The sequence below is a fragment of the Bubalus kerabau genome, chromosome 19 (genome assembly GCF_029407905.1).
Source record: "Bubalus kerabau isolate K-KA32 ecotype Philippines breed swamp buffalo chromosome 19, PCC_UOA_SB_1v2, whole genome shotgun sequence".
Taxonomy (NCBI): domain Eukaryota; kingdom Metazoa; phylum Chordata; class Mammalia; order Artiodactyla; family Bovidae; genus Bubalus; species Bubalus kerabau.
The window spans coordinates 24,381,921-24,454,009 of NC_073642.1; the positions used below are offsets into that span (position 1 = coordinate 24,381,921).

Here is a 72,089-nt window from a genome sequence, read left to right on the forward strand (position 1 = left end):
TTCCATCCACAGAGGACAGTGGAGTACAGTACATGGGGTCGCAAAGAGTTAGACACAACTGAGTAACTAACACACACTACCGGCGTATTCCAGCACATTCTACAGTTTGTGACTGAAGTGGAGAACACCATGGAGCATGAAGAGAACCCTGCAGCAAATCAACCAGACAGAAGGAAGGGCCTGGCATAGGCCCAGACACAACTACTGAAGGGTTGGATCAGGACCTCATCATAATTTTTCTCCCAGATGCTTAAGGGCCCTGGAGGAGGAATGGACACCCTCTCCCAGGCATGTCTACCCTAATGAAAAGATAAAAGCAGAAGAGTGGGTAATTGTCATGCCATGCAAATTGCCTTCTATGGCAGGCTTTTAAAAATTAGGTGTGTTATGTCTTACAAATTCATTTTCAATTATTTTGAAATGAGCTTGATCCAGCCATTGCCATAAGCAGAATGTTAAATGCAGCAGATGCGGATGCTCTGATGCAACTGCAGTTAGGGGACCCTGTGTTCTGTGCTATGAACCACGCCAGCAGATCATCAGCTAATTGCTAAAGACTGAGACAAGGAGAAAATACAGTGGACACATCACTAAATCGTGAAAACTGTTTATACCAAGTGAGAAACCTGGTCAATACTAAGTCTCTGAAATGGTCTTTAATGCTGCCAAAAAAGAATAGGCATGGCTAACTGGATTTCCAGTTCAGGCAATTGTTATAATTTGCCAGTTATAAATCACCATTCTATAGCATAAAAATAGTCATTAAAAAGCTTCCAGGTTTTACAAAAAATCAGCTGATGGAATGACTTATAAAAGCCAACTTAAACGTGAAACGAGATTCCATTAGCATGGAAGAAACAAAGAAAGGCAGTCTGAACTTGTACTTGCTGTGGATAATGAAGCGCTGTGGTCACTCTTGGTGGTATGATTCTTTTCTGCTCCTAGAATTGTACTTTGGAATGAATTGGAACTGGGTGAAGCAATTTTTCTAAAAAGCTTTGATGAAGCCTCTACCGTTCTAATGGGGTAGAGCTGTTATGAAATTCTACTTGTTGATTATTTCACAGAAAGGTAATTATTTAGTCTTTTCAGACAAAGAGAGTATGGGAAGGGAAGGTGGTTGAATGTGAAATTAGAGAACCTCAGTGCTTAAAGTGGCCTCATTTCTCTTAGCTCAGCTTTTTATAAATGGAGTGACTGACCCTCAGGAAGGTGTAGTGGCTCACCCACACCACCTTCTAAAACAGAGAATATTGAATACAGTTCAGAATACTGCCCCCACAAAGAAGTCTATGTCCTAAGGTTAACGTTGCCTTTACATGACGAAAACGTTTGCAGATGGGACCAAGTGAAGGATTTTGAGATGGGAGATTATTCTGCATTACCTGGGTGGGCCCTAAATGTAATCACAGGGTGCGTATAAGAGGGAGACAGGAGTGTCAAAGTAAGGAGACGACTTGACAAGGAGATGACAGGACAATGGGAGCAGAGCTTGGTGTGATATAGGGAAGAATAGCTCTAGAGCACAGGGGTCCCCAACCTCCAGGTCACAGGCCAATACCTCCTGTCAGATCAGCAGTGGCATTAGATTAGAAATAAAGTGCACAATAAATGTAATACCCTTGAATCATCCCGAAACCATGCCCACCCCACCCCCAATCTGTGGAAAAAATTGTCTTCCATGAAACCAGACCCTGGTATCTAAAAAGGTTGGAGACCATCACGCTAGAGGAAATTCTGTTTAAACTGAGACTTAAAAGATAAAGAGAAATATACTAGGCAAAGAGGAAAGCTGCACAGAAAATCATTAAAGACAGACGAGACAGCATGTGGAAAGGCCCAGTTTTTGAAAAGTGTGGGCAAATTCGAGGAACTAAAAGCTGACAGTCAGTATGGCTGGACTGAAAAGAACAAGGTGTCCACCGAAACAGTGGGGGCCGGCTTATGCATAGCTTTCTAGATCAAATTAATCATGATGAGAATTTATTCTAAGGGCAGTGGAAAATCAGTGGAGGGTTTTAAACAAGAGAGTATTATTAACAGATCTGCATTCTGAAGTGGTCAGTTTGACACCGTGGTTAAGGATAAATTGAAAAGGGTGGGAGAGGAAGCAGGTAAGCCATCCAGAGTGTGACAACCCAGGCTTACTTAAGTAATAGCGATGGCAGTGGGGAGGGAGACAGGCAGACACATCTGAGTGATCTTGAAATGACATAACCAACAGACCTGTGTGACATTTACATGGAAATCTGGGGGGAAAGTGGGATAAGGATACCTTTAAGGCTCCTGGTTGAAACAACCAGAGAGTAATGCCACTTCCAAACGGGAACGCTTGAAGAAAAGTAAGTTTGGTCCTTTAAAAGAAGAGGACAGGAAGGACAGCTTTGGACTCATTGCATTAAAAACCTCAGTGCCCATCAAGATGGTAATGGATTAATATATTCTGACACATTTTACAATGGAATACTCTGCAGCATGTACAAAGGAGGAGCTATAAGAAAAGATAAGAAATGGTCTCCAGTTAAAAGAAAAAAATGGCAAAGTACAGAACACAAGTAGAGTGTGGTACCATTTTTTAAAAATTATTAATGTGTGTATGTATTTGTTCACTTATTTAAGCATAAAAACAGAAGACTATAAAAGAAATTACTAGTACTATCACTAGGGGATGTACTGGAGACACCAGGTGGGAGAAAGACTTACTTTTCATTGTACAGTGTTGTGCTACTTGAATGTTTTAATATGTGTACCAATTGCCTATTTATTGAGATTGAATTTCAAGTAAATATATAACTAGATGTGAAGTGCACATCTTCCTGAAAGAATGGAGGCTATCATGCCAAGAAAGTAAACAAAAGACAAAGAGACAATATCAAACAAATTAGAATTCCTGCCAAAAACTTTTAACAGGATAAAATAGGTTATTTTGTGCTGAAGAAAGATACCATGCAGAGTTAATATATAATTATCTTGAAAGTTTACCAAACATCATAGTCTAAACACATGAAATTTTAAATCTTGAAAATATGAAGATAAATTGAAAAAACTAAAATCACAAGGGGAGTTATAAATTACCTCCTTTGAACAGATACAGAATAAAACCACATAAATTAAATTGAGTAATAAAATTTAAAGTATAATTTACAGAAAATAATGAACTTTATAATCTACAGTCTATCCATCCCTTTCAAATAAACAAGGAACTTTCACCAAAGTAAAAATTATATAGGATCCATTCCCTTCCCATAATGCAGAAAAATCATCAATTAATATTTGGAAAGCAATCACTAGGAAATTAAAAATCCATCTCTGAGAGAACATTTAAATTGCAATTACATGTTGTTTAGAAAAATAACAGCAGTGACATAGTGAAAACATTACATAAAAAAACCCAGTGGGATATGACTAAAATTGTTTTCAGAATATCAATAGCCTTAAATGCTTTCATTATTTTAAAGGAAGAAATAATAACAAAAATGAATAAATTTAGATCAAACTCAATAAGTTAAATGAAAGCAAGAAAAGAAAATCTAAGGCAACATTTATCAAGTTGTTTGTTATTAAATATGAGTGAATCCCCTAGGTTCAGATGTAACACACCACACACACACTCACACATTAAAAAGGAATGAGAACGTTCCATCCTTACTTAGTTTGTGAAACTTTTACTAGTATACCCTCTCAGTTAAACACCAATATAGGGCCGTCCTGGTGGTCCAGTGGTAAAGAATCCACCTGCCAAGGCAGGGGACACTGGTTTGACCCCTCATCCAGGAAGATTCTACACATCTCGGAGTAATTAAGCCCATATACCACAACTACTGAGCCCAGGCACCCTGGAGCCTGTGCTCTGCAACGGAAGAAGCCGCTGCAGTGAGAAGTCTGCACACCATAACTAAAGAGTAGCCCCCACTCACCGCAGCTAGAGGAAAGCCCATACAGCAACAAAGACCCAGCACAGCCAAACATAAAATAAATAAATAAAATTATTTTAAAAATCACCAATGTACATTAGCATGTTGAAGTTGTGTACATGTTGACCTTTAAACAAGAGACTGTTTAATTTTGTATAACTTTAATAGCACAATACTGAGATCATCTTATGGTAAGGTAAAGTATAAATTGGATAATTTTATAAAGATAAATTTGTCAATATGTATCTAAAGACAAAGAATTTAATTGAAAATTTGACTTCTGGGTAAATATTCTAAAGGAACAATCTTCAGTTCAGTTCAGTCGCTCAGTCGTGTCCCAATCTTTGCGACCCCATGAATCGCAGCATACCAGGCCTCCCTGTCCATCACCATCTCCTGGAGTTCACTCAAACTCACGTCCATCGAGTCAGTGATGCCATCCAACCATCTCATTCTTTGTCGTCCCCTTCTCCTGCCCTCAATCCCTCCCAGCATCAGAGTCTTTTCCAATGAGTCAACTCTTCGCATGAGGTGGCCAAAGTACTGGAGTTTCAGCATTAGCATCATTCCTTCCAAAGAACACCCCTTTCTTATAGATGTACAAATACCTACCTAAAAGGATTTTCAAAAGAATTATTTTGATGGTGAACATTAGAAAATATAGCTTGGTGATTCTTAAGTCATTAGCTAGTATACTCAGTGATGCAGTTACTAATGTGTCCAGCCAGAAATAATAGAACGTGGAAGTTTATATGAATCACCAAAAAGAAGTCAGGAGACACAGAGTCCAGCAGTTATATTGTGAAGCTCACTGGTACAAGTGGGACCCACAATATTTTCATTTTTTCAATGGTGTGCAAACTTCTATTCCTATGTTTAATGTGTAATGGTCTCCAGATAGCTATTGCTGTTCTAAATCCTACATTGAAGATGCAGGTAGAAAAAAAATGATAAAAGAGGGCAAATAAGTATTGAACCCAGATTGGGGGAAAAAACTTGCTAGAAATCCTCAGATTACATTACATTGGCCAGAAGTGTGTCATATTGGTCCCCTAGCTAAATAACCATGAAAAAGATAGCACTTGGGCTCAGAATATTCTTTTTTTTTTTTTTTTTATTTTTACTTTACAATATTGTATTGGTTTTGCCATACACTGACATGAATCCACCATGGGTGTACAGAATATTCTTGCACTATGCAAATCTGAGGTTCTGTTACTGAGGAAGAGTGAGAAATTGACATTGGATGACCATCCCAATATTATAAAATAAAATAAATATCTTCTCTGGGTCACAATAAATTTGAATTGCAAAATAAAAAAAAAAAGAAAAGAAAACTTTGAATGTGCAACATTGGAAGAGCAATGACTAATTTCTGGATCAGTCATTTAGTAACATCCTCAGCAGCATTTATTATAAATTCATGCTGAGGATTTAATTACTGGCAAGTGGGAAAGCAGCTTATAAACACAGTGTATAGAGTCCCAATTTTGTAAAATGCCTTGGCTACTTTCAAAAACAAAACCACCATGAATAAAATTCAGAGATTTCCAAATATAGTTATCTTTGATACTAGGAGAATGAGCTCCTGGTTCTAACTCTGTTTAGCTACATGACTTGGAAAAATTTATCTTCCCCTCTGGATCTGTCTGTTTATCGGAGGGGGATAACTTAAAGTAGTCCTTCCAGGTCTTAAATACCATGATTCTTTTATTCTATGCCTTCAAAATGATAAAGTCATTTTAGGTACCTACTGTAAATTCAGATATAAGTATTTATATTTTGTGAATGCCTATTTCATGCAAATCACTACTATAAAGATAACTCAAAGGCTCTGACATGATTATCCTAAAGCTAAGATATATTAATAATCAATATACACAAATCAATTTTCATCTTATGGCAAAGGCAGAAAGCAAAGAATGTAAATCCATAAAACCACCTACTGTTTCAGAAATTTTACTTTGCAGATAAAGCCAAGACCAAACATGAGTTCTGTTTATTTCACATCATAGTTTTAATCATATTTGCTTCATCCTTCAACTTTGAGGTTATCTTAATTTGTGCATGTGTGCTACGTCACTTCAGTCATGTCTGACTCTTTGCAACCCTATGAACTGTAGCCTGCCAGGCTCCTCTGTCCGTGGGATTCTCCAGGCAAGAATACTGGAGTGGGTTGCCATTTCCTCCTCTAGGGGATCTTCCCGGCCCAGGGATCTAAACTGCATGTCTTATGTCTCCTGCATTGGCAGGCTAGTTCCTTACTACTGGTGCCACCTGGGAAGCCCTATCTTAATTCAGCCAACATCTAATTGTTATAACTTTCCTATGCACTGCTGCTGCTGCTAAGTCGCTTCAGTCATGTTCGACTCTGTGCGACCCCAGAGACGGCAGCCCACCAGGCTTCCCGGTCCCTGGGATTCTCTAGGCAAGAGCACTAGAGTGGGTTGCCATTTCCTTCTCCAATGCATAAAAGTGAAAATGAAGTCGCTCAGTCGCGTCTGACTCCTAGCGACCCCATGGACTGCAGCCTACCAGGCTCCTCCATCCAGGCAAGAGTACTGGAGTGGGGTGCCATTGACTTCTCCGTTCCTATGCACATGGTATGTTACTTTAGGAAACCATGCAGCCATCTTTTCCCTTCAAAATGTTTTTTTTCATTTTCTAAGAACAAGCATTTCTAGGCTTTTAATTCAGTTCAGTTCAGTCACTCAGTCGTGTCCGACTTTTTGCAACCCCATGAATCCCAGCATGCCAGGCCTCCCTGTCCATCACCATCTCCTGGAGTTCACTCAAACTCATGTCCATTGAGTCGGTGATGCCATCCAGCCATCTCATCCTCTGTCGTCCCCTTCTCCTCCTGCCCCCAATCCCTCCCAGCATCAGGGTCTTTTCCAATGAGTCAACTCTTCACATGAGGTGGCCAAAGTACTGGAGTTTCAGCTTTAGCATCATTCCTTCCACAGAACACCCAGGGCTGATCTCCTTTAGGATGGACTGGTTGGATCTCCTTGCAGTCCAAGGGACTCTCAAGAGTCTTTTCCAACACTACAGTTCAAAAGCATCAATTCTTTAGAGCTCAGCTTTCTTCACAGTCCAACTCTCACATCCATACATGACCACTCCACTGGAAAAACCATAGCCTTGACCAGATGGACCTTGTAGGCAATGTAATGTCTCTGCTTTTCAATATGCTATCTAGGTTGGTCATAACTTTTCTTCCAAGGAGTAAGTGTCTTTTAATTTCATGGCTGCAGTCACCATCTGCAGTGATTTTGGAGCCCCCCAAAATAAAGTCTGACACTGTTTCCACTGTTTCCCCATCTATTTCCCATGAAGTGATGGGACCAGATGCCGTGATCTTCGTTTTCTGAATGTTGAGCTTTAAGCCAACTTTTTCACCCTCCTCTTTTACTTTCATCAAGAGGCTTTTTAGTTCCTCTTCACTTTCTGCCATAAGGGTGGTGTCATCTGCATATCTGAGGTTATTGATATTTCTCCCGGCAATCTTGATTCCAGCTTGTGCTTCTTCCAGCCCAGCATTTCTCATGATGTACTCTGCATATAAGTTAAATAAGCAGGGTGACAGTATACAGCCTTGACATGCAAAACATACTTTGATTCTTTCTCTTTTATCCTTTTCCTTTCTTTCCCCTTCATGTCCTTACTTCTTAGCTCAAGTTTCAATTTTCAGTTTCTAGGATCTCAACACTCTACAATGAATAGATCATTTTCCTTTGAATTTGTAAATGCAAGGTAAATGGCACTGCATTTCAGGCCATGGAGATGTAGTTTTCTCCAGGGTGGCTAACTAGGTATGGGGAACTGGGAGTCAGGAGACCTGGCTCCAGTCCCTGCCCTGCAGTATGTGACTGTGTGCAAGTCACTTCCCACACCAGATCTCAATGTTCTCAACTGTTACATAACACAAAAAGGAAATGGAGGGGGAGAAAACTTGTTCCAGGAATTGCAAGCTGGGGATGCTTTTAAGAAACAAGCAGGGAATTCCCTGGTGGCCCAGAGGTTAAGAATTCATTTCCAGTGGAGGGGGTGTGGGTTCAATCCTTGATCGGGGAATTACATGCCATGGAGTGTGGCCAAAAATTAAATAAATAAATAAAATTAATGGCTATGGGAAAAAAAAAAAGCCAAGCAGGTAACACAGTGAATGAACTGGCCAGGTGGGTACTGGGACAAAATGGAAGGGTTCATGCCTCATCTTCACGAGCAGCTGTGACTCAGCTTCAGCCCCTAAATCCAGTGCTGTGTCTCATTTTTCTCTCCAGGGATGCTAGAAATGTGGGGTTTCATATGAAATCTCCCAATTATTAAATGTTAACTATTAATTCCATATTTTAACGTGGTACCTCTATCCATGGGGTTTTCCAGGCAAGGATACTGGAGTGGGTTGCCATTTCCTTCTCCAGGGGATCTTCCCGACTCAGGGATTGAACCCAGGTCTCCCGCACTGCATGCAGACTCTTTACCGTCTGAGCCACCAGGGAAGCCCCTTAACATGATACAGACAGATACAAATGTCGACAGCGTGAGTTCTTTCTGTAGGACAACAGTTGGCCACTTCTAATTCAGAAGACTATCAAGTCCATGCTAGTGAGAAGATGCCACCTTCACAGACTTGTTTACAGTTCATTTCGTCATGCACAGCTCTTGTCACCATCAGTAACAAATCTGCACGAAGCAACTCCTGTCAACAGGGCATGTGCTTGTCACTGGCCAAGCAACACAAGCATAGACCTCCACCCAAGCTCTAATGGACACAAATACCACAGAAATTTCCTTCTTTAATATAACTTGCCTGTCTCCTCCTTTTCAAAAACTTCCCTGTCTCCTGCCCCCATCATGTCCCAACCCAAGCAGAAGAAATCCCTCTCTCTTTTACCTACTTATAGAATGTTGCACAAAACCTATTCAGACCTTATTACACCTTATTATAATTCTTTCTTTCAGTGTCTACTGTTCTCAATAGGCTGTGAGCTCACCAAAGGCAAGAAAGTACCATTTTCCTTTTGTATCCACAGTGCTTCATTTAGGACCGGTCACACTCTTTGCAAACAGATATATTGTCAGGGTAGGACTGCAGAACACACATGGTCTGGGCTGGGTGCCCAGCATCCTTGAGAAATGCAGAGTTCAGAGGAAGCTCCATTCCTAGAGCTGAAAGAAGAAAGAGTGGTTTTGTGGAAGAGATGCAGGTAAGCAGAGCACACACCCAGAGTCTACAGGAGGCAATCTGAGAACAGAAGCGGGGCTCTCCTCTCCTCTCTTTGACATGACCAATGTCATGGGGTAAGTTTAACCAGATGCATCCAGGGTCTCCTTTTTCTCCAAAATGCAGGAAAATTGTTATGGAACCTCCAATTCTATAGCTTATGGAAACTATGAAGCATTCTTACAACAGCTCAGGAGGTTTTGACCCTCAGGACTACCTCCTTCTTGGGGTTTCAGCTTCACGTGCACTTTGAATGTTAAGCACCACGAGGACCCAGACACGAGGCCAGATCCTTCTCTATTATCTACAAACACATCCCTCCTCCATCCACGTGACCACAGATGCCTCATGCAAGGGTCAAGTCAACATGACCAAACTTGCTCAGGATCCAGGAGGGAGACAGATGAACTGGTCATATGACAGCAACAGAAACCACCCAGGTCCCACGGGGAGCTCCCTCGCCATCACCTCCTCCTCTTGAGAGGCTTTGTTTTTCTGCAGTCAGTCAAGCCCTTGCGTGCACAAAAGCCATGTCTAACTGCAACAACATTCTCCACTGTGCTCTCAGCCTCCCGCCACCCAGAACCAGGACCCAATACTTCCATTCCCTTTTTCCACCTCTGCTCCCTTTTGTGGCTCAAGCCCCTGCCAGCTCCCATGGCACATGGGGTCTCATTCTCAGCCCAGGGCCACGCCACAGACTATTCCAAGCAAAGGTAGCTTCCTTCATGGGAAGGTTTCTGCTGCTGGCACCGCCTCACTCTGAGTCACAGAGCCTACAGGAAATCTGACTCCTGGTCCCAGCAAGTGCCCATCCAGCAAGCGGTCAGCACAGTCCTCACCTTTTAACGTTTAGGATGGCAAAGTCAGCCATGAGTTCACGGTCAACTGGCCAGAAGACAAATTATAGAAGTCAGGGTCTCTGTCTTTGATTTTCCAGAGCTGTTCAGAGGGGTGACCGGGAGGCTATGAAGTCACCTCTTTTCTTAGTTCTTTTCATTTTCTTGAGACCAGATTGGAAGAAAGGGGCGAGGTTTTCTAAGACCGATTTAAAGGAGGGAAAATTTGAGGGACTTCAAAATAAATTCAGCATATCTTTTGGCCTTCCTGTGGGAATGAACATGAAATCTAAAATTCCCTGATCAGGTGTTCCCTGATCAGAAAAGCATCTTTTCAACCCCAGGTTCAAATTGGACCCAGGGGCAGCCCCCAGAGGTTGAGAGGCAAGCATGAGGGCCTCACTTTGCACTTGACTCTGAGCAAGGGCTCCTTCCTCTAGGGCCACACATAAAAACATAAACATCTGCATTAGCCACTGCAGTTCCTTTTAGTTTTAATCCACTTTCTAAGCTAATGCAGTGTTTTCAATATGATCCCACAGGGTCTTGGCATGGGAAGGGCCATGATGTCATATTCCAAGTATTCATTATGATTCTAATATGGGAGGGGAAATGGCCAATTCTTTTTTGGCTCCGTGTGTGATGGCAATATGCACATTCACTATCCCTTTAGGAGTAAATCAAGATGAAAAAGACCTATAATTTCCCCAAGAGGGCTGCAGCAGACAGCCCACATAAATTAGGAGTTGCTTCCTTGGAGGATATATAAACTTGGTAATTATTTTTAGGAGTAGATAACAGTGATCAAAGTCAAGAGCTCTATTGATAGAAAAGAGGAAAAGAGTGGCAGAGAAAGAGACAGCGCTATAAGGCAATGGAATCCATCTCGAGAATTTTGATTCCTGGATATATTTCTCAGAAGTGAGGTTAGGAGACAGCGGGGAGCCAGAGGAAGGGAGAAGCATGAATGTCTTCCGTGTGGGCTGGTTCACAAATGGGTCCCCAGAGTCACAGACACTTCATTCTGGAAGAAACTGAGGCCCAGGGACGGGAGGTAACTAACTTGGCTGCATCTCTCTAGTGAGTTTGGCCAGAATAAGGATGAGGAAATGTGTCTTCCAGTCTTCAGTTCCTAGCGGTCAGCTGTTTACCTTCAGTCGAGCCCTCAGAGCTGTTGTGTTTCAGAAGTCCAAGCCGGTGTTGTCTGCCTAAGTCATTTTTGTTGTTTAGTTGCTCAGTTGTGTCCCACTCTCTGTTGACACTATGGATTATAGCCTGCCAGGCTCCTCTGTCCATGGGATTCTCCAGGCAAGAACACCGGAATGGGTTGCCATGCCCTCCTCCAGGGGATCTTCCCCACCCAGGGGTTGAGCCCACATCTCTTAGGTCTCCTGCTTTGACACACAGGTTCTTCACTACTAGAGCCACCTGGGAAGCCCACCAAAGCTTCTACTTAAGTTCCCTTCTTACTACCATTCCTTCAAATAAAGTAATTTGGTACCCTTCCCCCCCCACACACACAAAAAGAATCCTAGAGTGGTTTGCCATTTCCTTCTCCAGGGAATCTTCCTGACCTAGGGATTGAACCCATGTCTCTTACATTGGCAGGCAGATTCTTTACTGCTGAGCCACTAGGGAAGCCCAAAGTTGTTTTTACTGTAACTTGGACTCCAGCTTTTTGCCACTCCTTAAAACAAGCCTGGGAGGGAATTTCCCCTCAGGAGTCATGGGGGATGTAGGGGTGGGAAGACTTTCAGGATGCAGGATCAGAAGGCCAGGATGCTAGCTCAGAGCCCCCTGCCCTTTGTTCAGGGAGACTTGGTTTCCTTGTCAAGATGAACAAGTCTAGCCTGGCTCATAGAGTCCAGTGCAATCAAGCCAGATGAAGAAGGGAGAAGTGCTCATTGACTATAAAGTGTGAAATGAATTGTGTGGTACTGACAGTGTGACTCTTATGATTAACAGCCCGATGGGGGAGGTCTTCCAGATGAGTGTGGGAGGCATCGCCTAGGGCTTTGTGGTCATTTGTGCTTGCCGCTTGGAAACCAAGAGACAACGGAGATCTAGACATCAAACCCTACCCCAGAAGGGACACAAAGGACCTGGGAGCCCAGAAGGATGGGTAGGCAGACTGGGACAGTATTCTCAGATGATGCAGGGCCTCCACAGCCAGCTTCAGGGCATGTCAACCTCCAGACATCAGACACACAGCGGGAACACAGCTCACTTGATTTAAAAAACATTATAAAAGGCAAAAATCACACAGCATTGACTTTTATCTCCAAAGTCCCAACTCAGTGGGTCTTAACGATCCAGTTTCTTTTTTAGGGTTGGAACAGGGTGGGGTCTTCTTAGTGGGAGCCCGTTGAAATAGTTAGCTGGTGTTTCAGCCCATATTGTCCCAAAAGTACAGAAGCACACCCAGAGAGCTGAGAGGCTCACACTATGAGGCCCTGGAGACTGGCTGGGCTGAGCAGATAGATGGGTCACGTTTCCCATCCTATGCAACTTGGGATGAGCTCACTGAAGAGGAGGATGAGCAACGATCCCTCCACCACTTAGATGGCTCCCTTTCTCTTCCTGCCCCTCTCTCATGTTTATAATTAAATTAGCCCATGTGATGTGACTCCTCTGAACAAGGGTTGGACCACTCTCACTATAGAGGTCATTCCCCTCAACTGTGTTTACCATTGAGGTTCCCTCAAGCCCCCAAATGTGTGCCATGATGGGCTTAATTAGTGGGATCAGGCATGGTCAGCTGATCATGGGCCGGGGGTGCTCCAAAGAACCAGCTGGGAGCCGTCTGCCTCCGGACCCTGCAGGAGTCCCGTGGCAGAACTTCTATCAAACTCTCAGCAAAGGACCGAGAAGAACATATTGGAAATGAAGGGCCCCATAGAGGCCTTTCTCTTGTTTCCTTGATCTGTGGACATGAGCTGTCTCAGTTCAGTTCAGTTCAGTCACTCAGTCGTGTCTGACTCTTTGCAACCCCATGAATTGCAGCACGCCAGGCCTCCCTGTCCATCACCAACTCCCAGAGTTTACTCAAACTCACATCCATTGAGTCGGTGATGTCATCCAGCCATCTCATCCTCTGTCATCCCCTTCTCTTCTGGCCCCCAATCCCTTCCAGCATCAGGGTCTTTTCCAATGAGTCAACTCTTTGCATGAGGTGGCCAAAGTATTGGAGTTTCAGCTTCATCATCAATCCTTCCAATGAACACCCAGACTGATCTCCTTTAGAATGGACTGGTTGGATCTCCTTGCAGTCCAAGGGACTCTCAAGAGTCTTCTCCAACACCACAGTTCAAAAGCATCAATTCTTCGGCACTCAGCCTTCTTCACAGTCCAACTCTCACATCCATACATGACCACAGGAAAAACCATAGCCTTGACTAGATGAACCTTTGTTGGCAAAGTAATGTCTCTGCTTTTCAATATGCTATCTAGGTTGGTCATAACTTTCCTTCCAAGGAGTAAGTGTCTTTTAATTTCATTGCTGCAATCACCATCTGCAGTGATTTTGGAGATCACCCCCCAAAATAAAGTCTGACACTGTTTCCAGTGTTTCCCCATCTATTTCCCATGAAGTGATGGGACCAGATGCCATGATCTTCATTTTCTGAATGTTGAGCTTTAAGCCAACTTTTCCACTCTCCTCTTTCACTTTCATCAAGAGAGCTGTCTAGACTAGGGTAAATCCTCTCCTTTCTGTGCTCAGTCATTCAGTAATTGACTTTCTGCTACCCCATGGACTGTAGCCCACCAGGCTCCTCTGTCCATGAGACTTTCCAGGCAAGAATACTAGAGTGGGTCTACCATTTCCCAGATCTCCAGGGGATCTTCCCAACCCAAGCCCCTTGTGACAAGTCTTCTACATTGGCAGGCAGATTCTTTACCACTGTGCCACTTGAGGGCCCTGGGGAAGCCCCCTAAAGTAGTGGATGCTAATACATATTCTTCACATTTTAAGAAATATTCAAAATGTAAACAATACATTTTAAAAAATACATGTGCCTTGCCATTCATTCAATAAACATGATTTGTTTGGAAACAGGTCACAAAAGTTTGATTTACCTGAAGTCTATAGCTATTTCCTGCCTATTTATTTCAGTCTTAAATCTGACTTTATATTAAAAGCAGTATTTTAAGAATTTATTTCATAAGATTAATCCCAAGAGTTACTGGGTAGCTTTCAAACTATTTCACCTCTTATAAATATATATCCCCAGAAAGTCCTGACCAGTGGTTCCTTGCATAACACTTATCTGGGGTGCTCCTTACAATGTACATGGGCCCTACCTAAGCACTAATGAGTAAAAATCTTCCAGAAACTTTTCAAAAGAGTTTCCAGGTGTTAATATGCAGCCTAGTGTGGAAACCTTCTTTCTGGGGTCTGTAAATTATAAAACTTGGACTAGATGCACTCTGATCATCCCTACCATTCTACCTGGAGCAACAACATATTGTTATATACTGTAACTAAGACAATTTCTAAAAGAGACTCAACATGATCAACATATTCATTTGTAGCAACATAGTGCTACATTCTGCAATTAAAAAAATTTTTTTTTAATTTGTTTTTGGCTGTGCTGGGTCTTTGTTGCTGTGCAGGCTTTTCTCTAGTTTCAGGGAGCGGAGGCTACTCTAGTTGCAGTGTGAGGGTTTCTCATTGTGGTGGCTTCTCTTGTTGTGGAGCACAGACTCTAGGGCACATGTATTTCAGTAGCTGTGGCACGTGGGCTCAGTAATTGTGATTCCTGGGCTGTAGAGCACAGGCTCAGTAGTTGTGGTACACAGATCTAGGTGCTCTGCCTGCCTGCTAAGTCACTTCAGTGTGTCTGATTCTTTGCAACCCTATGGACTGTAGCCCACCAGGCTCCTCTATCCATGGGATTTCCCTGTCAAGAATATTGGAATGGGTTGCCATACCCTCCTCCAGGAAATCTTCCCAACCCAGGGATCAAACCCAAGTCTGTTACATCTCCTGCCTTGACAGGCAGATTCTTTACCACCAGCACCACCTGGGATGCCCCCTTCTTACATCAGCCCTCTCCTATCCAATTGCAAGACCCCAAGCTTGGATCCAGACAGTTTCACAGGAAAGTCACCCACAACTCCAAGCCCTGAATTGCCGTCAGTCTGAAAAGCCCACAAAGCATCAGGCTCACAGTAGAGAAACTGCAATTTCTGTGGCTTGCCCATCAGCCAGCAGACCCAATGAATCATTTTTCCTCAATCTTGGTAAAAGTTGAAGTAAAAATCATGTTGATTTTTTAAAATCTAAGTCTGAAATAAATCAGCAACAGCTGACTTCCTCGGCCTAGGCACAAACCTGCAGTCATGAAACATGAAAAAAAAAAGTCATTGAGCCAGAAATTTTTTTTATGGTTTCCTATGAAATATCATGTTACCTCCCCATGTCCTGGAGTTTTCTCAGCGTTCTCTGGAAGAAACCCCCATCAGATAACAGGCAGGGAGTAAGGAGCTGTGGCTGAAATTCCAAGCCTTTTCTAAACCCTGAGTGAGCTCAGGGGACTGTTCTCTTAGAGTTCTTCTAAGGTCAAGGGTATTTGTTTGCGGACAGGAGTGCCTGCTGAGAACATGCTACAAACAAGCAGGAGTTTCCACTCACTGTTCTTTGTTAAAAATCACCATGTTGCCTAGCTCTGTGAGATCTAACCAGGTGTTCCTTCTGAATAATTCGGTCACATGCTCATTCTTTTTTTTTTATATATAGTACTTTATTATTTAAAAAAAAATTATTTATATATTTTTGGCTGTGCTGGGTCTTTGTTGCTGCTCGGGCTTTTCTCTAGTTGTGTCGAGTGGGGGCGATTCTCTAGTTGCAGTGCACGGGCCTTTCCTTGCTGTGGCTTCTCTTGTTGCAGAGCATGGGCTCTACGGTGCGTGAGCTCAGTAGTCATGGTGCACGGGCTTAGTTGTCCGGTGGCATGTGGGATCTTCCCAGACCAGAGATGGAACCCGAGTCCCCAGCATTGGCAGGCTGATTATTAACCACTGGACCACCAGGGAAGTTACATACGCTCATTCTTTAATGGAGGGTTACGTGTGGAGATTTGGGGCCAAAATAGAAGGGACACAGAAAAAATCTAGGTCTTTATAAACAAAGATAAATAACAAATAGGATTTTCTTTTTTTTAGATACTTTACATGATTTATTTAATTATTAAATGCAGAATTATGTTCACATTGTAGATAGTATATCTTATTTTACAAATGGTGCAACAGACTCTGAAAAGTTAAGGACATTTCTACAATCTCATTCAGATAGTAATCAATGGAGACAGATTTTTGAAAAAGTTTATTTTATTCCTAATACTCAAGTCTTGTTACACTGAATTAAAACCATGAGTGAGGTTTAATTGTTAACGTTCTGTTTTATTGAGGCTCAAGAAAAGAAGTAGCAATTTGGAGGATACTGATTTCTTGATTCTTCGTAAAATCATCACTGAAATTTTTTGTTATCTTCTAATTGTCCCTATATGGAAACTAATAAAATAAATCAGTTCCTAATTTGAAGATTTTTTTAAAAAGCCTTTTCTCATTTCATTGCACTTACTATGAATGCTCTCTCTTATTCTCTCCCCTGTTTATAGAATTCCTAATGTTTCACATACTAGAGGGACGAATTTTGTACTGTATTAAATACTTTTATTTATACGAAGCACTTTTATCCGTCTTATTTTATTTGATCCTCACGAGATACAGTCGTTGCCCCCACTGTACACCCGCTGAGGCTCAGAGAAGGTAGAGAAATCACCCAGGGTAGCATGGAGACTGATAGAGTTAGGATTAAGAGGAGGCTGGACTTCCTTCTGTGTCAAATCCCAAAAACATTGGGTAGGTTCTCTTGTATGTTTATGGCTTCCATCCAGTGTTGAGTAGATTGTGCCCGTGTTAAACACGATATTCCTGTGTCCTGAGGCAGAGGTGAATTTATTAAGGTAAGGCTTGACTTAGCGATTGCATCCTACGAAGAGCTCTTCCTGGCTCCCAGGCCGGCTGCTGCCTGCAGCGTGGGCGCGGCCGCCAGGTGCACTGGGCCTACTGTGGGATAACCGCGCAATGCCCGCCGGCAGCCCGTGGTACAGTTTCCTGCAGCACATGATTTCATTCAGATTCCTTGTAAACAACTCTATTTTAAGAGTAGAGAGTGGCTATTATTAACTTCGATTGCTGTGTCCAGAAATGGAAGCAAAATGCAGAGGAAAAACAGCAGCGTGCGGTTTAATCGTTTCCATATTAATTTTCCATGATTACCAACCAGCATTTGATCTATCCTTGACCTTCTCTCAGACTAAACTAGAAAACGGCCTTCCAGGGCAGCATCTGTCAGGGGCACATACACAGCCGGGCTCTATCCTGGCTGGTCGCTGTTGCCACCTGCTGCCTAGCTCTGTTCCAGGTGTTAAAAACATTCTACCCACCCACTGCTTCAGCACAACCCAGTAGAGTTTGGGAGATGTGCTCTCTCCTTGGATGTGGCATTCCAAGTGTTACCCTGCCGAGGACCTGTGCATACACACACACACACACACACACACACACACACACACACACACTTCAAAGAAGTGGGGCTTGAATACCTGAAAGATCATCTAAGACACAAAACTAGGACCCCATTTTTTCCCCCAGGATGAGGGTTGAACTTGAAATGGGAGAAGTGAATCAATTTTAAAGAGACCTGAACAGACGTTGTTTTTCCATCTGTTTCCACCAAGCTGGAAAGCCTTTAGCTAGCCAAGCTTTTGATTGACAGCTGCCCATAGGTGAGTACTATAACTATATTTCATAGAATGTAGGTGTTAGCAGGTGAAATAAATATCATTATTTTGTGTATCAGTTTAAGAAAAAAAATCACTTCCAGTTGACCTATGACTTGCCTTCAATTTTAAGAGACATTCCAGCATCAGAAATGTTGAAATGTGAAAAAGAAAAAGGTCTTGGAAATGATAGAATAGTCTGTGTTTATTTTCTGGATGAGTGGAGAGGAAAGAGGCTCAGAGAGGGTGTCTGGTTTACTCAAGGTCACACAGTTAGTCTGGTATGCAAGGCCAATTATTACCTCTGACTCCAAACTCAAGATTCTTTCTACAAAACACTTCTGTGTTCTACCCACCGATTTCAACCTTTCAGACAAGCAAATCCCTGAAGCATAGATTCAAGAATAAATCTAACTAGTCCTGGGATAATTTTAATGATTATTAGTTTGTGTTATCTTTCTCATCAATTGCTTAGAGGCACGTGGCATACGACTGTAACTTGATAGTGAGGCTAAGCTAGCCCACTAGATACTGGAGATGAAAATGCAGTCAGAAGAAAAGCAGCTTACCCTGGTATACACACACTGTATTTTTTCCCATGGCTATGCAAATTACCCCACAAAATTATAAAGAAGCTGCAGCTGAGATCTAGGAAACTAAGAAAAGAAATAGGTAGTCATTGAAAGAGTGTTTCTATTCAATAGAAAAAATAAGTTCTTGACCCATTTATTCCCTTATACACCCATTTATTTATTATTCATTATAAAAATATTTATTAAGCTGCTACTTTGGGCCAGACTGGGACAAGTGAGATAATAGAAGCAATTTAGACGGGACCTCCAAGGTGGAAAAATAGAGAAATAAGAAGCAGTGCTGAATAGAATGGTTATTATCATGTGTAAAATGTATGCAATGTGTACAAAAAGAGGTATTTATCTTGTCCTGGGGAAGTAGGAAGGGCAGAAAGATTCTATGGAGGTAGTGATCTTGTGGTGAAACTGCAAGTGAGAGTAACTCCTACTATCACAGCTAAGTGATCAGGAGAAGTTAAAGTGTTCCAGGCAGAGCCTGTGTATTCAGTCATGTCTGACTTTTTTGACCCCATGGACTGTAAGCCCACCAAGCTACTCTGTCCATGGAATTTCCCAGGCAAGAATACTGTTTCCATCCCCTCATCCAGAATATCTTCCCAACCCAGGGATCGAACCTGCATCTCCTGCAGCTCCTGCATTGATAAACAGGTTCTTTATCACTGAGCCACCTGGGAAGCCTGTTCCAGGCAGAGAGAACCCCAAACCATTGATTGCTGGAGGTTGACAGGAGCTGAGATACCTTGCAACTTCATATTTTCATTTTAAATATAAGAAACCTGGGACTTCCCTGGTGGTCCAGTGGTTAAGAATTTGCAGTTGTATTGCATGGGTTCAATCCCTGGTTGGGGAATGAAGATCCCAAGATCCAGCATGCCACGCTGCACGGTCAAAAAATAAGCAAGCAAAAATAAATGATAGGAAACCTGAGGTTTGGAGCAGATATGTCCCTGCACATAATCAGAAAAGCTAGACCCTAACTACTAAATTCAACTTTCTTGACTCACCCTCCAGGGTTTACACACCATGCTTCCACACAACCAGAGTGACTAGTTGGCTGATTCCTTCTGATTCATGCATTATTACTTACATTTAAGCATTTACAGATGACCTCTGTGTGTTTTAGATGATAAAAACATGAGTCTTTCATAGACTCTGTGTTCAAGGACTTTGTACCAGGTTATTATAATAAAAGGTAGAAATTGCTAAGTGTAAAAAGAGGGACGAAACACTCATGCTCGTGAGGATGAGAGGCAACCAGAACACTCATTCATGGCGAGTGAGACTGCAATATGGTGCAGCTGCTTTGTTTTTGCTTTTGTTTTTTTAACTTTTTATTTTGTATTGGGACTTCCCAGATGGTGCTAGTGGTAAAGAATCCACCTGCCAAAGCAGGAGATGGGGAGTTGGATCCCTGTGTAGACCCCCTGGAGGAGGAAATGGCAACCCTCTCCAGTATTCTTGCCTGGAGAATCCCATGGACGGAGGAGCCTGGCGGGTTACAGTCCATGGGGTCTCAAAGAGTCGGACACGACTGAAGTGACTGAGCACGCTGGGAAGGTCTCATTTGTGCTTCTTTGGGTACAGTATAGTCCCTCCCTACCCTTTGAGTAATGGAAGCAGAGAAAAATAAGCCCTGAGCCCAGGGCAGATGCTGTGGCTACCAGACCCTGCAGAGAGGGCGGGAGATCACACGCTGCTGCTTCTCAGCCGGATGGGAGGACATCAGCCAATTAGGAAGAAGCATCTCCAGCCTTCATTCTCATCACAGCAAATGGAGCCCAAGGTTTTAACTCCCTGGGAGCCTTTCAGGAGAGAGCCTCGCATAATTTCTTATTTAGGAAAGGTTTGAAGACATTTGTGCTGGAGTATTTAATCCTAAACACTGGAACTGTCCCAGCAGTGGGTATAGATTAGGGGACAGTTGACTTCACACACTGATATTCAAAATAGAAAGTCACTATTCTTTCAGAGTGGCAGGGAGAAGGGTGAGTGACAGCAACCACAGCTGTGTGGAGGCACAGATCTCACTCCCTCAGAAACTTCAGGAGTTTCCAGAGCTCTTGGCAAACTGGCTTCCGGCTTGATGGAGGACTCCCCTGACCCCCCTGAATACCCAGCACTTTGCAAAATCAACCACAGTCTTGCTTGCTTTCAAGACGGAGCTTTATCACCTCTCTCTCTCTTCCCACCCTCTCTGGCCATCACTCTCTCTCAGTTACCTTTTCTGTTCTATTTCACTGGCTTTTCATGCCACACGCTAGGAATGTTTGTACTTGGCAGGGAGCCCACAGTCATAAAACCCAAGAAGGGTTGTTTATAAGAATTCTGCCATTAGGGTAAGTTCAATAGAATATTTCCATTGAAAGTAAGCAAGAAGCATCAGGTAATCCATCACCAATTTATATTTTCCATTGAGAGGACAGCATTTATCATGCTCTGAGAATAGCCCCACGCTCCCTCTCAGTGTTTTGCCAAGTCAAATACCTGGCCGGTGGTGAATGTTAGACAACCCTGAGAGGAAGTGAATGCATAAATCAAGTCTCGGGGGTTTGTAGACAACACAAAGAGAGTCACAGGAGATGCCCACAGAACCTGGAAAGAAGGTGAGTCCTGATAGCCAAAGTTAGAAGAACTGACTCATCATGCTTTATATTTAGTCTCAAACAGAAGCAATTCACTGCAAGAGGCAATTTGGAAGGTGGCTTGGAGGAGATCTAGGGAAACCCAAGTCCGAGCAGTGATCATGGACGGTGATGCCAAAGATGCAGGGCTGGAGGAGTGATTGATAGCAAGGGAGGCCGGTGATGTGTCCCACCTGTAGGAACACTGTGCAAACAAAGAGGAGATTAGAGGGCACTAAGACAAGGGGACCCAAAGATCAGGGTGTGGGTGAGTCCAGGAGTACCAGTCCTAGCTTCTGGGTTGGTAAACCAGTGGATGAGAATCCAGTTACAGAAACCCTAGCCAAGTAATGTATCCCATTCCTGGTACATGTCCAGGCGGCCAGAGTGCCCAGTCTCATCCTTTTTTCTTCTCTGTTTCATCTCTGTGAGGAGTTAAAGGCTTTCATTTTTCGCTCTGTGGACTGATAAATATTCACAACCTAAAAGCCGAGAAAGAAAAATGAAAGGGTTAGTCACTCAGTAGTGTCTGACTCTTTACGACCCCATGAACTGTAGCCCACCAGACCCCTCTCCCCTTCGAATTCTCCAGGCAAGAATTCTGGAGCAGATTGTTGCTTTCTTCTTCAGGGGATCTTCCTGACCCAGGGATTGAACCCACATCTCTTTCATCTCCTGCATTGGCAGGCAGGGTCTTTTATCACTGCACCACATGGGAAGCCCTTTTGGTGACATATCTGCTACCTTTCATTTGCCTCGGATATTTGAGCTATTTTTGTGTAACAAGCAACCGCAAAAATCTCAGCAGCATAAAAAAGTGCATTTATTTAACTCACACATCTGAGGATCAACAGGAATCAGCTGTTGAAGGTTGATCTCAGATGGGTGAATCTCCCAGTCTAGGGAAACTCCCACACACAACTGTGGATCAGCTGGGGACTGACTGATGTGGGCTTGGCTGGGGGTGTCAGGCTGGTGTCACGGTGCTCCACATGTCTGTTGTCCTCCTCCTGGGACCAACGGGCCCGCCCAGGCATGTTCATTCCAGAGTGAAAGGACAAATGCCAAAGTGGAATCCCAAGTGCATTGGACATTTTAAACTTTCGGTATCTATCATCCCAAAGGCCAAGGAAAGTGACTGCCGCACCCAGTGTTGGAGGGTAGAAAAGTACACTTCATCCATGGAGGGTGGAGGAAGGGACAACAGTGAGAGGAACATATACTTCTGAACAACAATCCACCGGCCCTCAGGTTTTAAAACGTTTAGAAACAATGAGGAATGAAAAGAAAGATCCAGAAGGCAAGAACAAAGGTAGGTCTGATTCCATTGCTACTTTTGTCAGACAAACCACAGGTACTCCAACTTCTCCTCCAAGAGAACAGGGGACAGAAGTCAGATGTGAATACCTACTTTTTTCTTCCCATAACTGAGACCACATGACCCCCATGTGCGCATCTAGCTTTGCCCTCAAGAGAGACTTTAAAAGCTAACCTCACTTTCCCAACTCAAACATCCATGGCAATCCTATGATGCAAACTGCTCAGCTGTCACCATCCAAATAGTTGGCCCATTTCCCAGAAATAATTATTCTTTAAGTGTGGAGTAGAGATACATTTTTAAAATCAATTAAAGGTCAAGTATGAATAGAAACCATAAGGACTTGAGACCAGGGTAACATAGTGATCAGTGCTAGAGAAGTACTTCCACACACTTGCTTGGATCAGAATACTTAATGGTGATAAAGTGTAGAAGTAGGTATGTCAAATGACATTACTCAACTCACAATGAAACAAAAGTCTCCATGGATTAAAAGTGGAACAGAAGCCTAAGATACTGAACAGAAATGAAGTGGAGGAGCTGTTGGGCTTCAGATCCAAGAGACGATAGCAGTAAAAATGAAGGAATATATGGGACTTCTCTGGTGGTCCGGCAGTTAAGAATCCACCTTCCAGTGCAGGGGGTGGGAGTTCAATCCCTGGTGAGGGAACTAAGATCCTACAAGCTTCGGGGCAACAGCCCACACTCTGCAACTATCCAGCCTGTACACCATAACTGTGATCCGGCATGCAGCAGTGAGGACCCAGTGCTGCCAGACAAACAAATAAATACTTTTTAGAAATGAATGAATATGTGCATCAACATGGATGGGTCTTAAAAATATAATGATATGTGAAAGAAGTCAGACTCAAAAGTATATGAATGGTAATAATCCAGTATAAAATGAAGTTCAAAAGCAGGTAAGACCTATCTGTGGAAATCAGGATCATGGTTTGCTATTGTTTAGTGGCTAAGTCATGCCCAACTCTTTTATGACCCCATAGACCGTAGCTTTCCAGGCTCTTCTGCCATGGGATTCCCCAGGCAAGAATACTGGAGTGGGTTGCCATTCCCTTCTCCAGGGGATCTTCCCGACTCAGGGACTGAATCCACATCTCCTTCATTGCAGGCAGATTCTTTACCACTCTGCTACCTAGGAAGCCCTAGAATCATGGTTACCTTGGAGAGAAGTGGAGAAGATAGTGGCTGTTGGAGGCATAAGAATGATTTCTTGAATGCTATTAAAGTTCTGTCATGCTTAGTTGCTCAGTTGTGTCTGACTCTTTACAACCCCATGGACTGTAGCCCACCAGGCTCCTCTGTCCATGGGATCCTCCAGGCAAGAATACTGATGTGGGTTGCCACTTCCTTCTCCAGGGGATCTTCCCAACCCAGAGATCGAACCCACTTCTCCTATGTCAACTGCACTGTTGGCAGATTCTTTATCTGCTGAGCCATCAGGGAAGCCTCCTGGGTGGTGGTTACACAGGAATGCTCACTTCATAAAAAGTAATTTGTCGTGTACTGAGGATTTGCCCAATACACTATATGCACATTATGCGTCCATCAAAAAGTCCACCAAAAATTATTAAAGTGTAACCATTCTGCTTTCAGCAATTATGAACCATGTTATTTCAGGTTGACTAACTCGTCTGCTGAACAATATTTATTTTTAAATCTAAATGCATCAGAGACCTCCCAAGGCAGAGGCTAAGAGTAAGCGCTGTGTGAATTTGGCACTGCACTCCATTGGTGTCAGGAAAGTGGTTAAAGAAAGCATTGAGTTCTATTATAGTTTAATAAGTCAGGATTCCATGCTGTGCATGCTAGAGTAACAACAAAAAGTATAATAAATTGATTGAATAGTCCAGTCAAGAGACAAAGATTTAGAGGCAATATCAGTTGCATCTCATAGATTTGGATTCTCATTTGTGTAGGGAAAAAAAATGGTAGAGGGCAGCAGGGAGACTCTAGTTCAAAACACTCTGTTGTATACTTGAAAGTTGCTAAGTGAGCAGATATTCAATGTTCTTACCACAAAAAAATGAAAATAATTATGCGAGATGATGAGGGTGTTAATGAACTTTATTGTGGTAATCATTTCACAATATACACATGTCACTGAACCTTGCGTTTACACAGTGTTTTCTATCCACTATATCTAAATAAAGTTAGGGGCGGATAAAGCAGTAGAGATGGGAATCTAATTCGAAATTGCTAACTCATTGTAGGTTATAAAAAGGTGAGAAGCCCATATGAATGGGTAGATGGATGGGTGGATGGATGGTGGATGGATGGATAGATAAAAAACAGTTACAGATAAAACTAAAAATTTTCCATTCATAAAATAATGCACTGAAGACTGTACAGAGGGAAGCTTGCAACCCATGTACTGTTGACCGAGGAGCCAAGAGTTTAGAATCTTGAGAACTAAAGAGTCAACCACAGGTTACACCATCATTGCTTGTCGGCACCTCAGAACCATTTTTACTGAGCAGTTTGTTGGTTTAATAATAGTTTCTTCAAGCACTACTGAAAAATAGCCTCCGGAAACACTTCATTGATAAGTACAAGAAGAACAACAGTGTTTTCTTTTATTCAGAATGAACTGGGCAGGGGCAAAATAAGGAGAAATGACTTCAGAAAGTATTACAAAGTAAAAACTGAAATTACATGATCAGGTACTATGTAGGAAGCATAATTCATGACTTCTGTGAGAACGAATGGAATTCAACATGTGGCACCAGCCACCCCTCTGTTCCAGGAAACAACACGAATACTCTGGTCCTTCTCATGTCAACACTGCAGAAATTCCCACACATGCTACAGCACAGAAATGTGGAGAGCCTGTTCCTCTAAAATCGTTTAGCACAACAGATGCTCACATGCAAGCAATATTATAAAACATGAAGTTTAGCTTTGTGATAAATCTATCAGAACAGGCTTAACAATGACCACAGACTTTTATCTGTCCAAGCTCAGATTATTTGGCCACGTTTGTGAAATAGTCATGTTTCTTTTCAAAGTGCTTACAATTCTTAACCAGATTTGTGTTAAAGAAAAAAAAAATGTAGCTCTTGAGCCTCTCATCTTCCCATCTATCCCCAACTCATGTAGGATCATAGCCCATGGTGAAGTCTACCCATCTACCCCTACAAACATCATAAACACATTTGCACAGGGATTTCCCTGGTGGTCCAGTGGTTAAAAGTCTGCCTCGCAATGTAAGGAATGCGAGTTTGATCCCTGGCCTGGGAGCTGAGATCCTAGATGCTACAGAGCAGCTAAGCCCGTGCACCACAACTATGGAGTCCGTGCGCTGTGGAGGTGGTGTGCCACAACTAAGACTCAACACAGGCAAGGAAATAAATATTTAAAAATAAGTAAACAAACACATTTACACACCCAACATGCCCATTCGTTTTGGAAGAACCCGGGAAGGTTCTCGAACATATTTGCAAATTCCATGTGTTATCACGTGGCAGCTGCAGTTTCAGCCCTCTTGTCCTGTATCTGTCTTTCCTCTTGAGTATGTCCAGACAAACCCAGTACCTACGAAGAAGAATCCTGTCTCTAATTATGTTGTGCTTCCTTATCTGTTATGCCCCCAAATGTCTTGCAGAGCTTTGTCTGAGCCAGCACTCTCAGATTTTAAGACCGGTCCTCTACCTTCCTCACTAGCACTCAGCTGAATGAACTGGGAGCCAGGTCTAAGTGAAAATAGAGCAGGCTTGACTCAGAATGGCCCTTCCTCACTGATAGGTTTTTCTTACTTGGCCGAGATTATTCTGTTTCTTTAAAGCGGATGCTCATCCACTAGGGTATGTTCTGTGCCAAGGAGCTTCTACATCTCTCAGGCACACTGGTTCCTGGAAGGGCTACCTTGTGGTTCTCCAAGTGGACAGGGGCTGAAACCCATGGGCTGAAATCCAGGGATGGGCATTTGCTTTAAAAATAGCTCCTGCTTCAGTTTTATTAATGACTTGTTTTGGGTCACAATCTTAGTCCTGAAGGTATTTAAAGTATCTATTTACAGTAGCCAGGATATGGAAACAATCTAAATGTCCATTGACAGAAGAATGGATAAAGATGTGTTACATATTATAGACAATGGAATATTACTCAGCCATAAAAAAGAGTGAAATAATGCCATTTGCATCAACATGGACGGACCTAGAGATTGTCAAACTGAGTGAAGTAAGTCAGAGAAAGACAAATATCATATGATATCACTTATATATCGAATCTAAAATAATGATAAAGAATAAATAAAATAACAAATGAACTTATTTACAAACAGAAATAGAGTCACAGATGTAGAAAACAAACTACGGTTACCAGGGGATGGGGGAAGAGATGAATTGGGAGATTGGGATTGATATGTACACACGACTATATATATAAAATAGATAACTAATAAGGACCTATTGTATAGCACAGGAAACTACTCGATACCCTGTAATGGCCTGTATGAGAAAAGAATCTTAAAAGAGTGGATATGTGTATATGTATAACTGATTCACTTTGCTGCATCTGAGACTAGCACAACTACACTTCAATGAAATTTTAAAAAAACCTCTTGTGGGAAGACTTTTAAAACCTAAAATAGACAAATTACACTGGCCTACTTTTCACCAAATCCTAACAAGTCACCGACAATAAAACTTACAATTTTCTTCTGTTCTTCACCAGACTAGGGGAGTATTGAGGCTTGGTTTGCAATTTTCCACTAGTCAAAAAGATCACTCTCTTAAATGACAGCCTAGAGGTATGGGCACCTATGGGATCCTGGGCTCTGTGGCTTCCCTCCCCGCCCCCCAAAAGGGGAAGGACTGTAAGTGATCTCTCTGCCTGTAGCTAATAAATTTATCATCTAAGAGAAATATATCTTTGTTGGTCGGGTCTGTGATTCCCCTAATGAAAAGCACATTTCTAGACCTGTTCTTAACAAGATCTCATGGAGGGCCTGTGAAGGATGGAGCAGCCAAAGCCTGCACAGCTTTCAAAGCTAACCGCCTCCAGGTGCACGGAAGAATATGACTTGAACTCAGCGAGCGCTATTTTCAACCTAGTGCCTGAGTGTCTTTGTTCCTACAAGTGTAAAGTTTCCCTCATTCCCCTTTTTATGGCCACAGGTTTCTGGGTTGCATAACACCCAATAAGAGAGCACCAAAGGGCTTAGTTTTATTGTTCTGTTGTGTTTTATTGACTCCATGTTTTATTCAACTAACGTGTGCAGTAGAGGCAGGCAATAACAGTTCAATTACACTGCTAGGGCGCTTCCTCTCCTCCCAGAGCCCGACCGCGACCCAGCATACTTTTATTACATCCACATGCAGACGAGAAAGGGAAGAATAAAGAGATGAAGGAGGACTGGGAGGTGCTTGGTTAAAGTGTTCAAGCTGGAACCTCTCCTGTCCCAAATGATCCTTGAAGGCCAAGAGCTTTACAAAGAAGAGCACTTTGTTCCTGCTGTGGCCATGGTGTCACTCACCCAATCTCTTCTTGGGAGCAGAATGCTGTTGCTCTCTTTGGAGAAGAGCCAGAGGAAACTATTTGGAGGGTTGGGGGCATTGGGATTGTGCCATGAGGGCCCAGCAATCCCTGAGCCAGTCTCGGAACCAAAGGCATCTCATTGAACATGGAGGAGTTCACTCACACCTCCTTAGGTTTTGCTAATACTAATTTTTATGATTTTTTAAAAAAAATTTTATTGGAGTATAGTTGCTTTACAATGTTGTGTTTTTTTCTGCTGTACAGCAAAGTGCATCAGCCATATGTATACATGTCCCCTCTTTTTTTGGTTTCCTTCCCATTTAGGTCATCACAGAGCAGTGAGTAGAGTTCCCTGTGCTGTACAGTAGGTTCTCATTAGTTATCTATTTTACATGCATTCGTGCTAAGTCGCTTCAGTCATGTTCGACTCCATGTGGCCCTATTCTCTGCCCATGGGATTCTCCAGGCAAGAATACTGGAGAGGGTTGCCATGACCTCCTCTAGGGGATCTTCCCAACCCAGAGATGGAACCCACATCTCCTGCATCTCCTGCATTGGCAAGCAGGTTCTTTACCACTAGCGCCACCTGGGAAGCCCCATCTATTGATAAATAATATTAATAGCATTTATGCATTAATCGCAATCTCTCAATTCATCCCACCCTTTTTTGCTCCCACCCTGGTGTCTGTATGTTTATTCTCTTTGTTTGTGTCTCTATTTCTGCTTTGCAAATAGGTTCATCTGTACCATTTTTCTAGATTTCATGTACATGTGTTAATATATGAATGTTGTTTACTCTTTCTGAACTTCTTCCCTCTGTATGACAAGTGATGATCTCACCCTAACTTGAACTAATGTTTGAAAGTAATTCACAAGCGTCCATAGGCTTCCCTGGTGGCTCAGATGGTAAAGAATCTGCCTGCAAAGTGGCAGACTCAGGTTTGATCCCTGTGTTGGGAAGATCCCCTGGAGAAGGTAATGGCAACCCACTCCAGTATTCTTGCCTGGGAAATCCCATGGACAGAGGAGCCTGGTAAGCTTCAGTCCATGGGGTTGCAAAGAGTCAGATACCACTTATCAGCTGAACAACAGCAACAGCTAGCAGGCCAGGAACCAAATGCATCCAGCAGCCTGTTTTCATGGGGTCTGTGAGCTAAGATGATTTTTACATTACATCTTAAATCAGGTTTATGACTTCAGTTTCTGTAAAGGTTGGGGGGAAAAAAAACCCAGAAAATGTGAGAGACATTATGGCCCACAAAGACTAAAATATTTGCTATCTGACCCTTTACCAAAAAAGTTTGCCAACCCCCCAGTAGATGATTTCTCAAGACTGATTTATTAAGCATATTTTAAAGGCTCTGACTCTGTTTTTGCATTTTAGATTCCCGCTTGCTTCTCAAATGTATGTACATTCTCAGTTCCATCTGACTGTGACTCCATGGACTATAGCCCACCAGACTTCTCTGTCCATGGGATTCTTCAAGCAATAATAATGGAGTGGGTTGCCATTCCCTTTTCCAGGGGATCTTCCTGACCCAGGGATTGAACCTGCATCTCCTGCATTGCAGGCAGATTCTTTACCATCTGAGCCACAAGGGAAGACATGCTAGGAATAACATCACAAGCCAATTTGGATATACAAGAATGGGGTGGCACCCTTTACCACGATAGAAGATATGTGCAATGACATTTTATTAAAAAAAAACAGAAGTGTTCTGCATAACTAATATTTAACCAAAGGAGCCAGGGCTGGGTGGTAAGTGAGAACATTGCAGAATATTTCCAAGAACAGAAGGAGCCCAGTGATTCCAGATTGAAGCCCTAGTTTCATGGAGAGACATGCTGTTCCAGGAGCAGAGTGAGGTGAGCTCAGAACAAGACGGCTGCTCATTAAGGAAAAATTAAAAATAACAAAGGATGCAGTAAAAGAGTTCAGCGATTACATTTCCTATCATCTACATCTCTGTTCATATGCCTTCAACATATTCTTTTCAGAAATATGTATTTCTCATGTATGATGCTTGAGGTACAAGTGGAAGCAGGGAGGGGCTGCAGAGGGAGAGGATAGTAAAGAAGGGAATTGGAAGAAGAAATTTCTGTGGAAAATAAAACTAGAAGGATAAGAAGGTGCAGAGAGACTTCTAGAAGGGGAAATAGCTCCTAGGTGACGGTGATCGGGGTCTGCATTCAGAGGCATTCCCATCTCCCTCTGGTCTTCCAGAGGGATCTATATATATGGATCTTCCATCTATATATATGGATGTGAGAGTTTGGCTTTGCCAGGTGGGTGAGAAAGGCCAGGACCGACAATCTGACCTCCTCTTAGAGGCTTGGGCTTCCTAGGTGGCATTAGTGGTAAAGAATCTGCCTGTTCTGCAGGAGGCACAGGAGACCCCTGTTCAATCCCTAGGTCAGGAAGATCACCTGGAGAAGGGCATGGCAACCCACTCCAGTATCCTGGCCTGGAGAATCTCATGGACAGAGGATCCTGGCGGCTACAGTCCATGGGGTCTCAAAGAGTTGGACATGACTGAAGCTACTTGTCACACATGCATAGAGGCTCATCTTTAGTTTCAAGGAGATCTGGAGGTCTGAGTCTGGTCATGTCACTTGGAGTGCATATTATATAAACAACTTCCTGCTACGGAAACACTACTGAAATTTAGTGGAAGGGAACCTCATCTGAAGTTAGCTTCAATTGTCTTCCTTGAAGATGCAAATGCCCCAGGGGAGCATCTAGTTAGCCTCCTGTGGGTCCCATGCTCACCTGCTCACCAAGAACTCCAGCTTTGGCAGTCCCATTAAGACTGAAAAAAAATTTTTTTTGGAACAGTGACAGCCAGAAATGGGGTCATTATAAGGCATAATGAAGGCTGAGTGCCAAAGAACTAGATGTTTTTGAACTGTGGTGATGGAGAAGACTCTTGAGAGTCCTTTGGACTGCAAAGAGATTAAACCAGTCAATCCCTAAAAGAAATCAACCCTGAATATTCATTCACTGGAGAAGGGAATGGCAAACCAGAATTCTTGCCTTGAGAACCCCATGAACAGTATGAAAAGGCAAAAAGATATGACAGTGAAAGATAAACTCCCCAGGTAGGGAAAATGATCTCTGTTCATTTCCAAGGCAAACCATTCAATATCACAGTAATCCAAGTCTATGCCCCAACCGTTAATGCTGAAGAAGCTGAAGTTGAACAGTTCTATGAAGATCTACAAGACCTTCCGGAACTAACACCCAAAAGAGATGTCCTTTTCATCATAGAGAACTGGAATGCAAAAGTAGGAAGTCATGAGATATCTGGAATAACAGGCAAATTTGGTCTTGGAGTACAAAATGAAGCAAGGCAAAGGCTAATAGTTTTGTCAAGGGAACACACTGGTCATAGCAAACACCCTCTTCCAACAACACAAGAGAAGACTCTACACATGCACATCATCAGATGGTCAATACTGAAATCAGAAAGATTATATTCTTTGCAGCCAAAGCTGGAGAAGTTCTATACAGTCAGCAAAAACAAGACTGGGAGCTGACTGTGGCTCAGATCATGAACTCCTTATTGCCAAATTCAGACTTAAACTGAAGAAAGTAGGGAAAACCACTTGACCATTCAGGTATGACCTAAATCAAATCCCTTATGATTATACAGTAAAAGTGACAAATAGATTCAAGGGATTAGATCTGATAGACAGAGTGCCTGAAGAACTATGGACTGAGGTCTGTGACATTGTACAGGAGGCAGTGATCAAGACCACCCCCAAGAAAAAGAAAGGCAAAAAGGCAAAATGGTTGTCTGATGAGGCCTTACAAACCTTCTTCTTGCTGAGAAAAGAACAGAAGCTAAAGGCAAAGGAGGAAAGGAAAGATATACCCATTTGAATGCAGAGTTCCAGAAGGAGAGATAAGAAAGCCTTCCTCAGTGATCAATGCAAAGAAATAGAGGAAAACAACAGAATGGGAAATACTAGAGATCTCTTCAAGAAAATTAGAGATACCAAGGGAATATTTCATGCAAAGATGGGGTTAATAAAGGACAAAAATGGTATGGACCTAACAGAAGCAGAAGATATTAAGAAGAGGTGAAGAATACATAGAGGAACTGTACAAAAAAGATCTTAATGACCCAGATAACCAAAATGATGTGATCACTCACTTAGAGCCAGACATTCTGGAATGTGAAATCAAGTGGGCCTTAGGAAGCATCACTACAAACAAAGCTAGTAGAAGTGATGGAATTCCAGTTGAGCTATTTTAAACCCTAAAAGATGATGCTGTGAAAGTGCTGCACTCAATATACCAGCAAATTTGGAAAACTCAGCAGTGGCCACAGGACTGGAAAAGGTCAGTTTTTTCATTCCAATCCCAAAGAAAGGCAATGCCAAAGAATGCACTCATCTCACACACTAGCAAAGTAATGGTCAAAATTCTCCAAGCCAGGCTTCAACAGTACGTGAACTGTGAACTTCCAGATGTTCAAACTGGATTTAGAAAAGACAGAGGAACCAGAGGTCAAATTGTCAACATCCATTGGATCATTGAAAAAGCAAGAGAATTCCAGGAAAACATCTACTTCTGCTTTATTGATTATGCCAAAGCCTTTGACTGCGTAGATCACAACAAATTGTGGAAAATTCTTCAAGAGATGGGAATAGCAGACCATCTTTTCTGCCTCCTGAGAAATCTGTGTGCAGGTCAAGAAGCAACAGTTAGAACTAGACATGGAACAGCAGACTGGTTCCAAATCGGGAAAGGAGTACGTCAAGGCTGTAAATTGTCAGCCTGCTTATTTAACTCATATGTAGAGTACATCATGCAAAAAGCCAGGCTAGATGAAGCACAAGCTGGAATCAAGATTGCTGGGAGAAATATCAATAACCTCAGATATGCAGATGACACCACCCTTATGGCAGAAAGTGAAGAACTAAAGAGCCTCTTGATGAGAGTGAAAGAGGAGAGTGAAAAGGCTGGCTTGAAACTCAACATTCAAAAAATGAAGATCATGGCATCTGGTCCCATCACTTCATGGCAAATAGATGGGGAAACAAAGGAAACAGTGAGAGACTTTATTTGGGGGGCTGGGCTCTAAAATCACTGCAGATGGTGACTGCAGCCATGAAATTAAAAGATGCTTACTCCTTGGAAGAAAAACTATGACCAAACTAGACAGCATATTAAAAAGCAGAGATATTACTTTGCCAACAAAGGTCTGTCTAGTCAAAGCTATGGTTTTTCCAGCAGTCATTTATGGATGTGAGAGTTGGGCTATAAAGAAAGCTGAGCACCAAAGAATTGATGCTTTTGAACTGTGGTGTTGGAAAAGACTCTTGAGAGTCCCTTGGACTGCAAGGAGATCCAACCAGTCCATCCTAAAGGAAATCAGTCCTGAATATTCATTGGAAGGACTGATGCTAAATTTGAAACTCCAATATTTTGGCCACCTGATACAAAGAACTGACTCCTTGGAAAAGACCCTGATGCTGGTAAAGATTGAAACAGGAAGAGAAGGGACCGACAGAGGATGAGATGGTTGGACGGCATCACCGACTCAGTGGACATGAGTTGAGCAAGCTCCGGGAGTTGGTGATGGACAGGGAGGCCTGGCGTGCTGTAGTCCATGGGGTCACAAAGGGTCAGACACAACAGAGTGACTGAATGAAACCAACATGCCAAACAAGCAAAAACCACAGAGGTCCAGTACACTAGCCAGAAATCTCAAAGGCATGAAGTAATCTTGAGAAAGGCAAAATCACAACTTTTTCAGTCAATGGGATTAGAAATGAAAATCCATCAAAGGGGGATGATTGACTCTGGGAAAAAGGAGGAAAGGGGTGGTCGGTGGTCTTCCTCTGAGCTCACATACCAGGCACCGTGCCTTGAACTCTGTAGGCACCACCTCTTCTGTCCTGAAGACAACCCAGGAAGAAAAGTTCTAACATTTATCCCTATTAAACCAATGAAGAATGTGAGTTTCAAAGCAATAAAGAGATTTTCTTAGGATCACACAAAGAGTAAACAGATGAGGAAGTTGGAATCAGAGAGCTGATCACAGAATTAACAAGTCACAGAGAAAATCATAAACCCAAGGGTAATTCCATCATAGCCTTCCCTGTTGAACCCACAGGTTTGGCCCTGAGCCATTGTGTTCTGTGTAAGATTTTTTCTTGCTCAACACACAGTAAACACAACAATGCTTTTAAAACCTCTGATGCAGGTAAAAGTATAGAGATTTCTAGATTCCAGCCCATGAAGAGATAATAGGTATTGTGTAAAGATTCTATGGGCTTCCCAGGTGGCTCAGTGGTAAAGAACCCTCCTGCCAATGCAGGAGACACGGGTTCCATCCCTGGGTCAGGAAGATCCCCTGGAGAAGGGCATGGCAACCTATTTCAGTGTTCTTGCCTGGAGAATCCCATGGACAGAGGAGCCTGGCAGGCTATAGTCCATGGGGTCACAAAAAGTCAGACACTACTGAACACATAATCACAGAAATTGGTTTCAGCAAGTATTTAATGCCACAGTGGCAGGGGAAAAAAATCTGTAATTGGTTAAACTCTCATGTTAATTCCTTACAATTTGGCCACGGCTACAGCACATGAGTCACTGAGCATATTTTAGATTTCAATCCCAAGCACGGTAATGTATTATATAGTTTAAAGTTGAAGCTTTTAAAGACAGAGTCAAAATTTAAACCATTTTTTAAATAAAAAGGCTGAAAATTATTACATGTCACCTTGATGCTTTAAACTATATATTTAATGTTTTAGTTCTTATATCAATTATTGCTGTGAAATGTTATTTATTTGGCACCTTTTTTCAACTCATTGCACCCAAACTATATTCTTTAGTCCTCCTATTAATTGGAAATACCCCACTATATCCGAACTTGTGTGCCGGAACTCTACTCTCATAACAATGACAGTATTCAATTTTAAAACTCCACTGTATTATTGCAGAGGGTATAATTTGTGCCCCCAAAGCTTTTGTTAATATTTCCACAAACTGTGATTCTTTTATGTGGGCTTCATCATAGCACTGATCTCTAAAAGCTGAAATGTCTGTCCATGTCTTCCTTGTCTTTACCAAAGAATTCAGCTTTCAGAATTACTATTTCTGAGCCTAATTTCACCAAAGGAAACCTTTATCCAGCTATGACACAGAGTGGCCCATACACACACAGTCTCAGAAGGAAGGGGATGGGGATAAAAGGTCTGTGACTGTTGTATTTTCTTTCTGGAGTCTCTGTGATCATTTTTAAACGTGTGATGCAGTAGAGGACACATGATTGAGGGTTGGAAACTCATATTTTAGAAAACCATCTCCATGGCTAAGCTCCTTGGGCCTCAGTCTCTTTCTTTCTAGAGCTCTGTTCTAGCAGACCTATAATTTTTGTAATTATTTTTAAGACAGTGTGTTATGAAGATGAACTAAGATAAAGTTGAGATACTACATGGTGAAGAACGATATTAAAGCACATTTGCATGATATCTCCTTTGCAGGTGACAAAACAATATGACATGCATGTTCCTTTTTGATGGATTCAATAATTTCATGTGGTAGAGAGGAGACAGAGCTAAAAACATGGATTCACATGCCTCCTCCACAGGTAACAGCATGGCATGTGCTAAGTTCATAAGTGAAAGTCAAGTTCCTCTGTCCAGGGGATTTCTCAGGCAAGAATACTGGAGTGGTTTGCCATGCCCTTCTCCAAGGGATCTTCCTGACCTAGGAATGGAACCCACATCTCTTATGTCTCCTGCACTGGCAGGCGGGTTCTTTACCAGGAGGGTCACCTTACCTATCTCTTGCTTAAGATCTCAGCAGACTCCACAGCATTTTGTGATGGAAACAGCAAAGAAATGGGAGTCAGAAATTCTGGGTTCTTTTATCTTTGCATCCGTGGAAAAGTCACGCCCCTTCTCTGGACCACCATGTCCCAACTGTAAAGAGCCCACTGAGACAGATAGTCTCCCAAGTCCCTCAAGTTCCAACAACTTGAATGCTTGTGCCTTTTCTGAGCCAGGGAAGTTTCTTTCAGATGCAGCTATAATTATGTTTGTTGACGATAATTGAGATAGAATATGAGTGGTAGAACATTTGTTTTTTAAACTTGTTTATAACTAAAGGAGATTGAACTAAATATGGAGGTTTCTCTATCTCTGATCTAAGGAATTTAGGGGTGAAAAAAACAGACAAATTCTGAAAATGCCCACTCTGGAAGCATCTGATGGTCAGCCAGATGAAAAACATTGTATGCATAATTCCTATAGAATAAATAACTCCTAAAATCTAACTATTAGTAATAAAACACAAATGTAATTTTATAATTTGGCCAGCTGGCTTTTACAGGCTTCTGTCATCATCTTGAGGAAATAGAACATTTTTCAAATCTAAAGCCGAATAACACAGGCTGAAATTAAATTACAAGTGCAGTCTGGACATCGTGGTTTCCAGGGACTGATGAGGACAGAGAAGTAGTCAGAAAATCTGCTTCTCTTTCTGGTCCTGGTTCCTGTTGTATCCTTGTGGCTCAGTTGTGTCCATCACTTTGGGACCCTGTGGACTGTAGCCTGCCAGGTCCTCTGTGCATGGGATTCTCCAGGCAAGAATATTGGAGCACAGTCTAGGCAAACCAGGCCTACTGGTAAGTAGCTGAAAGGAGTCAAAAGTGCTGATTCAGACAAAGACAAATATCATCACTTATATGAGAAATCTTAAAAAAAAAAATTGATACCAATGAACTTATTTACAAAACAGAAACAGACTTACAGACTTAGAGAACAAACTTATGACTATCAAAGGGGAAAGGGCCAGGGGAAGGGATGAAATTAGGAAATTGAGATTAATAGATACACACTCAGTTCAGTTCAGTTCAGTCTCTCAGTCGTGTCCGACTCTGCGACCCCATGAATCGCAGCACACCAGGCCTCCCTGTCCATCACCAACTCCTGGAGTTTACCCAAATTCATGTCCATTGAGTCAGTGATGCCATCCAGCCATCTCATCCTCTGTCGTCCCCTTTTCCTCCCACCCCCAATCCCTCCCAGCATCAGAGTCTTTTCCAATGAGCCAACTCTTCGCATGAGGTGGTCAAAGTATTGAAGTTTCAGCCTCAGCATCAGTCCTTCCAATGAACACCAGGACTGATCTCCTTTAGGATGGACTGGTTGGATCTCCTTGAAGTCCAAGGGACTCTCAAGAGTCTTCTCCAACACCACAGTTCAAAAGCATCAATTCTTCTGCACTCAGCTTTCTTCACCGTCCAACTCTCACATCCATACATGACCACAGGAAAAACCATAGCCTTGACTAGATGGACCTTTGTTGGCAAAGTAATGTCTCTGCTTTTGAATATGCTATCTAGGTTGGTCATAACTTTCCTTCCAAGGAGTAAGCATCTTTTAATTTTATGGCTGCAATCACCATCTGCAGTGATTTTGGACCCCAAAAAAATAAAGTCTGACACTGTTTCCACTGTTTTCCCATCTATTTCCCATGAAGTGATGGGACCAGATGCCATGATCTTCGTTTTCTGAATGTTGAGCTTTAAGCCAACTTTTCCACTCTCCTCTTTCACTTTCATCAAGAGGCTTTTTAGTTCCTCTTCACTTTCTGCTGTAAGGGTGGTATCATCTGCATATCTGAGGTTATTGATATTTCTCCCAGCAATCTTGATTCCAGCTTGTGCGTCCTCCAGTCCAGCATTTCTCATGATGTACTCTGCATATAAGTTAAATAAGCAGGGTGACAATATACAGCCTCGACATACTCCTTTTCCTATTTGGAACCAGTCTGTTGTTCCATGTCCAGTTCTAACTGTTGCTTCCTGACCCGCATAATGGCATACAATTTTAAAAGACTGTAATAGCAACAACTATATACGTATGTGTGTGTTTGTGTGTGTACACTAAGTCACTTCAGTCGTGTCCAACTCTTTGCAACCCTATGGACTATAGTCCACAGGCTTCTCTGTCCACAAGAAGAATCTGGTACATCTTCTGATTGCTTTTCAGGTCTTCTCTGCTTTTTCAGTAAAGGTCTGTAGCTTTTCTTTTTATTCATATGAGTCTATTTTTTATGATATACATAAGAATAATTATCACAAAAATAGATTCATATGAATAAAAAGAAAAGCTACAGACCTTTATTGAAAAAGCACAGAAGACCTGAAAAACAATTAGAAAATGCACCAGGTTTCTCTGTGGGAAGAGTCTAAATATAAAGATATCAGTTCTCCCCATGTTAACTCATTCATTCAAAATACCTCCGGTCTAAATTTGTAAGGGGTTTCTAAAAATTTTGTCCCACCCAAAAATTCTAATATTCACCTTGAAGAATAAATAAGACCAAAAGATACCAGACCATTTAACCTGCCTCTTAAGAAATCTGTATGCAGGTCAGGAAGCAACAGCTGGAACTGGACATGGAACAACAGACTGGTTCCAAATAGGGAAAGGAGTATATCAAGGCTATATATTGTCACCCTGCTTATTTAACTTATATGTAGAGTACATCATGTGAAATGCCAGGCTGGATGAAGCACAAACTGGAATCAAGATTGCTGGGAGAAATATCAATAACCTCAGATATGCAGATGACACCACCCTGATGGTAAAAAGTGAAAAAGAACTAAAAAGCCTCTTGATGAAAGTGAAAGAGGAGAGTGAAAAAATTGGCCTAAAACTCAACCTTCAGAAAACTAAGATCATGGCATCTGGTCCCATACTTCATGGCAAATAGTTGGGGAAACAGTGGGAACAGTGACAGACTTTATTTTTGGGGGGCTCCAAAATCACTGCAGATGGTGACTGCAGCCATGAAATTAAAAGATGCTTGCTCCTTGGAAGAAAAGTTATAACTAACCTAGACAGCGTATTAAAAAGCAGTCCATCTAGTCAAAGCTATGGTTTTTCCAATAGTCATGTATGGATGTGAGAGTTGGACTGTAAAGGAAGCTGAGCGCTGAAGAACTGATGCTTTTGAACTGTGGTGTTGGAGAAGACTCTTGTGGAGAAGACTTTGTACTGCAAGGAGATCTAACCTTTAAGATCTAACCCCATCTTAAAGGAAATCAGTCCTGAATATTCATTGGAAGGACTGATGCTAAAGCTGAAACTCCAATACTTTGGCCACTTGATGTGAAGAACTGATTCACTTGAAAAGACCCTGATGCTGGGGAAGATTGAAGGTGGGAGGAGAAGGGGACAACAGAGGATGAGATGGTTGGATGGCATCACCGACTCAATGGACATGAGTTTGAGTAAATTCCGGGAGTTGGTGATGGATGGGGAGGCCTGGCGTGCTGCAATCCATCATGTCGCAACGAGTAGGACACGATTGAGTGGCTGAACTGAACTGAACTGAACTAAAACAAAAGAGATAGCCTGCTAGATATTAAAATCTTAATAAAATAACTGCAATAATTAAAATACTGTGACACTGCTGTTGGACTAGACAGAGAACACAGACTAAAAACAGAACAAAAAAAAAATACAGAAAACAGTTTACAAATTTAGTACAACCAAAAGATTTCATTCAAGTAAACAAAGAAACCAAACAAATATATTGAATTAAATATAGCTTTGGGGCTATTGCCCAATAATTTAGAAAACAGGGAATGTAAATCTTGCCATCTTTTCATACCTTTTAAATAAATTTTCAACAAAAATAAGATTTAAATTAAAAAAATGTTTATATATACTTCAAGTAAAATGGATTTCAAAGCAGGATAACAAAAATAGAAATAATAAATGAAAAAATAAATAAATGCAGATTTGAAATTGAATATATAGAGACTTCCCTGGCAGTCCAGCAGTTAAGACTCCATGCTTCCAATGCATGGGTTTGATCCCTGGTCTGGGAACTGTTGCTCTTCAGACATTTTGTGACCCCTTGGACTGCATCATGCCAGCCTTCCCTGTCCTTCACTCTCTCCTAAAGTCTGTTCAAATTCATGTCCATTGAGTCAGTGATGCCATCCAACCATCTCATCCTCTGTCGCCTCCTTCTCCCCCTGCCCTCAATTTTTCCCAGCGTCAGGGTCTTTTCCAATGAGTTGGCTCTTTGCATCTGGTGGCCAAAGTATTGGAGTTTCAGCTTCAGCATCAGTCCTTCCAATGAATATTCAGGGTTGATTTCCTTTAGGATTGACTAATTTGATCTCCTTGCAGTCCAAGGGATTCTCAAGAGTCTTTTCCAACACCACAGTTCAAAAGCATCAATTCTTTGGTGCTCAGCCTTCTTGATGGTTCAACTCTCACACCCATACATGACTATGGGAAAAACTATAGCTTTGACCCTATGGACCTTTGTTGACAAAGTGATGTCTCTGCAATTTAATACAATGTCTAGGTTAGTCATAGTTTTTCTTCCAAAAATCTGGAAACTAAGGATCCCACATACTGTGCAGTGTGGCCAAAGAAAATAAATAAACAATAAAATAAAGTAAAATTGAATATATAATTTATCAGCCATCTCTTGAATGCTTTGCCAGGTTTGCCCTAAGTACCTAGACTCTACTACCTGCTTCACATCTGGATAGCTCATATGACTAGTCTGGACAATAATATGTGGCTGGAAGAGATGTGAACCAATTTTTGCCTGGGTCTACTTAAGAACAATCAACAACAAACCTCCCAGTCTTCTCTCGCTCCCCTGTTTGCAGCAGTCTTGGAAGCCACATGTTGAGCTCTCACACGATAAACAAAGACTTGATCCCACAGTCACCACTGGAAAAGGAGCTGCCAATCCATGAATATCCCCTTGGAACTTTGCATGAGTAAAGAAGAAATCATTCTTATATTAAGCCATTGAGACTTGAAGCTGTTTGTTATAGCACTTCATCTTAACTGACTAATACAACAATTATTACTGAAATTGGGATTGGCTGAGCAGGCAGAGGCAGTGAGGAAGCCCATGGCAGGCTAGGGGGTTGGATATCCATGCTATACAGAGGTAAAATATTCAGAAAAGACTGTCATCTGGAGTGACTCAAAAGGTAGATCATGCATGCATGCTCAGTTGCTTAGTTATGTCTGACTCTATTTGACCCCATGGACTGTAGCCCGCCAGGCTCCTCTGTCCATGGGATTCTCCAGGCAAGGATACTGGAGTGGGTTGCCGTTTCCTTATCCAAAAGGTAGATCTGGAGCCTGTTGATACTAGCAGAGAAGACAGAAGACACATCAGCTGTGTGTGTTGGTTGTTACCTGCTGAATCTGGGAAGGCCTGATAGGAAAGGGCTGACCCAGGAAAGAAGTAGTTGGTTTATAGGGAAAAACAAAAGAGAATAGAAAGATTTCAAATATTAATATTTGCAACAATGAGGGGCGATAAAGCCAACTGCTTTTCGATTCCAAACAAGAACAAGATGGGATTGAAAAAAGCTCTTAGTGGCAAAAAGCCAGTAAAACGTTGTGGGGGAATCAAATGACCCCAGGCAGTGACTGCAGTAAGGCTGTATCCTTCTTCTAGAATGCTGTTTTAGATAGACTGGGGTGTGTGTGTGTGTGTACGCAAGTGCTCAGTCGTGTCCGAATCTTTGCGACCCTACGGACTGTAGTCTGACAGGTTCCTCTGGTCATGGGATTTCCCAGGTAAGAATACTGGAGTGGGTTGCCATTTCCTTCTCCTCCAGGGAATCCTCCTGACCCAAGGATCAAGCCAGAGTCTCCTGCATTGGCAGGCAAATTCTTTATAGCTGAGCCACCAGGAAAGCCCAGATAGATTCAGTGGGGCTCCCTGAATCAATCCCTGGGCAGGGAAACAAAGAAACCAAGAAAGAAATTGGCAGGGTGGTGTGGCGAGATTGGGGTGTGGCGAGATTCGTATGTGGCGAGCACCTAGTATTGAATGAAAGCAAAGTCTTCTAAGTTTTAAAGGGAGTTATGAATTGCTGAGGAAATTAGTGTTTGTTTTTTTTAAAGAGAGATTTGGTCAGGATACAAAACTTGGTTTTTCAAGTTTCAGGCAATATGAAGAAGGTAGTAAAGCTGCATAGCTCCCACAAAAGGTCACCACTTCTATATCACTTCCTATATAGCCAAGGAGGACAACAGAAAAGGAAAGGTTTTCCAAAGCGTGCAGTCAGGGGCCCCAGATAGCATCACTTGCACACCGTGCTCTCTGTATATCTGTTTCTGTCTCTCTCTCCTTTCCCAGCCAGGTTCCCTTCCAGGACAGAATTAAGCCCTAAAGCCCCAAGGCATTGCTTACCTTGTAAGGGGCTTCCCAGGAGGCTCAATGATTAAGAACCCGCCCGCCAATGCAAAAGACAGGTTTGATCCCTGGGTGGGGAAGATCCCCTGGAGAAGGAAATGACAACCCACTCCAGTATTCTTGCCTGGAGAATCCCAGGGACAGAGGAGTCTAGCGGGTAGTCCATGGGGTCGCAAAGAGTTGGACATGACTTAGCAACTAAATAACAATAAGGAATGAATTAACTTCTTTCCAGTTTACCTACAATGGTTCCAGTCATGCACCAACCATGGGAGAATTGGAAATGGTCACTCAGGTCGTTTTCTGTATGGCTTTATTCTCTCACGGAACCCCAGTTGAGAAAGAATTTCAGGGAGTTCCTTCCAGAAAGTCAAACCAGGGTTTAATAAGGAAATGTCCACCAGTAAGGCAGGAGAGTTCAGGATTTTGACATTGACAGGGACCAGAAATTGCTGTGTGGAGAAGGAACACTCCTAAATTATACTGACGGGTGTGAAAACTAAGTCAATATTATTTGAGTGTAATGGAAAAGGCCTTCAAAAAGATACAGCTTTTAAACATTTTTAGGGTTGCATCTCAAGAAAATAATTATAGATACGTGCAAAGTTATTCACTGAAATGTTAGTGCTGGAGCAAGTTTCTTAACTGTGCAGATTTGAACATGTGAGAAATTTTGATACATTTTGTCATTTAAAAGTAGAAATCAGGATGTGGGGAAGGGATAGTTAGGGAATCTGGGATGGACAGGTACACACTGCTATATTTAAAATGAGTAAGCAACAAGGACCTACTGTATACCACAGGGAACTCTGCTCAATGTCATATGGCAACCTGGATGGGAGAGGAGTTTGGGCGAGAATGGATACATGTATATCCATGGAAGGGCTGAGTGCCTTTGCTCTTCACCTGAAATTGACACAACATTGTTAATTGGCTATATACCCCAGTACAAAATTAAAAGGTCAAAAGAATTTTAAAAAAGAGGAAAAAAAACTGCCACAACCAAGCTACACATCAATAAAAAATAAAAATTGATCATAAAATAGTTAAGCAATCTACATAGCACAGGGTAACAACCTAAATGGGAAAAGAATTTTAAAAAGAGTAGATATACGTACATGTATAACTGAATCACTTTGCTGCATACCTGAAACTAACACTACATTGTTAACCAACTGTACTCCAATATAAAATAGTTAAAAAATAAAAAATAAGTAAATAAATAGAAATAAACATGGTACCCCCACCGATCATACCAGGAAGGTGGAAAACCTGTCCTGTCTTTTTTTGAAGACTCTTCTCTCTCCTTGGGGTCTCAAGTCTAAGGAATCAGGAAGTTTGCATTGAGTCCAATCTTGGTGGATGCGGGTGACCTTTTCTAAGCTGCAGAGCCTCATGTAGGCGGCACCCCCTTGATTCTGTGCCTTGTTCGGAGACAAGAATACTTGCCAGACTGGGAGTAACCCCTCCCTCCCGCCCCTCCCATGCCCCAGCCCTATGTCCGCCCTGAGCAGCTATTCCTAGGGATGTCCTACACCTCCTCCCCACCCCTGGGGTACTGCCAGACCCAGACTCAATCCTTCCACTCTCTCCTCTCCTTTTTATGACTCCAGCACTCCTCTCCCACACAAAGCCATTTTGCCCTTGCTCTTTACATAATCCCCTCAATAAACTGAGACATGCCCAACAAAAGCCAAGGAGAGAGAACTGTCTTCACGCGGGGCCACAAAGGCTCTCAGAGGCTTTGGGCTCCCTTCTTAAAAGGAGGAAGAGTGAAAACCGGGGAGTCGGGACACAAAGAACCCGTGTCCTTTCATATCCCCTACCAAGGTGAAAAGAAAACGCCAGTGGTCTTTGTAAATGAGCGTACACCTTTATGATAGCAAAGCTACTGGAAACAAACTCTATGATTTACAAAGTGAGGATGTTAAATTCATTACCATTTATTTAGTGCAAGAAATAGTACAAAAGAAGTAAAACCAAAAGATATAGAAGATTTTTTTTTAACTTTTAATTTTATATTGGAGTATAGCCAACTGACATTGTTGTGATAGGTTCAGGTGGACAGCGAAGGGGCTCAGCCACGCGTATACATGAGTCCATTCTCCCCCAAACTCGCCTCCCGTGCAGGCTGCCACATAACACTGAACAGTTCCCTGTGCTCTACTGTAGGTCCTTGTTGCTTACTCATTTTAAATATAGCAGGGCATAGATGTCCATCCCAATCTCCCTAACTAATCCCTCCCCCCATTTCACTTTTCCTGCCCCCCATCCTTCCCCCCTGCCCAGGCAGCCATAAGATTTAATAACAGAAAAATGTTTTAAAAAACAGTAAGTGGGGGGCAGGAAAGGTGAAAATGGGATCACAAAAAAGTATTTAAATATATCCCACTTCTAAAAACCCAAAATCATAATGTAAGGATGTGTGTATGTAGCTGAGCCTACACACATGAATAAAGACGCTATTCCAAGACACATGGCATTGTAACACTGTAGTGTGTGGTACAATGTAACATCTTTTGTCTATTTGCTTACAGGTATGTAACATAGCTTTTATAATGACACGTATTTTCAGGATCGCACGTTTATGGAGAACCTACATCCTCCCCCGGCGGCCACCCTCTCTCGCTCCGTTCCTGCCTGGCTTTCAGATCTGGCAGCTGCCATCAGCCTGCTCGCTCAGACTTCGAACAGAGCCTGAGCTCTGTGAATTATAATTGAAAACATTCTTCAAGGGCTTTAAAAGCATTATTGGCTCCGGAGTTTGTGCTGAGGATGAGCCAGCCTAGACTTCATGGGAACTGAAGGGCAGACGGAGAGCTGGTTTCCTGTCAGATCTGGAGGGAAGTGGGGGGAGGAGACGGGGGTGGGGGCGGGGTGGGGGGGGAAGGTGAGGAAGGTGGGGGTGGGGAGGCAGAGGGCAGGGCCAGGTGCTTCCCTGGAGCAAAGTGCGGAAGTGTGAAAGTGTTAGTTGCTCAGTCGTGTCCAGCTCTTTGCAGCCCCATGGACTGTAGCTCACCAGGCTTCTCTGTCCATGGGATTCTCCAGGTACGAATACTGAAGTGGGTTGCCATTACCCTCTCCAGGGGATCCTCCCAACCCAGGAATCAAACCTGGGTCTCCTGCCTTGCAGGCAGATTCTTTACCATCTGATCCACCAGAGAAGCCCTTGGAGCATCTTCTTTAAAGAAGAAGCCAAGTATGTGGATGAGCCAGGTTTGGATCCTTGTGAGTCTTCCTTAAATAAGACTTGATTCATGTGAGGTGTTGAAGATCTTACAAGAGCCAAGTCTGGACATCTACTATTTACACTGCTCCCAGATTCAGCTTACTGTGCATTAACCTGTGGTTCCTTAAGTCTCATTAGTGGATCCTTTAGGGCCTAACCAAACGAAGGTCTTCTGAACTGTGCTCCAGGAAAATGACCGTGGGCAGGGCACCCACGGGAGCAAGATGGGCTCTGCTACTAACAAGATGCCACCTCCTGCAGACCTGTGTTCCCCAGAAAAATAGACGCTGGCTGGGCTGAATTAGGCTCATCAGGGTCAGTGCAGAGACCCCTGAAAGGGGGAAATGGGGTGGGGGCATCACCTCACCACTTGCGCAGCTCCTGATGGGTTGGCTCAGTACATGTATGTCTATGTGTGTGTATCTCTCCCTGTGTGTGTATCTGTGTTTTTGTATGTGTATATATATTATGTGTGTATCTCTCCCCGTGTGTGTGCGTGTGTCTGTGTGTGTGTGTTTGCATCTCTCTCTCATACTTCATAAATGCTTTCGTGTCATTTTTTTTATGTTCTACAGCTGGAAAATGGTCCAGAACTATGACCCTTGATTTTTGCATTCCTTTTCTCTTCTATCATTTGGTGATTGTTTTAAAAATCAGTGCAGCAGCAACAGCAGGATAATTCAATACCAGTGTGGGAAATACACCTAGCATAATGCAGGAACGGCAGAGGGGTCTCTGCCACGGTCAGCCCTGGGCTACTCCGCTGACCGTCTCTCTCCGTCTCCTTAGAAAGGTTAGCACTTCCTGTGTGGGTGTTGAACAAGGACTTGTAAGAACAAAGGAGAGAAATATAGAAAGTGGGAGATAGAGAGGCCCAGGGAAGAGGGAAAGTGGGAGGGAGTAGGGAGAGAGCCTGCGGCTTTAGGTGGTGATAGAAGACGGATTGTATTATCACCTCCAGGGGCTCTCTGTGCTTTTGACTTCTTGGGCTCCTTCCTCCATAAAATGATGTTGTTGTTGTTGTTTAGTCACTAAGTCTTATCTGACTCTTTGCAACCCAATGGACTAGAGCCCGCCAGGCTCTTCTGTCCATGGAATTCTCCAGGCAAGAATATTGGAGTGGGTTGCCATTTCCTTCTCCAGGGGATCTTCCCGACCCAGAGATCGAACCTGCGTCTGTGCATCTCCTGCATTGGCAGGCGGGTTCTTTCCCACTGAGCCACCTTGGAAGCCCATAAAATGATATTAAAAGTTCTATTTTACAGCTTCACTGATATGAAGACACATTTAATCTAGCTTTGATTATGTCCATGGTCTTTCTTCTGACTTCTGATTTTAAAACAAATGAAGGTGTTCTGCATGCATGCCTGCTAAGTCACTTCAGTCATGCGCGACCCCTGGACTGTAGCCCACCAGGCTTCTCTGTCCATGGGGATTCTCCAGGCAAGCATACTGGTGTGGGTTGCCTTATCCTCCTCCAGAGGATCTTCCTGGCCCAGGGATCAAACTCCTGTCACTTGTGTTTCCTGTATCAGCAGCGGGGTTCTTTACCAACAGCGCCACCTGGGAAGCCCAAAGGTATTTTCATGGCCTCTAAAATTACCCTGAGCCCCTGGCATTGATCCTGCTTTTGCCTGATGGGGAAATAGCCCCAGAGCCCCACCAGCCTCTGCCCCTTGTCCATGATCAGCTCCTTCTAGGATGTGCTTGTCCCTACCCTGACCCCACGCTGGGTGCAAATTCCTGAAAGAGGGATCTAGTTTTAAACATCTGGGAGATGGAAAGTTAAGCATAATGTTCTGTAGGAATTATTAAGGCCTCTCTGGGGGAAACCATTACAGAAATGGTAAATCCACTGGAATGAACAAATTCCCCCTCCTCTTCCCCTCTCAACCCCTTCACCCTCATCACGAGAAAAGCAAGCAAATAAATAAATAATCACTTGGAAGAAATTCGCAGATCGTTATTGAATGGTTTTGCTGGGTTTCAGCAAAGTGCAGTCGGCATTCTTTCTAGTGTAACAGGCAATTAACTGCACAGCGGAGACAAGAGGCAGAGGCTCATTATAAAAATAAAAGAAACGTGTGACCTGGGTGCCAAAAAGGAAGAGACACAGCTGCATGTCATCCCAGCCTGGGGTTTTGAAAGTAACTGGCCCTCCATCTGAGTGTCTAATACACGAAGTGAGCTGGGGGCCTGGGACGTGCATGCCATACATGAGTGCATGCTCAGTCGTGTCTGACTCTTTGCAACCCCGTGGACTGCAGCTTGCTGGGCTCCTCTGTTCATGGGATTTCCCAGGCAAGAATATTGGAGTGGGTAGCCATTTCCTTCTCCAGGGGATCTTCCCAATCCAGGGATGGAACCTGGGTCTCCTGCATTGCAGACAGGTTCTTTATCATCTGAGCCACCAGGGATAGGGTACTTTAAATAGTTAAATGAGGATGTATTGTCCTAAGTCTGACTTACTCACAGGACTGAGTGCAGTACAGCCTCAGAGAACCCAGCCAAAGCAGCATGCTAAGCAGACGCCTGTGCAAGTGAACAGAGGTAGACAGTTTCCGTTCTCTGAGCTCTGGCTGATCGAGAAGGAGCAGGATAAAGTCTTGACTCTGTAAATAAACAAACAGATCCTCAGCTATATAAAGTCCAGGGCATGGAATAGAGGTCAGTGGGCTGGGCAAAACCCAGATGTGGATAAACTTTGAGGATAGAAATAATCCAATAAACAGAGCAGGCACGGTCACGACGTCTGCAGTGAGAGACAGGCTGTGTCTGCCCTAAGCCTGGGGTCCACAGAAAGCCCAGAATCTGGCTGGAGGCCAGGGACCCGTGAAGCCGGATAAGTCCTAATGACTGATGGTGTTGGGTGAAGTTTAGACTTGAGAATCTCCAGGCTCATCTCTGTGCGGCACAGCTGTTCTCCACTGTTCCCTTTCACTGCCTGGCCAGTGGCATTGCCTTAAGCTAAGTTCTATCCCCCACCCCAGGGGCAGAAACAAACTAATCCCTCTGATACCTTCCTCAGAAGATGACCAATGGATCCAGTGTCTATGTGGTGCCACTCATCTGTCAACTTTCTCCCAGGACTCTTTTTTGTTCAGTTGCTAAGTTGTATGAACTCTATGTGACCCCATGGGCTGAAGCACAACAGACTTCTCTGTCCTCCACTCTCTCCCAGAGTTTGCTCAAATTCATGTCCATCAAGTTGGTGATGCCATCCAACCATCTCATTCTCTGTTGCCCCCTTATCCCCCCTGCCCTCAATCTTTCCCAGCATCAGGGTCTTTTCCAATGTGTTGGCTCTTCACATCAGGTGGCCAAAGTATTGGAACTTCAGCTTCAGCATCAGTCTTTCCAGTGAATATTCAGGGTGATTGGCTGGTTTGATCTCCTTGCTGTCCCATGGACTCTCAAGAGTCTTCTCCAGCACTACAGTTCAAAAGCATCAATTCTTCAGTGCTCAGCCTTCTTTGTGAACCAACTCTCACATTCGTACATGATTCTTTGTTAAGTGTTAATCACTCAGTCGTGTCCGAATCTTTTGCGGCCCCATGGATCTTTAACCCACATCAAAAGAAGTTAGATTTTGTCCCCTTTCAGGAAGGCGGCTGTAAGGAGCTTGCACTGCTCCACGGAGCACTGGGGACTCCCAGGGTCTCCTTAGGCTCTGAGACCCACCTTTAAGTTCTCTGCACTCGTCTTTACAACCTGCAATGTCACTTGAATGAATGTCTCCACCTTGTTAAAAACTTTGAAAAGCCCCGGGCATATGGTCAGTCAAGTCCCTTCCTGCTGTGTTCACCCATCATACTGTGACAAGTCTCTTGAGCCTAAAATTGCAGGCACCAGGTGTGGGGGCCCTGCAGGCACAGACCAGCCTGGATTGATTTCTCTCTGGCCCCCAGCCAGGATCTGGCACGGTCATTGCACCCCAACACTCCAGGGACCAGCCGTAGGAGACACTCTGGCTAGCTTTCCAGCTGATGGGCAACAGCTGGCCAGATGTTGGCAGCAATCTCATGGAGCTGACGGCTCAGCTTCTCCCCTCCTGCTTTCAGTGACCCAGGCCACCAAACTGAGGCCAGCTTCCTCTTGGCCAATAGCACCTCGGCAAAGTTAGAAAAGACAGACTCAGTCGGAGGCTTTCTGGGGGTTGCCAGAGTAGCCAGTGAGCCCCAGGGAGGGTGAGGTGAGTTTACACAACCTCAGGAAGCCTTTACCATGACCAGCATCATCCCCTTCTCAACCAGTTTCAGGTGAGAAGCCCAACTGAGGACGGGAACACCAGCCCATGACCCCTTTCCCATACAGGGGCGAAGCCAAGGCTCAGAATCACATTTAGCCTCCTTACCTGCCTGGTCTCATGCAGACCTGCATTTGGACAAAGATGCATTTGAATCCTGGGTCTCCACTTTACCAATTAGAAGACTGTGAGGATTTATTGATCCTCTCTGTGCATCCATTCCCTGAAATGGAGGTATTAACACCTACCTGACTGGGTTGCCAAGTATCTGATGAACTGTTGTTGTTGTTTTAAACTTTTTTTTTAATACTGGGGTATAGCAGATTAACAATGGTGTGATAGTTTCAGGTAGAGAGCAAAGGGACTCAGCCATACATACACATGTATCCATTTCCTCCAAACTCCCCTCCCATCCAGGCTGTCACATAACATTGGAACAGAGTTCCCTGTACTGTACGGTAGGTCCTTGTTGGTTATCCAGTTTAAATATAGCTGTGTGTATATGTCGAGAAGATCTGATGAACTATTAGAAGAGCATAACACAATGCCTGCACCTTAGAATGGGTTTTATATTATTATTAAATTTTTAAGGAGCTGTGTGCATCTGAGGCTATTCAAAAATGCAAAATCTCTTTCTGGGTGCACGCTGGGGAAGAATCTATCATTTAAATGTTGATCACAGACTCCAGGTGACCTCACTGCCCCATCCACCTTCAATTCCATCTGTGCCATGAATTAGCTGAATGACCTGGATCGGGTTTCTAAAACGAAGGACTTGGATTAGTCAGTGGTTCTCACACTTTAGCATGTGTCAGCTGTAAAACATGGATGTCGGGGCCTTACCCACAGAGTTTCTCTTGAGAAACTGTATTTCTAGTTCCCCAGCAACACCGATAGTGCTGGTCTGGGCCATACTCTGAGAACTACTGGATCTTAAATGTCTTTTCCAGTTCAAATGTTTTATATTTTATCTATATTCTACATAATTATATTTTAAATATTTATATTTTATGCTTTTAGGATTTTATAGTCCAAGACTATATGGGGTTTGGACTGGATAGGTTTCTCCAGGAAGACACTGCAATGTGGTATTAAAGAGCTGACAGCTGGAGTTTGTTAGTCAGCCTTGGGAAGCCTGGCTGCTTGTAAAGATGTGTGCGTGTGACCTTGAAAAAAATTACTCTTTTACTACATCCTTCTCATTTGGGAAATGGGTGTGATAACAATATCCTGCTTTATATAATTTGAGGTGCAGACTGATGGTACTTCCTCTGAACCCCCAGGACAGAATACTTGTTTCATACCCAACCTCAAGGTATGGATCATAATTAGTCAAAGCCAGTTACGTTCTCTTTTGCCAGAAACTGTTGAGGGGATGATCACATGATAATTCTACAAAGGGAAAGTCTGTTGGGGCCTTCTAGAAAAGACATCACCCCTCATTAATGACAAGAACTTCTCAAAGGCAAGTCTTTTTTTCCTGTAGTTTTTCAGTGCTTTCCTGGCTTGTGCTGATGTCCTGTAAAGATATAGTGCTAGAGCTGCAGAAGCCACTTTGCACTCATGAGGCCTCCACCAATGAGTCACCGAAGATGGCACAATGGAAAGACAGAAAGCGCTTGGGTCCTTGAGTGGGCATTTGAGTTGCTGGGCCAGCCTTAGGTCCATCAACTTCCAGATTCTTGTTCATAAGAGGCCACACTGGTGAGCACTTACTGCATTTACTATACATCAGATGTACTATCATATCAGATGATACATGTGAAGCGTGTTTTTATACAATGCCTGGGACATACTTTGTAATCAGTAAATCTAAGCTCTGGGCAATGATGGAAACCCCAATAGTTTCCTATAGAATCTTCTTTCATTTTTAATAAAATCTTTGCCTCAAGGAAACTTATTTTGAGAGGCAATGTACATTTACTCAGAGAAGGCAATGGCACCCTACTCCAGTACTCTTGCCTGGAAAATCCCATGGATGGAGGAGCCTAGAAGGCTGCAGTCCATGGGGTCACTGAGGGTCGGACACGACTGAGCGACTTCACTTTCACTTTTCACTTTCATGCATTGGAGAAGGAAATGGCAACCCACTCCAGTGTTCTTGCCTGGAGAATCCCAGGGACAGGGGAGCCTGGTGGGCTGCCGTCTATGGGGTCGCACAGAGTCGGACACGACTGAAGCGACTTAGCAGCAGCAGCAGCCATGTGCTATACAGTAGGTCCTTGTTGTTTATCTGTTTTAAATATAGCAGTGTGTACCTGTCAGTCCCTAACTCTCAGCCTACCCCTGCCCCACAGCCTTCCCCCGGCAACCATAAGTTCATTCTCCAAGTCTGTGGGTCTGTTTCTGTTTTGCAACTAATTTCATTTGTACCATTTCTTTTTAGTTTCCACTTATAGCGTTATCATATGATATTTTTCTTTCTCTGTTTGACTTACTTCACTCAGTATATGACAGTCTCTAGGTTCATCCTTGTTGCTGAAAATGGCATTATTTCATTCTTTTTAATGGGACCCTCTCCCATTTTCTTTATGACTGAGCCCAGAAGTTCCCTGGAGCGTCTGCATTTTAACCATAGGTACATCCGGGCATGCTGAGAACAGCAGAAGGATAGGGAGAAAGGAAGAAAAGGGAAGACTTAGGCTCCCCATTTTCCCCTTTGTTACTTGTTATTAAGGTAACTGAAACTAACCTCCTCATCCTGACGGCCCCTGCACCCTCAGGGCAAACCTCATGTGCAATAATACAGGATCTTCTTCTTTCCCGCGTTAGCACCCAAAGTTGTTATTTTTCCCCCCTCAAGTCAGAATTGGATGCTATATTTGTAAGATTTCATTACAGGGATATTCCACCTGGCGACCAAATCAGACTGGCAGCGGAGTAAGGCTGATTATACAAACCCCCATCTGTCCTCATTAATCTGGGTAATGATGTGCACAGCCCCAGCCGGGTACCCTAGAAGCTGGCACCGAGGGCCTCTGTGCAGGTGAGCCCAGGCAGTGACACCGCCTCCCTCTCTGATCTGCAGGAGCCACATCAGAGCGATGACAGCCTGAGGTCTGAACATGGCCACAGAGACAAATCATTAGCTGGTGTCAGAGGAGACGGGACCAGTTTTCTACAAAATTCAAGTCCATCCCATTTTCAAAGGCTCAGGTGGCTCAGTTCACCCCTCCTTCCCTCCCCTCCCTGCTCCACCATCACCACCCATCAAAAAATAATCTAGCTTTCTTAAAATGTGGTTTTATAACCTTGTGGATGTTTAGAAGTCAAAAATACAAATTCATAGGCTGCAAACTTTGTCAGCACCCTCGCTGACCAGCTCACAGGCAGACTGTACATCCTGGAGTTACCCCATGGGTTGCCATGGCTGGGACCTGGCTGACAGGCACACTAGGCATATACTCATGACCCCAGCCCCAAAAGGAGCCCAGACCTCCCTGTTTTCTGACAGTAAAGCGCTGCCTGCTCAGCTCCCCTGCACCACCTCATCAGAGGCCCTGTTCAGTACCAACCCAGACATGCTACTAAGAAGGCTGACAATACAAGTGGTTTCAGAGGGTGCAGCTGTTCATCTAGAGTAAGGATTTGTCCTAATCTGCAATTACTCAGATGTCTGCCGGACTCTCCACTTGAATGTCCCCTGGGGCCATCAACTCCGCTTATCTGAAGCTGAATTGCTACTCTCCACCCCACCCCCAACATTTGAATGAAGTTCTCCTCCCAACACTTGAATTTTTATCCTGGCACCACTGCCCACAATTCAGGAGACCCAGGCTCAAGTGTTGGGTCAAGAAGAACCCCCAGAGGAAGAAATGGCAACTCACTCCAGCGTGTTTGCCTGGAGAATTCTGTGGACAGAGGAGCCTGATGTGCTACAGTGCATGGGGTCACAAGGTGTCAGACACAACTGAATGACTAACACCAACACCACTCTCCTGGAGTTCACGTTCTCAGAACTGGAGCCTCGCATTCCTCTGCTCCCTCTCAGAGCCATTGTCCCCACTGCATCAGCTTCCAAGCTCTGGCATCATCTGGCTCCTTCCATGTCTACACTGATGGCAACCAAGTTCAGCCATTCATTGTGCATGCATGCTAAGCCGCTTCAGTCACATCTGACTCTTTGGGACCCCATGGACTGTAGCCTGCAAGGCTCCTCTGTCCATGGGATTCTCCAGGCAAGAATACTGGAGTGGGTTGTCATGCCCTCCTTCAGGAGATCTTCCCAACAAAGGGATCAAACCCAGGTCTTTTACGTCTCCGGCACTGGCATTTACCACTAGTGCCACCTGGGAAGCCCTCCTTCTTGTCTCCCCAGTAATATGGATGCTCACAAAAGTATTTGCTATTGACTGACTGATTCCCTGGCTCTGTGAGATTAAGGCAGGAATGTCCTGACCCTCGGAGAAGGCAATGGCACTCCACTCCAGTACTTATGCCTGGAAAATCCCATGGATGGAGGAGCCTGGTGGGCTGCAGTCCATGGGGTCACTAGAGTCTGACAGGACTGAGCGACTTCACTTTCACTTTTCACTTTCATACATTGGAGAAGGAAATGGCAACCCACTCCAGTGTTCTTGCCTGGAGAATCCCAGGGACTGGAGAGCCTGGTGGGCTGCTGTCTATGGGGTCACACAGAGTCGGACACGACTGAAGCGACTTAGCAGCAGCAGCAGCAGCAGCAGCAGCAGCAGTCCTGACCCTTCCTTCAGTGCATCCAGGGTTACTTGGGCCGGTAAGGGTTTCCCCAGGTCAGTTCTGCTGAGTGCCACATCCCCTCTGACTGGCTGTTTGCCCTTTCAGTGTTACTCTGAGCTATGTTTCACAGTGTAAACAAGTAGGTTCTCTGAGGCCTGAGTTTTAGTTTGGAGCTTCATTTTGATCTCCAGCAGCCTTAAATTCAATGCATCACCAGGAAGAAAAGCCATCTGTCCAGCAACCCAGCCCCCAACTCTCAAGCCACCATTCTTGGAAACAGAAGACTCAGACAAAAAAGAAGGAAAGATCAGCTTGGAAAATCAACCACATCAGTGGATCAGTGTGCCACCCTTCCCCAAAAGGGAATTTGGGACTTTAGTTACATGGTGCAGTATCTCTCAGTTCCAGAAAGCTCTTTGTTGTTGTTGTTGTTCAGTTGCTAAGTCATGTCCAACTCTTTGTGACCCCATGGACTGCAGCACCCCAGGCTTCCCTGTCCTTCACCATCTCCCAGAGTTTGTTCAAATTCATATCCATTGAGTCAGTGATGCTATCTAACCATCTTATCCTCTGCTGCCCCCCTCTCCTCCTGCCTTCAATTTTTCCCAGCATCAGGGGCTTTTCCAGAGGGCTCAAGTCTTGTTAAAATTTAGGGTCGGAGTCCCTAATGTTCACAGCATTGCAAAATACAAAGCCTGCTGTGTAAGCACCTTGCCCTTGATTAGAAATTGCCAGAAAGCAGCTGATTGCAACAACATCAGCAACATCCCTTCTCTGATCCACCTAAACAATAGATATAAATATCTTTATGCGTATAAATATGTTGCACAGTTATAGGTATAAACATTTATCAGACTAAAGAAACTAAGGAGACTAGTCTCATTTAATTCCCACCCACATCCCCAGCTCTAATCAAGATGAATTTTTTGGAGTCTGCTTTCAATTCCAATTAAGGGATGCTTTTATACCTTTTATTGGGGAGCAACTATATTTAACACTACCATTCACTCAAAGTAGTAATTGGGTTTTTTAAGATATGAAGCTTTTAAAGCTACCTTGAGGCTCAAAAACCTTCTTTCTGCTGCTCATGAGCCAAGTTGACTGAACTCGAGATACAGAGCTATCAGGAGTTTCCTGGGCACCATAGAACCCACATCATGCCTCTGTGCACAGAGATTTGGGCATCTAACAGAGCAATTTCCTTAAAAAAATAAGTAATTTGAAGGAATTGGCCCATTGAATTTTTTAAGAATTCAGAGTTAGGTTTTAAACAGGACAACTGTAAAAGAAGGAGGAGAAATATGCAGAAATATATTCTGTTAGGAAAAATATATCCATTGGTGGGGGGAAGAGGACTTGTACAATATCCACTGAAATTAATCATGATGTGTCCCATCTCTGCTTTCATAACAAATCAGAATTTCTACATCTCAAACAATTATCTGTGCAAAATTCAAATAAAAGCAACAGCAAAACATCCATTGTGTCAACAGGATAAGTTTACAAAACTAAACCTTCAGATGTAAACCTGCCTTTATTACAGCCCAGGCATCTGCTAGCGGCTCCATCACTTTCCTCCACAGGGTATTCAAGAGCTGATGTGCATCCAGACATATTTGCTGGATCCTGGGAAGATGGTAGAGTAGGAAGCACAAAGAATCTGTCTTTCCATCTAGGCAACAATTGCACTGGAAGAATTTGTCTGCTGTAACTATTTTGAAATTCTGGAGTTTACTGAGAGCTTGCAACTTCTATGGGAGAAGGCTTACAAGGTATGTTATACTTGGGGGTGTTGTTTAGTTACCAAGTCGTAACTCTTTGCGACCCCATGGACTATAGCCCACCATGTTCCTCTGTCGATGGGATTTTCCAGACAAGAATACTGGAGTGGGTTACCATTTCCTTCTCCAAGGGATCTTCTCAACCCAGAGATCAAAACTGGGTCTTCTGCATTGGCAGGGGGATTGTTTACTGCTGAGCCACCTAGGAAGCACTAAATTACACTTATGTCTTGTCAATTTCAGCTTGTAAGTCTTTAATAGCCACCATCTCCGCTCCAGTCCCATGGCAGGCCACTGTACACCTATTCCTAGAGTAGTTGGCATAAAGTTTTCAGAAGTCAGAGTGGACAATAAGAACCCTGTTCTCCCCAAACTAGGTATCCATGTTCTGATCACCAATGGACCATTCTGATCACAGAGGGGCAAACAGAAGCATGCAGCCATTGTTTCAGCCCCATCGTTGTTGTAAGCTCTTTTCCATCCTACTCAAGTAACTTCCAGAGGATTTAAAGGGCTGGCTTTCCCCTCCCCAGTCCATTTCTCTCTTTTTCTCCTTTAGGGAACCAAGCATTAAAGACTAGATCATTCAAAGGCAACAGCTGTATACAGTGGAAATTACAGTCACTATGTATGCCCAGGGAAAGGTTTAGGCTCAGAAGAGAACTGAGAAGACCTTTAAGTTTACACCTCAACATTAAGAGAGCCTACAATAATTTTTTAAGGCAAAATAAAAACAGCAAGCCCTAGAGAAAGGGAAGAATTCTGACTTTCCTACCACATTGTTAGCTTCAAGTGTCCAGTTTTCAACAAAAAATCAGACAATTCCCAAAGATGAAGGAGTTTGTTACCACTAGATCTGTTGTGTAAGAAGTACTAAAAGAAGTCTTGCAGGTTGAAATGAAAGGACACGAGAGAGTAACTCAAAGCCGTATGAAAAAATGAAAATTTCTATAAAGGTAAATACATGGACAATCTTAAAAGGTAGAATTGTTGTAACAATGAATTGTAACTCTGCTTTTTATTTTCTACATTATTTAAAAGACTAATGTATTTCTAAAATCACTTATTCAGTCATTCAGTCAATTCTGTTGGGCAGTTGTATCCGACTCTTTGGGACCCCATGGAAATCACTTATTAGCTTACCTTTTTGGAATACAATGTATAAAAATGTGACTTTATGACAAAAATGACTGAAAGAAATGTAAACAGAGCTCTGAAGGAAGTTTTATATTTTCTTGAACTTCAGCTGGTATAAATTCAAATTAGACTTGTATAACTTTAGGATGTTAAATGTAACCCCCATTATAACCACAAGGAAATAGTTGTAAAATATATACAAAGGAAACTAGAGAATTAGAATGATTTACTACAAAAATCAACTAAGCACAAAAGAAAACAGAAATGCAAGAAAAAGAGGACAAAAATGCTATACATATAGGAAACAAATTATAAAATGACAGAACTCTCTCCTTATCAGTAATTACTTTAAATATAAATGGGATACACTCTCCGAGAAATTGAAAATCAGAAATTGGCAGAATGGATTAAAAAAAATATGATTCAACTATACGCTGTCTAGAAAATATTCATTTTAGGTCCAAAGACGCAAATAAGTTGAAAGTGAACATGGAAAAGGTTATTCCATGCAATGGAATATCTTCCACCTTAAAGAGAAAGGAAATTCCCACATTTGTTATGATATGGGTGAAACTTAGGGACATCTTACTAAATGAAATAAGTCAGTCACAAAGAGACAGATATTGTATGATTCCATTTATACTCGTACTAAGTCATTTCAGTCGTGTCCGAGTCTTTGTGACCCCATGGACTGTAGCCCATCAGGTTCCTCTGTCCCTGGGATTCTCCAGGCAAGAATATTGGAGAGGATTACCATGCCCTCCTCCAGTGGGTCGTCCCGACCCAGGGATCGCACCCCCATTTCTTATGTCTCCTGCATTGGCAGGCAGGTTCTTTACCACCAGTGACACCTGGAAAGCCCTCCAATTATATGAGGTACCTACAATAGTAAAATTCATAGAGACAGAAAGTAAGATGTTGGTTGCCAAAAGCTGGGGCAAAGGGAGAAGGAGAAGTTACTGTCTCATGGGTACAGAGTCCCAGTTTTGCCACATGAAAAGAGTTCTGGAGATGAATGGTGGTGATGGTTGGGCAACAATATAAATGCACTTAATTCCACTGAACTGCACACTTAAACATGGTTAAGATGGTAAACTCTGGGTTACATATATCTTACCACAATAAAAATTAAAATGTAAAAAGAAAACAGATTTCCTGGTGTTGGTTGGACTAAGCTCACAGTTTATGAACCCAATTCCACATCCTCCTACAATGTCATTTCCCCATTCTCTTGGTTTCATCTCAGTCTGGTTTTCATTGCTGTGCTGTGCTTAGTCACTCGGTCGTGTCAGACTCTTTGTGACCCTATGGACTGCAGTCTATCAGGCTCCTCTGTCCATGGGGATTCGCCAGGCAAGACTATTAGAGTGGGCTGCCATGCCCTTCTCCAGGGGAACTTCCTGACCCAGGAATTGAACTGGGGTCTCCTGCATTGCAGCCGGATTCTTTACCAGCTGAGCTACCCGGGAAGCCCTTAATCTGGTTTTCATTACCTGGAAATATTACAGCTGAAGGACACCACCCCAACTCCGATTCCCCCAAGTTTCATTCTCCATGGACTATGTTGTTCAGAGGCTAAGAGGACCGGCTCTTGGAGCTCGACCACCTGGGTTTGAATCCCAGCTCTGAAACTGAGTAGCTGGATGACATTGGGCAATTTATTTATTCTCTCTATACCCTCAGTTTTCCTACTTGTAAAGTGGAGATGATCATGGTCCTTTTCTATCAGAGTAATTCTCAGAATTAACTGTTAAATCACATGTATAAGGCCGATCATAATTTCCAGTCCATACTGGGTGCTCAATGATTCATGTTACCAACATCCCACTAAAACAAGCACTGAAGAAAAAAAAAAAAAAAGTCAATCAGATAGATAACTAATGAGAATCCACTGTATAGCACAGGGAATTCCATTCAGTGCTCCGTGGTGATAAAGAGTGCCTATACATATATGTACATGTACATTCACTTTGTTGTACAACAGAAACTAACACAACATTGTAAAGCACCTAAACTTCAATTTAAAAAAAAGAAAATCATACAGTCCACATTCATCTATTTCCCAGAGCACCTACCTTAGCTTTGCAGTCTTTAAGTGGTCTCCCTTCCTTCAGTTTTGTCCCTTTCCAAAATCCATTATCCCCCTCCAGGCTAAGGAGATCTTTCTAAAACACAAATCTGGCCAAGCCCCTCTCCTGTCGAAAATCATTCAACCACCATGGCCATGGTATGGTTCCTGTCTTTTACTATTCTCCAGAATTTTACCCACCCTCCAATTGCACCGACCTGCTTGCAATTCCTTGAGTCTGCAGTTTTTAATTTTCCATCTCAGTGCTTTGTCCACACAGCTCCCCCTCCTGGAAAGTTCTTTCATGGTTGGTCCACCTGGCAAGCATCAGTCATATTTGAGGCAGTTTTGCAACCTCTGTTCCGTGAGGTGTTTCCTGGTCACCTTGGCATCTGATCCCAGCAGTTCTAACATTTGAGTGACCTCAGTTATATCCATCTGATGGGACTGATGTTTATTCCACCTCTCATTTCCAGTTCCCACCAGGGTTCTGGCTCAAGATAGACAATTTGGGGTAAATGGACCTACGTGCACAGCAGACAAGGAGACGTGAGTCGTGATGTCTGCTCTCAAAGAATTTGGAATTATATTAAGCTTAGAGAATGCAGTCAATGTGCAGGTAAATGTCTCATTAAGGGCGCAGATAGAGCCTCACGTTCAAAATGAGGACATCATCTGGGGAGATTTTACAAACATTCAAACGGGCTTCCCTGGGGACTCAGATGGTAAAGAATCTGCCTGCAATTCAGGAGATCCAGGTTCAGTCCCTTGCTGGGGAAGATCCCCTGGAGAAGGAAATGGCTACCCACTCCAGTATTCTTGCCTGGAAAATCCCAAGAACAGAGGAGCCTGGTGGGCTACAGTCCATAAAGCTGCAAAGAGTCAAACATGATAGAGAACAACAACAAGCAAGCTCTGTTCCAACTGCAAGGCAGGTGGCCTAACATATTGTAGCTTCAGCTTCAGCATTAGTCCTTCCAGTGAATATTCACTGGGCTGATTACCTTTAGGATAGAGTGGTTTGATCTCATTGCTGTCCAAGGGGCTCTCAAGAGTCTTCTCCAGCACCGCAATTCCAAAGCATCGATTCTTTGGCAGTCAGCCTTCTTTGTGTAGTCACTTTGCTGAAGCTCAATACATAATAGCTCTTTCCCTCTTTTCCTTCCTGTAGAAGTCGTTGGTTCTAGTCTGCATTTCTTCAAGTTCTAGGAAAGGGCACATCTGTTTTCACTGAAAAGAAGTCACTCAGTGGAATCAAATCATTACTTTTCAATGGGACCTTAAAGAGCAGCCTCTCCATCTTTCTGCTCTTCTCATCACTGTGGAAGTAGGTATCACGGCTATTGCATTCATTTCTACTGCCTTCCTGATCAACAGTCACAGGGGCAAAGGAGCCATCACGAATAGATCAGTGTGTATTGGTAAAATGCTCTGTGTGATTCTGGCTAGTTCCAGTATTAACTTCCTCTAAAATTCAGAACCCCTACCCTGTATTCACACAGGGCTTAATATTCTCTGCCAGCAGAATTCATTGCCATTGTCACGAAGTGGCTCTGTGTGGGACTAGAACTTAAGACTCCTGGCTTTAGGGAGCAATTAAGATAGAAACTTGATAATACTGAAGAAGAATTTTCTGTTTCTAGTTCATTATTATTCAACTGTAATTGAATTTAAATGTTAACAAATGTCATTTTTGCTACCATTGAGAGGTGTATTTTTTTTGACTTATGAATACATATTATAGTAAAATATTTCTGACATCCAATCATTATTGTATTTCTGGAATGTTGTTAATTTGGTCATGAATTCATCTTCACTTAATAGAATGCTAGTCTCAATTTGCTAGTGTTATAATCAGGAGTTTTTGCTTATTTTCATAACCCAAACTGAACTATATATTTTTTTGTATTGATCTAGGCATCATCTCAATTCTGTTACTAAGGTTATTAACACATGAATAAGAAAACTTTCCATATATTTCCTTATTCTGTTTCTTGTACATTTAATGAAACCAACCAACAAAACCATCCATCCAGGCCCACGAGTTCTTGATTTAAGTGTAAATGTTGGCATCACTGGAAATCAGTCTTTAGTTATTTTATCTTTCAGAACTTCACTTCTAATGTAAATTTTTACGGGTATACTTTCCTTAAAATTAGGCTGTTTTGAGTTGCTCAGATTTATTTTTCTAATTACACAGAAAGTTTTCTATATTCTTTTCTTTCTTTCTTCACCTAAAAAGAATTAGAGATTAGATTAATTTCTTTATAATTTCCATAGTTTGCTGCTGCTGCTGCTAAGTCGCTTCAGTCGTGTCCGACTCTGTGCAACCCCATAGACGGAAGCCCACCAGGCTCCCCCACCCCTGGGATTCGCCAGGCAAGAACACTGGAGTGGGTTGCCATTTCCTTCTCCAATGCATGAAAGTGAAAAGTGAAAAGGAAGTCGCTCCGTCGTGTCCGACTCTTAGCGACCCCATGGACTACAGCCTACCAGGCTCCTCCATCCATGGGATTTTCCAGGCAAGAGTACTGGAGTTGGGTGCCATTGCCTTCTCCGTTCGATAGTTTACTACCTAGCTTTTCAGCTCTCCTGGCTTTTAACATGCCTTCCTCACTCAGCTTTTAATTGTTGATTTTTGGCTTAATACAGACAGACCTTGGAAATATCATAGGTTCAGTTCCAGACCACCACAGTAAAGCAAACATTAGATACAAAGCAAGTCACAGCTTTTTGGTTTCTCAATTCATAAAAAAGTTACGTTTATACTATACTATATTCTATTCAGTGTGCAATACCATTATGTCTAAAACCAATTTACATACCTTAATTTAAAAATACTTTTTGATAAAACAAATTGCTAACCATCATCTGAACCTTCAGTGAGTCATAATCTTTTGGTGGTAGAGCCACACTGGCAACCTGTTTGGTATACCCACCTTCATTAATTATCTTAGTCAGGTGTACTGGATGACTTGCCACAACTTCTACATCAGAACTTGCTGCCTCACCTTGCACTTTTAGGTCATGGAAGTGGCTTCTTTCCTTAAGCCTCATGAACTAACCTCTGCTAGCTTCAAACTTTTCTTCTGCAGCTTCCTCACCTCTCTCAGTCTTCATGGAATTGAAGAGCATTAGGGCCTTGCTCTGGATCAGACTCTGGTTTAAGGGAACATTGCGACTAGTTTGATCTTCTATCCATATCACTACAGCATTCTCCATATCGACAATAAGGCTGTTCTGCTTTCTTATTAGCCATGCGTTCACTGGAGAAGCACTTTTAATTTCCTTTAAGAACTTTTCCTTTGCATCCACAACTTGGTTACGATTTGATGCCAGAGACCTAGCTTTTCAGCTCTCCTGGCTTTTAACATGCCTTCCTCACTCAGCTTAAGCATTTCTAGCTTTTGATTTAAAGCGAGAGACATGCAATTTTCCTTTTGTTTGAACACTTAGAAGCAACTGTAGGGTTACTAATCCACATAATTTCAATATTGTTGTGTCTCAGGGAATGGGGAGGCTGAGGAGAGGGAGCGCGATGGGAAACAGCAGGATGAAGGAGCAGTCAGAACACACACGCTTACCAAGTTTGCCACCTTCTATGGGCACAGTTTATGGTACCCCCAAAATACTCCAATAGTAACCAGTGATTACTGATGACAGATTAGTATAAAAATATAATAATAATTAAAAAGCTTGAAATACTGTGAGGTTTTCCAAAACGTGACGCACAGACAAGAAGTGAGAAATGGCGCCAACAGGCTTGCTCTGCATAGAGTTGCCACAAACCTGCATTTATAAAAATGCAATATCTAGGAAGTGCAGTAAGTATTTCTGTATTATTTTTTCCTCTTGTTTTCATCAGATTTAGCTTATCTTTCCTTTTCAAACTTGGATTTAATCTATGATCAACTGAATTCATTTCTCATTCCTATCATTTATTTTCACTTTTGAGCCAAAAACCTTCCTTTTATCACTGCTTCCACAACACCTTTATGTCTGATACGGAGAATTCTAATTTTCATTCTTTTCTAAGATGTTTGAAATCACAGATTCAAGCTGACTATTTTTTTAGGTGATTTCAATTTTTGGTTTGTGTGATTGACATTTGTGATCACAGAAAATGGACTATAAAATTTCTCCCATTTGAAAGGGGTTAAGGTTTTCATTGCAATCTAATTACATTTTATAGTTGTTCAATGAACTCTTACCAAAGGGTATTCAACTGCTTGTGAGGTACAAATTCCAATTTGGTCTACTTAATTAAGCTCAGTAATGTTATTATCCAGATTCTCTATATTCTCACTTAGTTTGGCTACTTGATCTTTCAGAAATGTAGAAAACTGTGCTCAAGTCTTTCTTTTCTCCTGCCTTACAAAATTTTTCTTCTTGTGTACCTAATGCAAAATATTTTGCACTATGTCAGTGACATGCATGTATATATCCTTATGTCTGTAGGGAGCCTTGTACTTTTTCTCAAAATAAAATAACCTCCATCAATTTAAGTGCTTTTATATGTTTAATTCTTAATTACATAGTACTTTTATAGCAGTCTTTTATTTGAGATATTTGCTTTTTTTGTTTATTTACTTGTGTGTATTAGCCCATAACTCCGAGAGATAGAGAAGGACAGAGGAGCATGGCATGCTGTAGTCCATGGGGTCGCGAAGAGTCAAACACAACTTAGTGACTGAACAGTAACAACATCAATTAGCCAAACATTTTGGTTTTACTCTTGTGGTTTTCTTTCCCTTCTTGGATAGATACAGACATACTTCAGGGATGTCATGGGTTTGAATCCAGACCATAGCAATAAGCAAGTTACATACATTTTGGAGCTTCCCAGGGTATATAAAAGTTGTGTTTATACTATACTGTTCTGTATTAAGTGTGCACTAGTATTATGTCTAAAAAACCAATGCACATACCTTAATTTCAAAATATTTTATTGCTAAAAATCCTATCATCTGAGCCTTTGGCAAGTTTTAATAGTGACACCAAAGATCCCTAATGAGAGATCCCCATAACAACCAGAACTAATCATTTTAAAAGTTTAAAATAATGTGAGAATTACCAAAATGTGACACAGAGACACAAAGTCAGCAACTGCTGTTGGAAAAATGGTGCTTGTTAGACACAGTTGCCGTAAATCTTCAATCCGTCAAAAATGCAGTATCTGTGAAGCACAGTAAAAGGAGGTACGCCTTACTTTACAAGTAATACGTGCAATTTTATTTACTGTTTTATTGTTTTTCATAGTTTTATATCATGTCTTATTTATTTTGTCTTCCATGATGTTATTAAAATTGGTAATATTAAACATTCATATCAGTAATTACTTCTAAATTTTGTAAAACTGTACTTGAAAATATACTTCTTAATTATCAAAATCAAAAATAAAATCTCTTGCATGGATAGATGGATGGATAGGTGATAAAACAAGTATAGTAAAATGTTAATGGTAGAATCTAGGTAGCGAGGATATTGATGTTCATTATAAAATTCTTTCAACTTCAGTGTATATTTCAAAATGTTCAGAAATAAAATGTTGGGAAATTAATTCACTATCAATTAGACAAATAAATAATATCAAATAAATAATAAAATCTCTTTCACTACTCCTCTATAAGATGGCACATTTGGTTCACAATCACCAAATGACTGTTTCTTTTTTTAAGCCTTTATTGAATTTGTTACAGTACTGACTGTTTTGTGTTTTGGTTTTTTGGCTGTGGTATGTGGGATCTTAGCTTCCTGACCCGGGATCAATCTGGCACTCCCTGCATTGGGGGTGGATTCTTAACCACTGGACCACCAGGAAAGTCCCAGCCTATCTGTGACTCTTGCCTACTCTCTTCACAGTTTAGTTAATAATGCTTAGAATGTTTTGAAACACTATTACAATGAAATATTAATTTATCCATTTTATTTGTTCTATTTTTGCATTTAGTTTACAGAGTATATATAAAACAATTCTATTTAACTCATTTAATTCTGCAAGTGAATACTTCCATACTATAACAACCACATTTCTACTTATTTTGATTCATCTCTGGGCCAACTTCCATGGTTTTGTGGAATAATATTTTTTAAAGAGAGTTCATGGATATTTTACTTTCTGGAAACTTTTAGCCTCCTTCTCCCACATCAAAAAGAGAGACTATTTTTCTTATCTTTTCTTTCAAGAGTGGTTTGGAGAAGTCTGAATTAAACAAATAGATTAATTTTTTAATCTTTATTTATATTTTTCTGTGCTGTGTCTTCATTGGTGCACAGGCTTTTCTCTCGTTGCAGCGAGCAGGGCCTGCTCTCTAGCTGTGGTGCTCAGGCTTCTCACCGCAGTGGCTCCTCTTGCTGTAGAGCACAGGCTCGGCGGTGCATGGACTTTAGCTGCTCTGTGGCACGTGAAATCTTCCAGGACCAGGGGTCAAACCCAAATCTCCTGCATTGGCAGGCAGATTCTTTACTGCTGAGCTACTAGGGAAGCCCAATTTGTGGCTTTACTATTTCTATTATCGATTTTTATTTGATGATTTGATTTTTAATGCCCAATACTATATTTAGTTTATTAGACTCATTCTAAACTTCGTGAAGTTGTATACCTAATTCCTCTATACACCTGTAACTTTCCAAAGCTTAAACTCTACATTTAATTGGCAGCACAGGCCAAGAGGTCTAAAAGTCAGATTTATTAACACGTGGAGCAGTTTTAATGGCACATTTGGCATTCATTGACATTGACATTTGACATTGAAAAGCCAAAATAGTAAAGGAGGAACTTAATTTATAATTTTTTTCTCTTAAAAAAAAAGCTAAATATACATTTTAAAAATAAATTTTGAACTGCTGAAAACGTCTGTCCAAAGGCAAGAGGAGTGCAGGATGTGGAATCAACTCTGACGACCACATAAATTGAAAAGGAATGCAATATTCTGTGCATATTTGTACCTTTTTTTGCATCCAGATCTGTTTCAACCATTTAAAAAAGTCATTAAATTTGAGTTTCTTTAAAAGCTTTACTTATCACAACAATCTCTCTTTTCATCAAAGTCTATTGTGTTTTTATCTCATTCTCGGCTTCCTGAAGTTTATGGAGCTCAAGTTAGATATTTTCTAAGCATTTTCTGCTCTTTCCTATCATAATTTTTTTCCCCCCAAAGTATACTGTTCCCAGGCCTCTTGAGTCCCTCATTCTCTCTCTTTAATGTTCAGTCCTTTGATCAGAGTGAGATCTCAGTCTTGATATTTGCTCATAAAACGTGTGTGCTGTTCTGCTCTGTCCCCCCGCCCCGCCCCCTTCCTCCCCCATGTATGTGTCTTCCATGGGACTGCACATCTCTACCTAGTCCAAGCCTACTTGCCTGGGATTCGCAATTTACTTAACCTGAAGAAGGAGCTGCATGGTCAACTTTCTAAATCTGAAACAGTGTATATTTATTTCCATGTTGAAACACTAAATGAAAAACAGAGTCTCCTGTTTGCGCTAATACCACAGTTTTTCCAGTCACTAGATTCTCATTTCTCCTTTAGCATATTAGGAGTTGTAGCCCAGGAGTTAGCTGGAGAGACTGAAAGCCTCTATAATGGGGAAAGAATTTCCTATGACTGCCTTTTCCCTGTATAGCGTTACTCTGTTACTTAGCGCGTGTTCTGAGTTCAGTAAAGCAGAAATTCCTCCTGGCTTCTCATAAGTTTTTTAATCATATTTCTGGCTCCCAGCATTGTTGAAAATTTGAATCTCCTTCTGTATTTGTATAATTATGTCAGTGGGAAAGTGGGAGAGGGGTAGATTGAGAGTCATTGGTTTTCGGCCATCAGAACGCACATATTAGTACAGTTATTCAAATGCATTAGGCCACTGATCAACACTGCAATCGTCCTTGAAATTATATGGAATGACTGGTAGTGTTGGTTTTTTAAACTTATTTATTTATTTATCTGCGTTGGGTCTTAGTTGCAGCATGTGGGATCTTTCGTTGCAGTGCACGTGTTCTGTAGCCATGCCACGTGGGCTTAGTAGGCCCATGGCAGGTGGGATCTTAGTTCTCCCAGCAGGGATCAAACTGAGTCCCCTGTATTGGGAGGCATATTCGTAACCACTAGACCATGGGGGATGTCCCTGAAATGACTGGTAGCACTGAGACTGAATTTGTCCCTCGAATGCTAGGGAGTCAGTGGAAATCTTTTGGGTTGACATATGCATATGTGTGTGCCTATTCGTGGAACATGGACATGGACATATGTACACATGATATAGAGGTGGTAAAATAATCAAGGGAGGGACAAACAAGAAAGGTCATTGAATTTAAAATTGGAGTCTGTTTACTAATCTCTGGGGTGTTCCATACAGCGATTGCTAATGATCAGTTATTTTCTCTCTCCTTTGGACTCGATTCTACTTGGTGCCTGGCATTGTATGGTGGTTGTTGGTGGTTACTCAGCATCTACTCACCTCTTCTTCTATTCTCAGTTCAGTTCAGTTCAGTCGCTCAGTCATGTCTGACTCTTTGCAACCCCATGAATCACAGCACGCCAGGCCTCCCTGTCCATCACCAACTCCCGGAGTTCACCCAAATTCATGTCCATCGAATCGGTGATGCCATCTAACCATCTCATCCTCTGTCGTCCCCTTCTCCTCCTGCTCCCAATCCCTCCCAGCATTAGGGTCTTTTCCAATGAGTCAACCCTTCTCATGAGGTGGCCAAAGTATTGGAGTTTCAGCTTTAGCCTCATTCCTTCCAATGAACACCCAAGACTGATCTCCTTTAGGATGGACTGGTTGGATCTCCTTGCAGTCCAAGGGACTCACAAGAGTCTTCTCCAACACCACAGTTCAAAAGCATCAGTTCTTCAGCGCTCAGCTTTCTCCACAGTCCAACTCTCACATCCATATATGACCACTGGAAAAACCATAGCCTTGACTAGATAGACCTTTGTTGGCAAAGTAATGTCTCTGCTTTTGAATATGCTATCTAGGTTGGTCATAACTTTCCTTCCAAGGAGTAAGCGTCTTTTAATTTCATGGCTGCAGTCACCATCTGCAGTGATTTTGGAGCCCAAAAAAATTAAGTCTGACACTGTTTCCCCATCTATTTCCCATGAAGTGGTGGGACTGGATGCCATGATCTTCGTTTTCTGAATGTTGAGCTTTAAGCCAACTTTTTCACTCTCCTCTTTTACTTTCATCAAGAGACTTTTTAGTTCCTCTTCACTTTCTGCCATAAGGGTGGTGTCATCTGCATATCTGAGTTTATTGATATTTCTCCCAGCAATCTTGATTCCAGCTTGTGCTTCTTCCAGCCCAGTATTTCTCATGATGTATTCTGTATATAAGTTAAATAAGCAGGGTGACAGTATACAGCCTTGACGTACTCCTTTTCCTATTTGGAACCAGTCTGCTCTTCCATGTCTAACTGTTGCTTCCTGACCTGCATATAGGTTTCTCAAGAGGCAGGTCAGGTGGTCTGGTATTCCCATCTCTTCCAGAATTTTCCACAGTTTATTGTGATCCACACAGTCAAAGGCTTTGGCATAGTCAATACAGCGGAAATGGCTCACACTACCCAATTTTATTTCAGCTCTTCAATGCCTTTATATTAACGGTTCCCTTACAGTTTGGGGAAAGTTGACCCAACCCTCAGTGCCCTCGGTGTATCCTGATGGATCTAATCCATTGGGGGTCTGACCCTCTCCCCTATCACAGGGTTTGTTCAGGTAACTCACCTAAGCCAATCTGTCCCCATCCTTAGGGACTAATCTAAAATTAGCAGGTGAGGACTTCCCTGGTGGTCAAGTGGTTAAGAATCCTCCTGTCGATGCAGAGGACAAGGGTTCCACACCTGGTCTGGGAAGATCCCACATATTTCAGAGCAACTAAGCCCATGTGCCACAACTTCTGAGCTTGTGCTCTAGAGCCTGAGAGTCACAACTACTGAAGCCCATGTGCCTAGATCCTGCTCTGCAATGAGAGAAGCTACCTTAATGAGAAGCCCAAACACCTTAATTAGAAAGTAGCCCCCAACTTGTCGCAACTAGAGAAAGTCTGCATGCAGCAATGAAGACCCAGTGCAGCCAAAAACAAGTAAATAAGCAAGCAGGTAACCTGATGAGATATCAGGAGGGTTTTCTGAGAAATTCTGGGAAAGGAAAAAAGAGAACATACTGAAAGAGATGCTTTTTCTTTAGGTATATGGTATATCTATATGAAACCTAGAACAGTGAAGACAGTCTTGCAAATATGAGGGGAAGTCACCTTGAAGTTGAAGTTGATGCTGCAAAGAGTTGAGCAGATATGGGAAAGGTGGCTGGGTCCTTGAGAAACTGTCAAATAACTAAATCAATCCCATCCTGAAGTCTCTCCATCTTTGGAATTTCCAGTTTCATGAACCATCGACCTTGACTTTTGTTGTTAAGGCCATTTTGAGTTGTTTTTTCCTTATCTCCAAATAGAAAGTCCAAGCTAACTCAGGGATGAGGGGTCATGTTCACCTCTGTATCCCTTCCCTTAAGCATGACATCAGCTGTTTCACTCCATCTGTTTCCAAAAGGTTCACTTTCAAGGAAGGAACAGCACAATGATCCAGAGAAGCCCACAGTGTCAGCACCAGAGTACTGTTCATTTCTGCAGGATGGAACCATGCCCACTGCCCTGCTCAGAGGACAGCCTCCTGATCAATTCAATCACCTTGGTTTCTATTTTATGGCACACACAGCATTATCAGTTGAGACCATAATCCTTCCCACAGCAAGAGTACTTGCTATATCTTTGACATTTCCCTCCAGGGTATTCTTGGCAGGCTCTCTCATAGAAAAGGAGATGACTGACTCTGTAAAGGAAGATTTTCTCTGATTGGACTCAGATCACTGTCGATGGGACCCATTTCTATGTCCCCAGCGAACCCAAGGCCCGATTCACAGATTGCATCCCAAGTGTCTTGTCAATGATGACACAGGAAACACAGCCTTCTGGAAAATGCCTGATCTCTGACATGTTGTTGCTGCTCAGTTGCTACGTTGTGTCTGACTCTTGGTGACCCCATGGACTGTAGCCCACCAGGCCTCCTTGTTCCTCACTATCTCCCTGAATTTGCTCTAGCGATATAAATATCCCTTCTTACAATGTTCACTGTCACCTAATCAAAGCTAATTGTCTCCAAATGGTAGGATTCACTGCAGAGATGTTGTAAGAACAAAGGAACAAGAAATAGCCAGTCCAGTTAGAAGTAACCAAAACAGGTGAAGAGGCAACCAGGATGGCCTCTGGATAGATCACAGCAGGGAGACATGGTCAAGAGGCCTGGCTCACAGATACCTTTCTGTTGATGGACCATGTGATTCTGGCTGGTGACGTATCTCATTCTCCCATTACACAGGAATTTTCAAAGAAGCCATACAGAGTTGTGGAGATAAGAGGAGCTTTCGATGGCAACACAAATTAGAACGCATTCTAGGTTCTGGGAGCAGGCAAGGTGAATAAGGTTTACAGGGAATTAATTTTCAGTCCAAAGAATTGACCACTCAGAAACTTCCTTGTGACGTTGGAAATTTGAATGGACAGCTCTTTCCATTTCCATTCACCTTGCCCACCTAGATTCCTATTAAAATAACAAATGGAAAATATATTAAAAGAGACGAATATCTTAAACATATGGAACACTGACATCCACAGTTCAGTATTTCATGATATATTCTAGTATAACTATGCGGGAAAACATAAAATAAGATGCTTACCACAAATGATTCTTCAAAATAAATTACAAAATTCATTATATTATATTAAGTATGTTACAATAAATGAAATCAAACAACTAGGAGACAATGTACTCATTTATTTTTCCAGTCATATTTTTTTTAGTTTGACTGTTTTTTAAATTTATTTTATTGAAGTATAGTTGATTTACAATGTTGTGTTAATTTCTGTGATACTTCAAAGTTATTCAGTTATATACATATACATTATATTCAGTTGTGTACATACACAATATATATACATATATATATTTTCATATTCTTTTCCATGATGGTTTATTATAGGATATTGAATATAGTTACCTGTGCTGTATATAGGACCTTGTTGCTTATCCTATTTTTCCAGTCTTATAATGGATAGCTTCTTCCTTAAACACAAAAGAAAATAAAGATTTCAGAAGAGAAAAAAAAGACTGAGAAGTGTCACTGTATTTAACAGAATTGTCATATTTCATCTGTTTTATGATATTTTCAAGCAGCTCTAAAAGTGGGATCGGTGACATTGTTAAATTATATTCAGACACAGTTGTTTTGAAGTAGTTGTCATTACTTGCATGTGTCCAAGCCTGGTTATCACTATTTGCATTGTCTTTGCTTCAACTGAGTCTGTTCATTATTTGTATTATGTGGCCAAGTAACATAACTGAAAATAAAAAAATAAAAGTTGCCAAATTTTCAAAGCATCAAGAGACTGGCACTACCAATTAACACATCAAGCAGGCCTGTACTTAAGGTGTTGAGCACTGGAAACTTCCTGCAGACTTTGAATAGAATCTACTTAACTTTAGTGACATGTGGTTCAATTAAAGAAAATACTAAGTCATGAATTAACTCAAATAGAGAAGTGACAACATAAAAACTTGCAGTTTTGGCAAGGTAGGGGGCGTGAATAACAGCTTGGAAGAAAGTCATTAAAATAGCCAACGAGTATGTTTTTTAAACTACTTATCACCAAATTGGTCTTGATAGTACAAAGGATAATATTGTATAGAAAACATAGATATCAATAAAAAGTTTTAGGTTCTTTGAAAAAAAAGCAACTTGTCAAAACTGACACTAAGGAGAAATAAAAATGAAAACACTCCTTTATCTATGAAAGAAGTTGAATGCCTAATTTTAAACCTTCCCATAAAGAAAGCTCCAAGCTCAAATGGCTTCTAGAGTAA

General features: G+C 42.3%; 2 long non-coding RNA genes across 3 annotated transcripts; both read right to left on the reverse strand.

The window, feature by feature from the left end:
• Positions 1 to 36,054: 36,054 nt before the first annotated feature.
• On the reverse strand, positions 36,055 to 43,447 carry LOC129634054 (uncharacterized). Of its 2 annotated transcripts, XR_008705392.1 has the most exons (5): positions 43,273 to 43,447; positions 43,135 to 43,169; positions 42,808 to 42,922; positions 40,432 to 40,567; positions 36,055 to 36,451 (listed from the first exon to the last, which is right to left on the reverse strand). It is a non-coding gene; the product is annotated as an uncharacterized LOC129634054 (long non-coding RNA). The 2 variants fall into 2 exon arrangements; XR_008705393.1 differs by lacking the exon at positions 43,135 to 43,169 and having other exon boundaries at positions 36,058 to 36,451.
• A 3,013-nt stretch (positions 43,448 to 46,460) lies between these two features.
• On the reverse strand, positions 46,461 to 60,317 carry LOC129634055 (uncharacterized). Its single transcript, XR_008705394.1, has 4 exons — positions 60,180 to 60,317; positions 49,600 to 49,714; positions 47,715 to 47,857; positions 46,461 to 46,808 (listed from the first exon to the last, which is right to left on the reverse strand). It is a non-coding gene; the product is annotated as an uncharacterized LOC129634055 (long non-coding RNA).
• Between the last annotated feature and the right edge of the window lie 11,772 nt (positions 60,318 to 72,089).